Raw genomic sequence first — 62,920 nt, forward strand, 5'->3', positions numbered from 1 at the left:
GCTGACTTCTGTAAGACAGTCGCTTGGGAGGCCCTGTAGCTTCCTCACACTTACAGAACGTTCCCATTTCTACATTGATGGAGACTTACTACGGGCCAGGCCCCCGCTGGTGGAGGAGTGAGAGAGCGCACACTATGAGGTGCTCTGAGGGGGGAGGTCCAAGCCCCTGGGGTGGGGTCCAAGCCCGCCCACTGGGAAGGGCACTACAGGCAGAGAATGGCTCAGGCACAGAGGCTCCGGGGTTACGACAACGCTTTACAATTCCTCTGTAGCTGAAACTGTTTGGCTCAGTGGATAGAGCATCGGCCTGTGGACTGAAAGGTCCCAGGTTCGATTCCGGTCAAAGGCATGTACATTGGTTATGGGCAAATCCCCAGTAGGGGGTGTGCAGGAGGCAACTGGTAGATGTTTCTAGCTCTCTCTCCCTCTCCCTTCCTCTCTGTGGAAAATCAATAAAATATATTTTTAAAAAATAAAAATAAAATAAAATTCCTCTCTAAGAATTGGCTTTGAGGGAGTTTTAGAGTCGTCACATTACAGGTACCATTTATTCTAGCAAAACAAAACAAAAAGAAAAAGACAAGTGCATCCTCACCCTGCCCCCTTCACCAGACTGCAGCACCACATTTCCTTGGACTGTTTCCAGAACCCAAACCTGCTTCCAGGAGGGGGAATCTGCCACCCCTGAGACCGGCTCCTCCAGACAGAGAGGATCGCCAGCAGACATCGATGGCGGCGGCCCCTGAAGGGTCTGAGCCCCAACGCCCACGGCGCCGACCTGAGGCCGCAGCGGGCGCGGAGTGCTCACGGCCGTCTGACTTCCCGTCTCCTCCGCAGGCACGCTCTACGGGAAACACTGAGCACCAACTTCTCTCTGCTAAGACCGTCCACATTCTGCCTTGGAGAATGCCAAAATCTGAATTTCAAAAATGAAGAGGGAGGGGGTGGGGGGGTCCAAAAGCTTCCAGACAGAAAAAAAGAGGTTGCCTTTAAAGGAACAAAAGTCAAGGTGACCTGAGACTCTGCAGCATTAAACACTGTCAGACGGTGAAACCAGGTCACGGACCCCATGCCGGCCAAGTCATTGCAGAAGTAACAGCCTGTCATTCACTCATGCACAGCTCAGCAATGCATCACCCACACATCCTTTAAAAAATATATATAGATAGATAGATAGATAGATGTATAGATATATATACACATATAGATATATACACATATAGATCTATAGATAGATATAGGTATAGGCATAGTATAGGGGTAGGGGTAGGGGTAGATATAGATATAGATATATAGATAGGTATAGGTATAGGTATAGATATATAGTTATAGATATAGATATATAGATATAGATATAGATATAATTTGAAGGCACGTCAACCGTCTGGAGAGAAGTTAAAATACGGAATTTCAATGTGGAGAAGTTGAGGTATCATATTGTTACAGAAGACCGGAGAAAAACCAAGCCAGGCCTAGAGAAAGGGAGTGACATTTATTATGCACAGGCCCGGAGAAAAATGTGCCTTTCCAATTCCGGGCCCGCCACAGGGGAAACCTTTTCTATGCATGCTTTTCCTGGCTCTTTGTCTCCCAGATTTGGAAGGAGACCTCCGGGCCTTCTGGGAAGGGGCCATGCCCTGCCCGGGGGTCGGTCGGGCAGCCGCGTGGGCTCTCTGAGCACGGACACCCGCTGCCCTCGGACCCGAGGCACACTGGCTCCCCTCTCTGAGCTGCAGAGGCTCTCCCCGCCCACACCACGGGCCGGCTTCGAACCATCGGAACGGCGCCTACAAACCGTGCGAGGCCTACACACCAGGGGCCGTCCCCGGCCTCCGCGGAACAGAGCCCGGGGCTCACAGGAGCCTGGCTCTCGGGGCCCCTTGGGGACACCCTCGGGGTGCCTGCTGCGGGAGCCTCTTTGGGGCCATCCCAGGGGAGGAGACCCCACGACCCCGACGCCGTCTGTGACACGAACAGCCCTCCCGCCCGCCCGGGCCGGCCTCTGAGGACGAGTTCCCGCCCAGGAGCAAGGCAGAACTCGAACCCTCTGCCACCGGGCCCAGCCGAGCCCCGGGAGCCACAGGCTGGGCCGGCGCTGGGCGGGGGGACACAGCCAGCGCGCAGCACGTGCCCCGAGGAGGTTTACTGGTGGCCGCACTCCTGCCCAGAAGGAGGGGCCGGAAGCATCCTGACGGGGGAGCGAGGCCACCACGGGCTGCCCACGGAGACGGCGACGTTCCTGCCTCCAGCACCGCCCTCTGCCCTTTAAGTCTCCTCCTGAGTGGCAGGGCAGCCCAGTCCGTAACGAAGTGAGGTCCTGGCCCCACGGGTGTGGCTCTGTGGACAAAGCGTCGGCCTGCGGACTGAAAGGTCCCCGGTTCGATTCCGGTCATGGACACACGCCTGGGTTGTGGGCTGGATCCCCAGTAGGGGGCGTGCATGAGGCAGCCGATCAATTATTCTCATCATTGATGTTTCTCTCTCTCTCTCCCTCCCCCTTCCTCTCTGAAGTCAGTAACCATGTATTCAAGAAGAGTTATAGTTTCTGGAGGCTCCTTGTCTGGTCTGACACGTGCTGGGCCCAGACCCTCGGGGTGCTCCCCGCTCGGCCAGCATCAGCCACCCCGCCGGCCGGTCAACCCCCCTCCCGCCGCGGCTCCTGTGCGCCCAGAACAGCTAAAGCCTGGAGCGGGCGAATTCCAGCAGGGTCTCCAGCTGCTCCTCCAGGCGCTGCCCGTCTCCGTCGTTCTCGATGACCCAGTCGAAGGCCCCAAAGGCGTCCAGGCCACACTCGGACTCCCCGTCGTCCACTCCTGCGGAGGGGCAAGGCGGGGTCAAGATCAGGCCTGCTCCTTCCAGGCGAGCACGGGCGTGGAGTAAGGTCAGCAGACGTCCCGCTTTTGGCGGGACAGTCCCGATTTTTAAATCAGTACTGTCCTGCCAAAAGCGGGACGTCTGGTCACCTTAGCGTGGAGGCCTGCTGGCCCTAGGCAGAGCACCCACACCAGGCCTCTCCCCTTCCACTCCAGAGCCCAGCTCCTCCCCACCCCCACCCCACGGAGGGTGCCCCCCGACCCCCGGGAACGCCCAGAGCAGGTTCAGGAGCCCGGGGGCCCCCTGAGCCCTCGGAGGGTGCCACTGACTAAACTCTCCACTGCGGCTTCCTACAGACGGCGAACTGGGCCCTCTGAACCACAGACCACCCAGAAGGGGTTGTCACTCAGTGTGACGCTCAGAGCGCTGCCTGCTGTCTGTCCCTGAGTCTCGGTGTGCCACCCTCGTTGGAGGGGAGAAGGGTGCTATGGGCATCCCCTGGCCGGTGTACGAGCGAGGAGCAGAGTGTTTAGCACAGGCCGGCCCGTGGTGGGTGCCGGAGAGCGGCACAGCCACCGGGAGGGGGTGCACCCACTGGCTCTGAACTTCCCCGAGTCCCAGTGAGCGAGGGCAGGGGGGCCGGCCTGTGCCTCCGCATTGCACAGAGCAGGTCCTCGCTCAGCTCGCACCACTGAGGCCGCCTCCCTCGCACAGCTTCCTCTTGCTCCCGCCCCCCACCCTGCCCATCAAACAGGCCTGGGTTGGGGTGGGCCCTCGCCCCTCCTCCAGGAGCCCACTGGCCTAGAGAGGACAGCCCGCCCTAACCGGCTTGGCTCAGTGGATAGAGCGTCGGCCTGCGGACTGAAGGGTCTCGGGTTCGATTCCAGTCAAGGGCATGTGCCCTGGCTGCAGGCACATCCCTACGAGGGGGTGTGCAGGAGGCAAATAATCAATGTTTCTCTCTCATCTATGTTTCTGGCTCTCTACTCTTCTCCCTTCCTCTCTGTGAAAAATCAATAAAATATATATTAAAAAAAAAAAATAATAATAAAGAAAGAAAGGACGGTCCAGGTGCAGGCACCCGCCAACATCACAGGGAACCTCTACTCCCCTCCCTCCCCCCACGCCTGCCCCCACCACACCCTACTTTCTAGCCCTGGACGCTCCTGAGTCTCGGATTCCCTTTCCTAAGCCCTCGCTCACTCTCTCACCCCTTCCAGGAGGAGAGCAGGCGGCCGAGCACGTGGGAGAAGGCGGCCCGGTCTGCAGGTGGGTGGTGGGCTGTGCACCCGGTCTGCAGGTGGGTGGGGAGCTGTGCACCCGGTCTGCAGGTGTGTGGTGGACTGTGCACCCGGTCTGCAGGTGGGTGGTGAGCTGTGCACCTGGTCTGCAGGTGGGTGGTGAGCTGTGGCCCGGTCTGCAGGTGGGTGGGGAGCTGTGGCCTGGTCTGCAGGTGGGTGGTGGTGGGCTGTGCACCCGGTCTGCTGGTGTGTGGTGGGCTGTGCACCCGGTCTGCAGGTGTGTGGTGGGCTGTGCACCCGGTCTGCAGGTGGGTGGTGAGCTGTGGCCCAGTCTGCAGGTGGGTGGTGGGCTGTGCACCCGGTCTGCAGGTGGGTGGTGGGCTGTGCACCCGGTCTGCAGGTGGGTGGTGGGCTGTGCACCCGGTCTGCAGGTGTGTGGTGGGCTGTGCACCCAGTCTGCAGGTGGGTGGTGGGCTGTGCGCCGAGCCCTGGGGCAGAGGCTGCGAGCAGCTCACCTGGCGTGAACGCCCAGCCCCGCCGCTGCCGGGTCTGCTCCGAGGCCACCACGCGGACGGTCTGCGTCGCCGCCCCGTAGGCCTCCCGGAACCACTGGATGTCGGACACCCGCCGCGTGTCACTTACCAGCTGCAGGGAAGGGACACAGACGGGTGACCAGCAGGAAGCGGTGCAGGGAGCAGCCGGAAAGGGTGCTGCGGAGAGGGGAGGGAGAGGGGCAGACCCAGCCCCCCTTTGGATAAGCAGGAGCGCAATGAAGTTGGGGGGGGGGGCACACAAAAGAGCCCAGACCAGTGTACCCCCATTCCCCTTATCACCCAACCAGCTGGGACAGACGCCGCCGCCTCCTCCTCCAGGCAGCCCTCCCTGATTGCTGCAGCCTGCAGCTCACGCTGCCCACGCTCTGTCATTGTTACACGTGTGTTCGGGGGTCGTGCTGGTCATCGCTGTGCTAAGGAAGAAGCCTTGGCTTTGCAATCAGTTTAACTAGTTCAGTGGTCGGCAAACTGCGGCTCTCAAGCAGAGGTTTGCTGCTCTGTTGACTAATGAGTTTGCCGACCACTGGGTAAGGCATTATCCTTACCCAGAAGTTTTGACTTCAGGTTAAAGACATTAGTACATTATATATATATATATATATATATTTCCTTATTGATTTCAGAAAGGAAGAGGTAGAGAGAGATAGAAACATCAACGATGAGAGAGAATCATTGATCGGCTGTGTCCCGCACGCCCCCCACTGGGGATCTAGCCCACAACCTGGGCATGTGCCCTTGGCCAGAATCGAACCTGGGACCCTCAGTCCGCAGGCCGATGCTCTATCCACCGAGCCAAATTGGCTAGGGCTATTAAAATGGTTTTTAAGTGTTTTTCCCTAAGGCAGTGGTCGGCAAACTCATTAGTCAACAGAGCAGCAAACGGCGGCTCACGAGCCTTAGTGTGCCAATCACTGGGGCTAGTTCAACACACTCACTTTACAGATGAGCAAACTGGGCCAGAAAGAGACACTCTAACAAGTCCCTACCCCCCACCAGTGCGGGGCACGAGGCTGTGCGGGGAGGGCTGGGGAGGCCTGGGCCATGGAAGGTGGCAGCGAGGAGGGAGAAGGGGACACGTCTGAGTCTCATCGCACCCTTACCCAGACCGGCTGGGCCACGCCCTCCACGACCTTCCTGCAGAAGAAGCCGGGGTCCGCCTGGCGCCGCGCCTCGCCCCAGAGGATCATGTCCCGCCGGTAGGACTCCTTGTAGGCGCTGGCGTCCAGGAGCCTCTGGAAGCTCAGGCCGTGCTCCTGCCCAAAGCACACGAGACCGGGTGTCCGATGTCCACGCCCGGCCTCGCCCTCCCTTCTCCCGCCACCTCCCCCAGGACGAGGCAGGGCCCAGCGGGGTTTCCACCAGGACAGAGGCCTGCAGGGGAGCAGGCTCTGGAAACGGAGAAATCCCAACCGTGGACAGAAGCCACGCCGGCCGGGCACAATCCTGTTCATCTTTATAAAATCCCCCACCTGGTTCAAAAGTCAAAAGACAGAGGTGCACGTACAGTGAAAACTCCCCCCCCCCCCCCCCCCCGCCACCGAGCCCAGCCCACAGCGCCCGCCCTGACGGCCCCCATGGCCCCGTCTCTCCGGTGTCCATCCCAGCTTTCAGCTCATCTGAACGGTGCTTAGCACAGCGGTCGGCAAACTCATCGGTCAACAGAGCCACATATCGACAGGACAATGACTGAAATTCCTTGTGAGAGCCGAGAACCGACTTCTGCGCGTGGGCCACGAAGGTTCAATCGCACCGTACGTGCACGCCCGCACGTGGCGTTTTGTGGAAGAGCCACACGCAAGGGACCAAAGAGCCGCACGTGGCTCTCGAGCCACAGTTTCCCGACCACTGGGTTAACACAATGCAGGCGCCCATAGACATTGGCTGCATGGCTGGCAATGGGAGCAGATGTATTTACAATCTTCCCCTGATATTATACAGCATCCTCTATACATGGTTCCAAATCTTGTTTGTTTGTTTCACTTAATAATCAGCCTGGCAATCCATGCAACTGAATGTCTGAGGGAAGCACCCCGGGTGTGGCCCAGCTGAGGCCGAGACAGTGGCCTGAGGGCACTCGCTAATCCACCTCTGCTCCAGCCTTTCCTGCATGCCCTTTTTTCTTTTTCCTTTTTTATTGATTTCAGAGAGGAAGGGAGAGGGAGAGAGAGAGAGAGAAAAACATCAATGATGTGAGAGAATTATCGACTGGCTGCCTCTTGCATGCCCCACCCTGGGGATCGAGCCCACAACCCGGGCATGTGCCCTTGGCCGGAATCGAACCTGGGACCCTTCAGCCCACAGGCTGACGCTCTATCCATAGAGCCAAACCGGCCAGGCCTGGCAGGGCTGGAGGGACTTTCCTGAACCTGCCCTGGGGAGGGGCCTGATGTGAGAGAGGCCAACGGGAAAGAAGTGAAGGTTGAAAATGCCCCAAAAAAGTCCACTCACAGGAAACGGAGAGCTGGCCACACACACACACACACACACACACCCCGCCAGCAGCGGTCACAGGGATCCTCCTGGCGCCTCAGACGACAGCCACAGCCACTGTGCCAGGCGCTGGCTCCTTCCCGCCCCCAAAGGCCCCGTGTCACCGAGCGCCGCCTCCTACCTGGGCATACTGCTCCTTGAGAGGGCCGGAGAGCCGCAGGACGGCACAGACGTCCGCTCCGAGTCTGTGGGACAGAGACCCACACCCAGTTAGCTGGGTCTTCCAGGCCCAGACAGTCCCAGGTAAAACTACGGTGGCAGCGTGGTATTCTGGGTAGGTGCTTTCCTGCTGGACCCCTGAGCCCGCCTCCCAGCCGTAGTATCGCAGCCTCAACCAACGTGGTCACCACCACACTGTAATTCATTCATTCAGTCCAATGTACCCAGCCAGCCACTGACTGTACTGAACTGTATGCTCACAGATTCTCTCTCTCTCTCTTTTTTAATATATTTTATTGATTTTTTACAGAGAGGAAGGGAGAGGGATAGAGAGAGAGAAGCATCGATGAGAGAGAATCATGCTACCCAGGTACATGCTCTTGACCGGAATCGAACCTGGGACCTTTCAGTCCTCAGGCCGACGCCCTATCCACTGAGCCACACCGGTTCTGGCACACTGATTCTCTTGAACACCGGCATCGTGACATAGGCGCCCTGATTTCCGAGTTTCGGATGAGAAAACGAAGGCTGAGTGAGAAGAACCGACTCGCCCAACACGGCATCGCAAGTCATGAAGCCGGCGTTGGTCCGAGAAAGCTAAGAGCCAGCACTCGTTCCTGCACCTGGACAGGGCGTTAGAACTGGTCCTCCAAGGCCTTCACCGGCATTATTTCCTTGAACCCTTACAACCACCCTGTGACCACCCCTGTCCCCCAAATAATGACATGGAGGTGCAGAACGGATATGAAACGGATACAAGACTGAGAACTCAGAGGTGGCGGCGGGTGAGGGTTTGCATCTCAGCGGCCTGACCCGAGCCTGTGCTTCTCACCACTCACTGTCTGACTCTGTGTCTGCAGCGACAAAGGAGAAATGCAACTTGGGAAAAGGTGGCGGAGACTTGCTGTGGGGAAGGCAGGGAGTGATCTCTGCCCTGGGCTCCCCCACAAACGCTTAGAACCAACCCCTGCTGTGCCCCAAAGCAACCTCTAGGTCCCCCTCAGCCCACAGTGGTCAGAGAGGAGCCCGCCCTGCCCCCCCCCCCAGGCCCCAACCCCCCTCCCCCGGCCCCAGCCCATGCCGCCCCAACAAAAACGCTCCCTCACAGAACATCTCAGCCGGAGAGAAAGCTACTGCCATTGGGGAGACAGTGAGGTGAAGCAGGAGGAACCCATTCCTTGGAGCGAGTTGAACGGTTAATTTCAGTCCCAGATCTGACTATGACTTTGTAACCTGGCAAGTCTGGGTTTTGTTTTTTCTGGTTTTTTGTGTTTGTTTTTCTTTTCAGAGACTCGGTTTCTGCGCCTGTGAAATGGAGACACTAATAATACTACACAGCACCCTAACAAAGAGGTGTGGAGGGTTAAATGAGATCATATATTACTATAAACACACAGCCTGGCTCATAATAAAGGCTCAATTAAACCCCAACTAGTAGATGGTGTGCTGAGCCAGGATTTTTATGGCTTTGGAGCCAGACACAATCAGAGCCAGACACAATCCTTTCCCTGCAACTCAGTTTCCATGCCTGTAAAGGCGAGCTCCCAGCCCTGTCGCTGGGCTGGGTATGGAGCGTAAAAAGTGCCTTAGTGCCCTAGCTGGTTTGGTTCAGTGGAGAGAACATCAGCCTGCGGACTGAAAGGTCCCAGGTTCGATTCCAGCCAAGGCACATGCCTGGGTTGCAGGCTCCATCCCCGGTAGGGGGTGTGCAGGAGGCAGCTGATCAATGATTCTCATCATTGATGTTTCTCTCTCTCTCTCTCTCCCCTCTCCTTTCCTCTTTAAAATCAATTATATATATATATATATATATATATATATATATATATATATATATATATATATAATTTTTTTTTTTTTTAAGTGCCTTAGTGGTAATTTATTACAGCTTCTTGACAAGGGAGACCTGCCGCCTAGTCTTGAAGAGGTGGTCGCGTTTCTTCCAGGTGGGTGGATGTGTGCAGACTGCCGTTCATGTGCTGGTGACAATCCCCCCACTTCCTCCCACCTGTACCCCAGGACCCTGACGCCAAAGCTCACGCCCACCCAGCACACCCCGCGTCACGTGGCGGGGTCCCCCTCCCCCTCCCCACCTGCTCTGCAGCGCCTCGGTCACGAAGTCCTTCCCTGATTTCCTCTTCCCGCTGAACAGCAGCACCAGCCGGGGGGCTCCTCCCTGCGGGGCCATGGGGCCCCCACACTTCGGCGATCCCTACAAACGACACGACTCCCAACCCTGAAACTGGGCCACCCACCCACCGGCGCGGGACGGGTGCGGCCACCGGGTGGAGCGGCCACGGGGCGGGCCCCGCGCGTCCTCCCCGCAGCCGTGGAGGGGTGACACCTGCACCCCCCGCACCTGCCCCTCCGCCCGCACCTGCACGCCCGGCGTTTTAATTAACGTCCAAAAAGTTCAACCTGGAGGCAAAGACCCTGGGGCGGCCGGCCCGGTGCGGAGGTTCCCCCCCCCCCGCTTCACTTAGCACAGTCCGGCCCCGCCCACTCCGGAGCCGCGGCCCCGCCCCTGAGCTGACAGGCGGGGGCGGGGCCTGGGCGCCACCATTCTCCCCGGAGGGGGGCGCCGTATTAACATGTCCCGGCGCGAGCCTCATAGTCCCTCCCTCCCGACCCTGCGAATATGGTTGGCAAAGAGCAAGCACGATCGCGCGGGAGGAGCTTTCCGAACTGCCTCTGTGTCCGCGTGTGACGGTGCGTGTGCGAAAGCACATCTATGTGGTCGCCACGGTGAAACCGGGTCTTTCTGTGGACCCAGCGATGACGTCAGAGGGTGGCCCGGTGGCGTCATCCTGGGGGAAGAGCTTAGCCGCACACACGCCCTTATTGTTACTGGTAAACTGTGTTTGTAACTGGAGAGACTGCTGCGGGGCGGCCCTTCAGCCCAGCGAGAAGTAACTTACGTCGCTGGTCTCGCCTCAGCCTCCTCCCCAAAGGTGTTGGGACCAGTTACAAAAGCGGGTTGACCTTTGCCGGTTCATAATGCGGGTTTTGTAGTCAGAGAAAACACGGTAATTTCAAGAGAAACATCAAAAGTGCTTTGCTCAAAGTAATGTCCATCGCTAGCTGCACATTTCCCCCACCTTTCAGGTAATTTGCGGATACCGTCCCAATAGAACTTTTCTTGTATTGAGGCAGACCATTCAGAGACCCAGTTTTCCATTTCTTCGTACGTTTTGAAGTGCTGCTCAGAAAGTGCATGTGCCATAGATCAGAACAATTGGTCATCTGAAGGAGCAAGGTCTGGTGAATATGGCGGGTGGGTTCATACTTCCCAGGCAAGATCTTTTATCGGGTCTTTAACTGGTTTTGACGTGTGTGATGTTGCATTATCATGAAGCAAAATTCTTTGCTGTGTCTTCTGGCCCATTCTGGTGGTTTTATGATCAAAGTGTGGTTCACATGGATTTGTTGTCGGGACACGGGCCATGAGACCAACAGCTAAAAAGTCCAGTATGAGCAACTCTTCATCCCCAAACGGGAGAGGGAACGTGAAATGCGTGAACTCTTGCCGGATGCTCGGGTAGGCGCTCTCCCTGGCTCTAACGACGCATGCACCTGTTGTTCCCCTGCCAGAGGCACCCGGCCCAGCTTCTGCCTGCGAAACAAGCTCCAGCTTGTACGGTAACACCTCGCCTGTCCAGCCTCCTCCCGCCAGCCTGCTCTGCTCTCCACCCGTCTGACTTACACCTCTGTTTTCTCTGCTCCGGATACACCCTGTACCCACGATATCACAGCATCGCACCCTCCACTATAATTACCCCTTTACTCATGTCTCTCCCTCCGGGTGGCTAATAGATCATATTTATCGAGCAGTTACTAGGTGCCAGGCCTTTTCTCAATCATGTGACATAAACACTACTACCCCTACTTGAAAATGAGGCAGCTGAAGCTCATTCTAGTTAAGAGATGTGCCCACGTCTTTACCAAAAACTATTGTACATATGCCTAGCTGGCATGGCTCCATGGTTGAGCATCGACCTATGAACCGGGAAGTCATGGTTCAATTCCCAGTCAGGGCACATACCCAGGTTGCACGCGGGCTCGATCCCCAGTGTGGGATGTGTAGGGGGCAGCCAATGATCTCTCTCGTCATTGATGTTTCTCTCTCTCCGTCTCCCTTCCTCTCTGAAATCAATAAAAATAAAATAAAAAAGAAATGCCACCGGCAATGTGCCTTCCGGTGAGAGTGTGCCCCTCCCGCAGACCAACGGCAGGCTGGAGCCTCCTGTGCACCCCGACGAGGGATGGAGCCCACAAGCCAGGCATGTGCCCTGACAGGGAGTCCAACCAGCGCCCAGCCAACGGAGCCACACTGGCCAGGGGAGAAAGATTGGTGATTTAGATATTTTTGTTTTTTTATATTATTTTGTAGTGAATGCAAACCTTGGAGCTGAGGAACTAAACCCATTTCAAATGCTATGAAAGAGTCATTTACTGCCCTAGCCAGTTTTGCTCAGTGGATAGAGCGTCGGCCTGCAGACTGAAGGGTCCCGGGTTCAATTCTGCTCAAGGGCACATACCCGGGTTTCGGGCTTCATCCCCAGTAGGGGATGTGCAGGAGGCAGCCGCTCAGTGATTCTTTTCATCATTGATGTTTCTCTCTCCCTCTCCCTTCCTCTCTGAAATATATATATACAGTATATATTTTTTTTAAGTCACTGATTTCATTTGACTGTTTTTTAACGATTTTATTTATTAAAATAAATAATGATGTTTATTTTTTAATGTATTTTATTGATTTCAGAGAGGAAGGGAGAGGGAGAGAGAGAAACATCAATGATGAGAGAATCACTGAGTGGCTGCCTCACTGTGGCCATTGCCAGCCATCTCTGCGGAAGGAGCCAGGAGCGCAGTCAGGGACAGCAAGAGAAGGAACCTGCTTTAAGGAGCAATCTCAGAGCCAAAATGCCCAACCTGAAGAGCCAGAGAGGAGGGGAGGGAAGGGGAGGAAAGGGGAGAGAAAGGGGAGGGGAGGGGAGGGGAGGGGAGAGAAGGGGAAGGGAGGGGAGGGGAGGGGAGGAGAGGGATGGAGAGGGGAGGGAAAGGGTGGGAAAGGGAGGGGAGGGGAGGGGTGGGAAGAGGAGAGAAAGGGAGGGGTGAGGAAAGGAGAGGAAGGAAGGGGAGGGGAGGGAGGAGCAACAGGGACTCTTCGTCGGGAGTCAGCAGCCATGGGCTCTGGTCTCCACTCTGTCCCTCGCGAGCTTTGTGACCTTGGACAAGTCACTTCCCTATCTGGGCCTTGGTTTCCACCGCTGGGCAACAAAAGAGGTGGATATGGTGCTTGTGAAGGTTTTCCAGGGGCCATTTCCTGCCCACACGCTGGGCCTCTCCGGTGGCAGCTGGTGCCGGAGAGAAAGCGCTCAGGGCGGGGCCCAGGTGGCTGGAGGGGGGGCAGTCAGGCCGGAGAGGAGGCGTGGGCTCAGAGAAGGCAGATGGGAACGGAGATATTGCTTCCAGCCTCCGAGCCCGCCAGCAGGGAGGACATTCCCAGTGCCCGCTGGGGTCTGTGCTCAGGGCTGCCGGGCGGTCTTCCCACACTGTCACTCGTCATCTAGGACGGGACCTTAGGCGAGTCCCGCCTCTCTCTACCTCAGGTTCCTCATCTGCAAAGAGAGGCGGTCATGGTCTTACCTCCGAGGTACGGAAGGTTCTGGAAAGTTCACGGCCTGCTTCCTGGAGCCTCGCGGTTTCTTCACGGACGCCTCCCTACACGCTGATCAGCAGGGGCCCACGGCCGCGTCCCAGACGGCGGGCATATGGCTGCTCCGTGTGGCCTGCATCCCAGACAGCGGGCATATGGCTGCTCCGTGTGGCCTGTGGGTAGTTGACCTTGTGTGTGTGTGTGTGGGGGGGGGGGGGGGGGCTGTTGTAACATTTTCCTCTCCGCGGCTCTTGGCTTCGAGTTTCTGCCTGTCCGGCCACAGTCCCATGACCTGGCATTTGACATGGAAAGGGGCACTCCCTCAGGCTTAGTCAAGGGAAGTGCCTGGTGCCGGTAAGAAAGTCTCCAGGGGGCCCTGCCCCGGAGAGGAATTGGGGGCGAGATGGGACATGCAGCTTGGTGGAGCAGAGAGGGATCTGCTGGGAGGGTTGCTCTATCTCCTCTCAGATCCTGAAAATCTAGCCCAGCCGCTTCCCGGACCCACCCCAGCGCGGTCAGCTGACCCCCCCTCCGTGGCCTTTCCTCCTCTCCCAGCGCGGCAGCTGCAGGAGGAGGTAGTCATCCCGCCGGAGGCAGGAGCCCATGAGTCCTTGGCTCTGCCCTGTCCCGGTCGGGTCCCACCCGTCCTTTCCACTTCACTAATCCAAATCAGGCCCTGCCCACGCCTTCCTTTTTCTTTTATATACATTTTTTTTAAATACATTTCTACTGACTTCAGAGAGGAAGGGAAAGGGGGAGAGAGATAAAAACATCCATGATGAGAGAAAATCACAGATCGGCTGCCTCCTGCACGCCCCACACTGGGGACCGAGCTGCAACCCGGGCGTGTGCCCTGACCGGGAATTGAACCGTGACCTCCTGGGCCATAGGTCGACGCTCAACCGCCACCGACCACACCTGTCTCCCCTCTCAGCCATTCATCTCCTTCACCCGAAGGTGCCCAGGAGACCTGCAACCAGGGGGCCCGGGGCAGAGACAGCTCACCGTGGGCTGGCCCCCTGAGCCTGTCTCCCAGGCGCCTTCTCTCCGGCTTCCCGGGAGCCAGCGCAGCCCCGCCCAGCCGCTCTCCTTTCGCTTCTAAACTATCCGAAGCACTTCCTGTTTCACAGCTCCAGCTTCCATACACGTGCTGTCCATTCAAAAAAAGTAAGTAAGCCGAAACCGGTTTGGCTCAGTGGATAATAGAGCATCGGTCTGCGGACTGAGAGGTCCCAGGTTTGATTCCCATCAAGGGCATGTACCTTGGTTGTGGGCACATCCCCAGTGGTGGGTGTGCAGGAGGCAGCTGATCGGTGTTTCTCTCTCATCGATGTTTCTAGCTCTCTATCCCTCTCCCTTCCTCTCTGAAATCAATAAAGAAATATATTAATAATTTTTAAAAAGATTAAAGAGCAGGTGCGTGTGGAAAGGGCCCGCCCATTTTTGTCGGAATCTGCCGAAGAGATGGGCAGCAGCCTTAGGGCAGAGCGCCCACAGGGGAGGGATCGGGAGCTCAGACTGTGCAATCAGAACTGGTGACACGGGGCTTCTGTGGCTCCGGAGGCCGAGGGAAGTGGCGGGAGGGGCCGGTTGTCCGGATTTAGGACAGTAACACCCCCGCCGCCGCCCTGCGGCGCCCCTGCCAGCCCTGCCGTGAGCAGGCGGAGTGTGAAGGGATCGGGAACAGCTGTCCCAGAACAGGGCGGAGTGAGGAGATGTCCTGGCCTCGGGGTGGCCCCGGGAGGTTCCTCTGGCCACAGCCAGGCAGCCCGGCGTCTGGGCTTGGGCGAGAGGGCAGTGGCCGGGGAGCAGTTCTAAAAGGAACACACGTCTATGACCTGAAGGAACTTACGGAGAGGACCGAGCTTAAAGGGGACCCACCACCCAACCCTGTCACCCCGAGTGGGTGGGAACGGAAGCAGTGGGCACAGGGGGCCTGGAGGACGGGGAGACGGGGAGCCAAGGGCTGGAGGGGGGTGATGAGGAGGCAGAGCTGGGGGCAATGGAAAGGACTGCGGCGAGAGGGGCTGAGAAAAGGGGCCACAGCTGAAGAATGAGGGAAGGATGGAATGTGGACGACGGCAGGGAGAATGAGTGCTGGGGACTGACCAAAGGGAGCAGAATTTTTCCATCTGAGAGGCGAAGGCACCCGAGGGCCACCCCTGCTCCAGGGACTCCCCAGAGGCACCGGGGCTTTGCTCTTCGCTGGGGATTTCCCAGGGGAGAGGGCAGAAAAGCCACGAGCTCAGCACACCCAGAGCTCACGCTGGCAGGCCCAAAGCAGGCTCCCCACTGGCTCCTGCTTCCCGCCCAGCCAAGCTGTCCCCAAGCCCGGGAGTGGGGGGGGGGGGGGAGGCAGAAGCCTGCCGCCCAGTGCCAGCCTCTTTGGCGCATCTCTACCCAGAGCCCGTCATCAGGAGCACCCCGGGGCCCGGGACCTGGGGCCGTGCTGAGGCGGGTGAGTGCGTGGGATGGAGAGAGGGGCCCAATGGCCCGCCAGGGCGCCCCGAGAGAGGGGTCATCAGCGTGGCCAATGCCCTTCCCGCCCCCACCCCGGGGCATGGCCCTCCCCATCAGACCCCTGGTTTCCTGGCTCTCTCTCTCTCTGGTCCAGCCCTTTCAGAAACCTCCATCGCAGCCTAGCTGCTTCCTGAGTGGGCACGGAAGAGGGGGTGCTTGGGGGAACTTCCTAGCCTCCCAGAGAGTCCGTTATGCAAACGAAGGAAACGGGCCCTAGAAACGAAACTGAGACACCCCACACCAACGCCCTCTGGGAACCCAGGGAGGCCAGGTGTGTCCCTCCCCTAACCAGCCCCCCCCCATCCTCCCCAAGACACAGTGTCCCACCCGCCTTCCAGCCGGAACCCCCTCCTGGAAACCCAAGTTCACCGTCCGCGGGCAGCTGAGCGGGGCGGACAGGGCGCGACGGCTTCCGAGGGAGGGACAACGGTCCACGGAGCTGGGGTGCCAGCCCCAGACCGGCCCTCCACCCACGGTACCTGCTCCTCCCAACGCCTCTGCAGAGCACGCAGCCCCCGTCACTGACTCCGCCTGGGAGGAGGCTCCTCCGGGCTTGCTGCCGAAAGCACTTGTGGAATGTGGGGTCCCTGCTCCACCTGCAGCCGGCCCTGCCCCTCCCAACCCCACAGCTGAGCCCAGGGGGCTGACCCGCGGCCCTTACAGGGAGCGGCACATCGCGGTGCCACAGTCACATCGGCACGGCTGCCCCGCCGCCCTCTCCCCTTTACCAACGTCCTCACCGGCCTGAAGCCACACCTCATCCTGCCCCCAGGGAGTTCCCCGGGTATCAGGAACCACCCCTCCTAAAGCACAGCCTAAGGGAGCGGGTCTTCTTGGGAAAGCCAGCGAGCAGGCCGGGGCAGTGGGGTGGACGGGAGAGTTGGAGTGCTCTCACTGGCAGTCCTGGAACCAGACCTGGAGCAAATGTGGAGCCAGGGCGCCACCTAGTGGCTCCCTCTCCTCCCCACCCCAGAAGCCTGCTTTGGGGAGGGGGGGGGGGGTCCTTTCCTCCCTCCAAAGGGAGTGAGCCCAGCTGGCATGGCTCAGTGGATTGAGTGTGGTCCCACAGACCAAGAGGTCCCGGGTTCGACACTCCCGGCCAGGGCGCATGCCCAGGTTGGATGCTTGACCCCAGTAGGGGGCGTGCAGGAGGCAGCGGATGGATGACACATCGATCAATGTTTCTCCTTCTCCCTCTCCCTTCCTCTCTAAAAGAAGCAGTAAAAACATTTTTTTAAAGGGGGAATGAAAACTTTATTTTTACTATTGACACTATTACAGATGATAGATGTCTCCATTCTCCCCCTGCACCCCCCTTGGCCTAGCCCCCTCCTTCCCTCTGCCATCGCCACACATTCGTGTCCATGCGTTATACCTGTGCGTCTTTTAGCATGAAATAACTTCCGAGTGCCAAATACTGGACGTCTTGCTTCCATTGCTTTATTTACTCTCCCCCCTCCTACCCCCCAAACCCCGTTAATGGGGATAAGAAACACAGGAGATGAACACAGTAAGCGCCATCCGTCACTGGTGACTGACACTAGATTTCCCGTCCTGAAGGCAAACAGGCTGGGCGCCTAACGTGCTAACTGGCCCAAGATCACTCAGCCAGGATCTGAACCCGCGCTCACGTCTTTCCATCTCCCATGGGGTGCTCCAGCCCAGGGGACTGAAGTTGATGGGGGGGGGCGTATGGGAGCATGTGTCCCTGCAATTAGCAACCACACAAGTGACAGCCCCTCCAATGGCTCAGCTCCAACAGCTCTTGTTTTGTTTTTGTTTTTGTTTTTGTTTTTGTTTGGGGGGGGGGGGAAGCAAACATGACTGGCTGCCTCCTGCACACCCCCCACTAGAGATTGAGCCTGAAACCCGGACATGTGTCCTGACTGGAATCGAACCCCAGAATCGAAACAGCAGCCTTTCCGTGCACTGGACGATGCTCAAACCACTGAGCAACACCAGCCAGGGCTCCAACAGCATTTTTTTTATTATTATTATTGATTTCAGAGAGAGGAAGGGAGAGGGAGAGAGACGGAAACATCAGTGATGAGAGAGAATCATGGATGGGCTGCCTCCTCCACGCCCCCCACTGGCATGTGCCCTGCCTGGGAATCGAGCCGTGACTTCCTGGTTCATAGGTCAGCACTCAACCACTGAGCGACAAGGCCTGGCTCCAGCAGCTCTTTATTGTGATCGGAGTCTACAGTTCCAGGGGGGCAGCGAGGCCGGGTGGGGAGCTGGGCAGAAAGGGGGCTTCGCCCTCTGGGGAGAGCGGCTTCCGAACCCACTGAAACCCCTGGGAAAGCCTGACAGCGGCCTCCAGCCGGCAGCCCTCCAACCCCAGGGTGCGGTCAGGAGAGGAGGAAAGCTCTTCAGCTTCCAGATCAGAATGCCATCCCCCCACCCCGCCCCACCCACCCCCCAAACCAGGCTTCTCCCCCCACCCCCTTTCACATTGGCGGACACACCAGACTGCGGGGTCGTGGCCGGGCCCTGAGCATTTGGATACGTTTGCATAGAGAGCGAGGCAGCCCAGCGAAGGCCTTCTCCTCGCAGAAGTGGCATCAGTGCAGGGCTGGGTGCCGTCTGCCCTCAGAGGGACGTCCTAGGACACCCACGGAGCCAGGTACGGCGGCTTCAGTCCCGGGCGGGCGGACATCGCCAGCGCAGCCTCAGCCTCTGCGGTGGTGGCTGTGCTCCTCCCTGGGCCCCACGGGCCTGGGGCTCCGGGTGTGCTTGTCTTTCTTCCCCGGCCTGGGGGGGGGGGGGGCAGGGCAGGAAGAAGAGGTTAGAGGACAAGGCCATGTGAGGAGAAGGGGTCCCCAGAGGAGAAGGGGGACGCCCTTCCGCCTAAAGCAGCCACCACCAGCCATACGGGGGCCAGACTGGCCTCCAGGACGAAGGCCCGGCTGGGGAGGCAGGAGGGCGGGAGCAGTCTCCCTCACCCCTGGGCCGGGCCAGTAGGTGGGACAGGACAGCTGGGGAAGGGGATCCCCAGCCCAACGGGGAATCCCTCTGGCGCGTGGGCGTCCTGCCCGCCAAGATGGGAAAGTATCCGAAAGCCTTACTGAGACCGGTTGGCTCAGTGGATAGAGCGTAGGCCTGCGGACTGAAAGGTCCCGGGTTCGATTCCGGTCAAGGGCATGTGCCTTGCTTGCGGGCACATCCCCAGTAGGGGGTGTGCAGGAGGCAGCTGGTCGATGATTCTTTCTCATCGATGTTTCTAACTCTCTATTCCTCCCTCTTCCTCTCTGTAAAAAATCAATAAAATATTTTTTTTTTTTTTTTAAAAAGAAGCCGGGGGCAGGTGGGTGACTACAAGTGGAGATGAGGACTCAAAGTGGAATGCCCTGGACTCAGGACCCTCACTCCCTCGCACACGTACCCCCTCGCCCCTTCTCCGCTGTCCCGCCAACACCCCCCAGCCGCCCACCTCTTCCTCAGGGCCTTGTCCCCAAAGAAGTGGCCGAGGATGAAGTCCTCGAAGTCGTCCACCTCGTCGTCGTCGCCAGTCTGCCTCTCGGCTGCCTCCTCCAGGCTGTCCTCCAGGGCGTCCACGAAGTCCCGGAAGCGCAGGCGGTCGTGGCGGAAGACGCCGTCCTCTCCGAAGTACGCGGGCGAGAGAGGCAGCTGCTCGGCCAGCGGCCCGGCCCAGGGCAGCCGCGCCAGGTAGGTCCTGAGCAGGGAGGCCAACTCCTGCTGCCGCACCGGGGCCAGCTCCGTGCCGAAGAGGGCCAGGCCCTCCTGCCGGGCGCACTCCCGCACGCCCGCGCAGCCCTGCGGCGCCCGGTACTTGTGCCCGGACAGCTCTGCCCAGGCCGGCTGAGGGCCGTGCCGGCCTTCAGCCCCCTCCTTCCCCTGAGGGTGCTTCTGCCTTTCTCCGTGTTTCCTGGGGGACTCCTTGGGGCCCTGCCGCTTCCTGTCCCGGCCCTGCTCCTCCGCCCTTGGCCTGCCCGCCCTGTCCTCCTTGCCCCCCCTGTCCTCCTTGCCCCCCCAGCTCTCCCTCCGCTCCCGGCCGGACTCCTCCTTCCTGCGCTTCCAGGGCTCAGCCTGCCGGTCCCCGGGCCCGCCCCGCCACTTCTCCTTCCCACCCCGCTCTCTGGGACTCTGGAAGGGGGGCTCCTGGCTCCCAGCTTCTGAGGAGGCGTTGCCAGGGACCCCCGGGTGCTGGCCCCAGGCCCCCAGGCCCTGCAGCTTCTGGGCCAGCCGGTGGCCCAGCTCGGCGAGGCCGGCGTGAGCCGGGTCCCCGCGGCCTGCCTCCCTCAGGCTCTGCTCCAGGTCTCGCTGCACCGACCCCAGGATCCGCTGCTGCCTCTCCAGCTCCCGCCTCAGCGCCTGGGCCTCGGCCTCCAGCTGTTCCTTCTGCTCCAGGAAGCCAGGGCCCGGCTCCTGCCCTGGAGGGCCCGGCTCCTTGGGGGCCCGGCCACCCTGCGGGCCTCGGCCCGGGCTGAGGCACGCCCCGTCCGCTCCCCGGAGGCAGGCGGCCTCCAGGCCCTGCAGGCGGGCCCGCAGCTGCTGCAGCTCGGACTGCAGGGCCCTCTGCGAGGCCTCGCCGTGCTGCAGGGCCCCCCGGAGCTGGGCGTTCTCCGCTTCCAGCACGTTGGGCCGCTGCATCAGGCTCTGGAGCTCTTCCTTCTGGGCCTGGAGTGGGCAGAGGGAGGGAGCGCGCCATCGAGGGTCTTCTCAGGATGGGCCTACAGGCTCCCACCCAAATCCCATTCCGGTGTGGTATGGCCTGGGACACTCGGAGGATTGGGTCCTAGTCCTCCTCCCCACTCGCCTCCTGCCCTAGACCTCCTGCCAAATCCCCACACAGGCCTGAGCGTCCACATCCTTCTAGCAGCACACACTGCTCCCAGACACAGGAGAGCCAGTATGTGGCCTTCGCTGCCCGGGGCCTGTTCTTATCCTCCTCCGCACCATCGCCAGGCAGAGCATAGCATTCATCGGAGGCGGAGAGTCACCGGAAACGGGGAGGCCAGCCCTGGCCTGACCGTGAGCACGAGGGGCCTGGGAGAACCAGGCAGGTGGCCTGCTGGTCCGTTTCATTGTGGGGAGGACACTAGGACAGACCCCGGGCCTAGGAGGGGGCCTGGCCTCGCCCACGCCTTCCTGCCTGTGCCCACCTGCAGCTGGGCCTGCAGCAGCCGGATGTCCTGGTTCTCCTTGGCCAGCTTATCCAGCAGGAGGGCCATGTTCTGCAGGCTGGGGGCACCGTCAGGGGGCGCTGAGGCCTGCGGCTGCTGCCTTCGCCCGTCCTGAGGGCAGAGGGGCCGGTGAGCCGCCTGCCCCGCAGCCCGGAACGCCCCCACAGGCCCACACGCCACGGACTGTCACGTACCTGCCCATCCCCCGCAGCATCCGCCACCTCGTGGTCCACCGCGGCATCTGGGAAGACCTGCATTTCCACCTCCTCCAGGGCCCCTGAGGCACAGGAGTCCTGAGGCTGGCCCCGGGGCACAGAGAGCCCCCCACACAGCCACCTCCTGCCCTGGACCCTCCCATGCCTGCGGGCCAGGCAGGTCAAGGGCCATGGCTTACTCCGAACGCTGACGAGGCATAAGGAGGCAAAATGTCCAGCCCCAGCATCCCTACTGCTGACCCAGAGCCGCCCCACGGGCCTCCCTCGGGGCTGGGAGGGGACAGACCCTCCCCACTCACCGTTCTCAGACTCCGAGAGGCCACCTGGGCAGGGAGACAGAGCAGCTGGTGAGGCCTCAGGGGAGGGGGGCGGAGGGGAAGGGCAGGGGGGCAGCAGGGGCCAGGGCAGAGGCCCCAGGGCCCGGGGGGGGGGGGGCAGCCTCACCTGAGAAGAGAAGGATGCCCAGGCCCAGCAGGACCAGGGCCCCGAGGAGGCACATGTGGAGGGAGATGCCCGGCTCCCCGCGCACAGCCTGGCCGCCGGCCGGGGCCTCCGCCCGCAGGGGCCCCTCGGGGGGAGGGGCGCCGGGCTCCCAGCCCCGCCGGCGCCGCCGCAGGCCCTCCGCGTCGGCGTCCGTGTCCTCCTCGCTGCTGGTGCAGCGGGCCGCCTCCCCGGTCCACGCTGGAGGGAGGATGGGGACAGGGAGGGAGGGCCGGGACACAGGGAGAGGGGCGTGAAGGAGGGCACGGGGGGCTGAGAGCCCTGGCACACAGAAGGGCACGGGGAGACCCTGCCCGTGTCTGCCTGGCATGGACGGCAGCCCCGCCCGATCAGGAGGCGGGAGACCAGGCCTTCCGTCTGCCAACTGCACGAGCAGCTTCATCCTAAAAGCACTGCCCTCCCCACGGGCCTCCGCTCAGCCCACAGCCATTCCCACCCGCCCAGCCAGTCCGAACGGCCCCCGTCGGCTCGGTCCCTCGGCTCGGTCCCTCGGCTCTCCTGACTCCCTCTCGGCTCTCGGCTCTCTGCGCTGTGCACACAGCCTCCCGGGGTCTCCCCCACACGCTGACGGCCCCCCAGAGATGAATCTGTAGCGCCCGCCGGGCCTCCCTGGAGCTCCGGGTATGTCTGCCTGCCCACCTTCACCTCCCACCCAGACAGTTCAACATGCCAACACCCTCACATCACACGCCTGCATCTGCCTTGGTCCAGGAACCTCCTAAATGGCCGAGGCCTGGCCTCTACCTCCACCCTGTCACCTTCACAGAGATGGACTCACACCCCGGTGCAGCCTCCTCAGTACAGGACGGGCGACCCCAGCCCTCTGCTGACCCAGGGGTCTGCCGCCTTGGCCTGGAATGTTCTCCTCCTCCTACCCCACCTACCAAAAGCCAAATGTATGGCCCAGGCTCCACTCAGGTCCTGTGTCATCCTTTCCCCAGGGACACCTGCTTCTCTTTGCCCTCAGCCTGTCCCGACTGCACCAGCTTCCTCCTCCTGTGACGGCAACTGAATAACAGCTCCTTCTGCGCCCCTCACTGGTCTGCCCTTCACCTGGGCTCGGTCTCGTCTGCCTCGTACCCAGGCCATGAGCCACCCACAAGCAAAGAGCCAGCCCCTGGAAGGGGCGCAGGGCATGAGTAGAATCCAGAGGCAAGAAAAGAGGAGGCCCAATGGCAGAGCGGAAGGAGTCAACCAGATCTCAGCCCGGCCACTTATCAGCTGTGTGACCTTGGCCAAGTCACTTGCCCTCTCTGAGCCTCGGGCTGGTGCTGAGGACTCACTGACAGAATTTAAGGAGGCGCTAACCTAGTCCTCCGGCCTGGGCCAGAGCGAGGCTCCGGGGTGAGGGCTACCCCACAGCCAGGCCTCTGTGCCAAAGGGAGATGAGGGGCCCGCACCTGCACTGGGAGGTGAGGGCAGGCTCTGCGGGAAGCTCTGGTCCTCCGGGTCCTGGGTGTCGGGTCCCAGGTCTGCCACCTCGGGGGTCTCCTCCACGTCTCCCAGGGCCACCGTGTCTCCGGAGCCAGGGAGCTCCGTGTCATCGCCATCGCCTTCCGGGACGTCCTGATGGAGACACAGCCATGAGCATTCCCGGCCCTTCCCGCTTCCTTCTCCCCCCCCCTCCCCATCCCCCTGGAGTCCTCACCTGGGCCTCTGCCTCCTCTGGCGGCGGGGCACCGGGCTGGGAGCTGTCCCGCTCGGGGAGGGTCTCTGCAGCGGAAGGAAAGGCCCGGAGCCTCTCAGCCACTCCTCCTCGGCCGCCCCGGGGCCCCTGCAGGCCCCAGCCGGGCTGGGAGAGGCGGGGGGAGCCAGGATGGAGGGGGGAAGCATATCTTCAACTGAGGTTAACGTGGGAACTAAGACTAACCAGTCTCCCTTTCCCCGGTGAAATGGGAACCCTAGGAGACAGAGGAGAGAGGGCTGCACCCGCCCTCAGCCAGGCCCCTGTACCTTCTCCATCCGCGGTCCCAGCTAGCTCTTCACCATTGGCCTTGGGGGCGCTCTGAGGGGCCGGGGGAGCTCTCCGTGGGTCTGGGTCCATCGTGGACCCTGGGCCCAGGGTCTCCACAGGCAGGCTCTGGGGGAAGGAGCGAAAGCAGGAGGTGCTGCAGAGGAGGGACCACAGGACACGCCCCGGGGCACGGGGCCTTCGCCGGGGTCCCTGGGACCAGCTGCACTGCGCAGGCACCCACCCACAGGCACAGGAATGGAAGACACTGCGTGACGAGCTGGTCTGAGGGGAGGGGAGGGCAGGGCAGGAGAGGGCAGGGGGGAGGGGAAGGGAAAAGAGGGCAGAAGAAGAGAAGGGAAGGGAGGACAGGGGAGGGGAGGGGAGAGCAGCAGAGGGGAAGGCAGGGGAGGGGAAGGGAGGGAGAGCAGAAGAGGGGGAGGGAGGGCAGAAGAGGGGAAGGGAAGGGAGGGCAGAGGAGGGGAAGGGAGAGCAGGGAAGAGGAAGGGAGAGCAGGGGAGGGGAAGGGAGGGGCCGGCTGGCGCTGCAGCATCACAGCTCAAAGTGGTGTGTGGCCCTTCCTTAGCCGCACTTGTGCCCTGAGGAATGGTCAGAGGCTCCGTGTCTGTTCCACAAAGAAGCACCCCTGGACCCAAGCCCTGGGCACGGTGCAAACTGCCCCACCGGAAGCCGGCTACACAGAGCCAGGCCACCAGCACCTCCCTCCCCACCAAGAGGGCCAGCTCCTGGCTGGCAGGTGGGAGGAGGAAGAAGCAAGAGAACCAAGGCCCCTGGGTCACCGCCATGGCCCCACGGCTTCCCTACAGCTGCCCACCCAACAGGCTGCCCCTTCACTTACATCCTCTTAGCTTCGCGGGCCTTGGTCCCCCGCCCACACACCCCTCTCCCAGCAGCTGCTCGCAGAAGCCCACCCACCCCCCCACCCCGGCCTGCCCGTCCCCCGCGGAGCTGCCAGCCTCTCCTCTGCACGCTCCTCCTCAGAGGCCCATCGCCCGCGTCCCCCATCCTGGCTCCCGCCATCCCTCCCGCCACCATGCCTGGCCTTAGTATGTGTCTTTGCAGTTTTCCAATCACTTCCTTCTCGTGGCCACCTCTGCAAGGCAAGAGTCACAACCCCCTTTTACGGTCAAACGCCCAGCGGCCAGCAAAGGCACCCAGGGGTCTGGCCGAGTGACAGCAGAGTGTCCGCCCTCTCCACTGGCGAGCTTGGCCCTGTGTCCTGCTCCAGCGCCACCGAGTGCGGCTGCCTCACCCCCCTCCCCACCCCCCGCTGACTCCCCCAGGGGCTCCTCGCCCTCTCTCCTCCTGGCGCTTCTAACTCACCAAGCCCCTGGGGTTCGGATCCCTTTACACACTTCCTCCGGCCACTCAGTCCTCCGGCCTGCGGGACCCTTCGTCCGTCTCAGTGGCTTGAGGAGCACAGGAGGCCCCTGGGTCCCTGCCCCACCAACTTCCTGGATACAGATCTTACACACACTCCACGCTATTGCTGCCAGCCACACGGTGGCCTCACCCTCTGCCCCCGCGCAGGTCCTGATGTCGTCGGACTCAGAGCCCTTCGGTGATTTCCCCTAAGAACCAGGCCTGAATGCCCGAGCCAGGCCCTTCGCAGGTTCCCTTCCAGAGGGTCCCAGCCCCTAACCTCCTCCAACACTGGCCTACGTCGCAACCTTATCCACGGGGCCTCCTCACAGTCTCCCCAGAACGGCTCACGCAGGTCTCCCCACCAGCACTCTTCCTGACTTCTCACAGCTCATCCCACGCCACCCCTCTTCCCGGCCATGGCCCAGTCCAGCACATGGCCCCTGGGCCCGGTTTCCTCTCCCGGCCACCAGTTCCTCTCCCGGCCGCAGGAGGTGATGCAGGTGACCGTCAGGACAAGGAAGGAAGAGACCCAGAAAGCAGCCTGATCCTGCAGGACACCCCCCCCCCCCCCAGTGTGGTTCCCAGGCTGCTCTTCCTACCTCTGAGCCGGCCAGCACCCAGCTGTTGTCCGAATCCGGGCAGGAGGCCATGGTGGCTGGGGTCCCTGAGGCCGGCACCTGCGGAGAAGAGATTCAACAACCCTGCTCCCTTCAGGGGAGGCGGGATGGAGGGAGCAGCAGGCTGGGCTCCGAGGCTTAAGGACCGACCAGGCAGCAGCTTCCAGAACCAGCCTGGTTCCAGCTCTTCTGGGCGGCATTTGCCTTGCAAATCAGAACCTGAGGACGGACAGCCACGGAGAAGCCCGCCTCTCCCAGGCACCAACAGGGTCTTGGGAAACTGAACTGACCTTGAGAGGTCAGTGAGGCAGAGGCCTGGAAAGACTTTGGGGAATAACCCAGCCAGCTCGCTCCTGCTGCCGTCACGGCAGATGAAGGCCAAAAAGTGACCGATCTGACTTGCAAAGACGAGCAGCTCGGGAGAGTGAGGAAAACAGGCCGCCCTCCCTTCACCCCGACAGACTCTCCCACAGCCATTACCTTTTCTCCCAGGGCAGAAAGAGAAAGCTCCAGAGCCTCCTGCAGCCCGAAGTCTCCCACTCACCCACCCACCCACCCACCCATCTCAGGCCAGTGTCGGGAACCCCTGGCTGGGGAGCTTGGTTGGTTAGAGCATCATCCTGATACACCAAGGTTGTGGGTCCCATCCCCAGTCAGGGCACATACAGGAAGCAAGCAATGAATATATAAATACATGGAACAACAAACCAAGTTTCTCTGTCTCTCTCTTAAATAAATTTTAAAAACACTGGCTGCACACTGGAATCACCTAAGATTTTGATCTGATTCAATAGATAGTATTATCTACGGATCAGGTTCAGGCATTTTATATACATACATTTTTTTCTTTATTGATGGCAGAGAGAGAGAAACAATGAGAAGCATCAATCGGCGGCCTCCTGCACACCCACTGCAGGATCAAGCTGGCACCCCGGCATGTACCCTGACAGGGAATCGAACTAGCGACCTCTCGGTGCATGGAGTGATGCTCAACCACCTGAGCCACATGGGCCTTTTTTGAAATCTCCCGGATGATTCTCACCTGCAGGCAGGGTTGAGACTAACTGGCATAGCTTAGATCCACCTGAATGTACCTTTAGTAAGTATTTGGTCATCCTCACTCTCCGTTCTAAATCCTGCTCCCTTATTAGTAACCCCCAGCTTCATCTGCAGGGGTCTTCAAACTACGGTCCGCAGGCCACATGCGGCCCGCAGAGGAGTCTGATCCCGCCCGCCAGGTTTTTTGGGCAGTGAGCGCAGCCGAGGTGTTACAGTAGGAATTAGTAGTTCATATAGTCCGGCCCTCCAGCTCTCTGAGGGACTGTGATCTGGCCCCCACTTTAAAAAGTTTGAGGACCCCTGATTAGGGAACCGGGAGGGGACTGGGGAAAAGGCTTCCTGGCCACTCTCAGGGATAAAGACTTTACAGTTTGCCGAAGCCGGGGCTGCGGGCCTCCCCCTGGATCTCTCTGACTTAGCAGGGCGGGCGCAGGAAGTCCCCCAGCTTCCAGAGCCTAAAGCAGAGCAGGGCGAAAAGAGAGGGACCGGTCCCTTCATCCAAAGCCCCGCAGGCTGGGCAGCTGCCACTGGAACTTGGCATAAAGGTGAGGGAAGAGAACGGCTGGCCGCTCCCCAGTCTTGACCTGTGACCCTTCAGAGGAGGATAAACAGCGCCTTCCTGCGGGCTAGACGGGTGGCAAGTGGGAAAGGACTCTGTAGGGACGCTGGGGGAAAGGGAGGCTGGAGGGAAGGGAGGCTGGGGAGATGGATGGCAGTCCTGCCCTGGGAAACCACCCCTACCATCTGAGCAGGTGTAAGGGGCACAGCGCCCTACAACCTCTCGTGGCCCTTCCAGAGCCAAGCCCAGGACAGATGTCTTCCGCAGGGCCGATGCCTCCCAGACACACAAACCGTCCCACCGGGAGCCGGGAGCACGGCTGCAGCGATTCCAAGTCACTCCCGACCAGCTTCACAGGCATCCAGAGCCCCTGCCGAGCAGCCTTCTGCTCTCAGGCCCCTCCTCCGCGTGTCATCGCTCCCCAGCCCCCGCTGCTGTGTGTGACTACTAACAGGTGGTGGCAGGAAGGAAGTGGCAGCAGCTCGGGCTGAAGTCCCTGTTTATCCCTGGCTGGTGTACAGCCTGCTCGGGTCCTCCAGAACCAAGCACCATGGCAACCAGGGTGATGTCAGACCCACTGTCTCATGGAAACCAGCAACTGGTATTTGGGTCAACAAGACCAACACTTCTGAGACTCCCACAGGAGACCTTTCTGGGACCCCTGCACTCGGGGTTCTGAGCCCCGGTCTCTCTCTCGGTTGGGTTCACCCAAGATTCCAAAAGATTCCCCCGTCCTCCCAGGCCAGCAGCATCTCACTGCCTTATTAGGAGGTTCCTTCTGCGGTCTAACTCCACCCTCCCCCTCGGTGTTTTCAGATCTCCTCTCACCATCACCCCCCCCTTCCCCTCCCTTTTCATTCAGGCAGGAGTCAACAACATCGTCCTTTAGGGATGGACAGAGACCTCTGCTGTTCCTAAAAGACAGCTAAAGGGGGAGCTCTCTCACTCCGTACAAAGCTGGGAAGTCTGGTCTAGCTCATTCCAACCCCTCTAAGAGTTGTTCCCCCAAACCTCTAGCCAAGGACCCGGGGCCACAAGTATTTGCTTGGGGGAGCCAGAGCAAGTTCCTGTTTTGGTCTCCGTGGTCTTCCTTCTCACAGTGACAAGCAGCTCTGTGAGGCTCGGGGGAGCCCACCCCTTGGGGTTCCGCCCTTCCTCTCCGCTACCCTCCGCCCCACAGCCGGTCCGGGGGCCCCCTCCCCGCCGGGCATTACCTGGTCCGGCTTCCACTCCAGCCTTCAGCTGAACTTGTTGCGGCCTCGCCAGGTTCCCAGACCCAGAGGGGAGTCACGTGACCAGGCGCTGGCCAATGGGGAGTCAGTTTCCCTGAGGGGGCGGAAACTTTCGGCCAATAAGAGCCGGAGGTGAGAGCCGGGAGGCGGGGAACAAGGGGCCTGTGTGGCCCACAAAGCTGGGCTGACCGCCCGGTGGGAGGCTGGAATCCCAACGAACTGAATTTGGGGCAACTTCCCCTCCTTTCCCGGCGCCTAGTGATTAGGAGGAAGACCCCAAACCGAAAGGCAGACGGTGCCTCTCCGGAGGCGACGGGGGCAGAGACCAGCGTGGCCCCGGACGGACACGGGCAGCTGCAGGACGGGGGAGGGGAGGGGCAGATCGCGGGTTGGAAATAGCCCTCCCGCCACCCTCTCCCCCCTGGGCCCCAGTGCGGGTTAAGGAAAGCACTGCCGCTCTGACAGGGGAGGGCTGTGAAAAGCGCCCAAAAGTGCCTGCTGGGCCAGGTGCGCCCCTCTCCCCACCTGGTGCCGCACTGACTCCTCACCCCAGCACTGGGGGTGGGAGGGTGGCCGCCAAACCCAGAAGCGCTAAAGGCGCTGGTTTCCCTGAGGCCTAGGAGCCGGAGCTCTCGCTTGGCTCGAGGCCCGGCCCAGGAATGTGCTCAGAAAAGAAACTTTCTCTTAGCAGGACGCAGGGGCAGGGTGGGGCACACAGGACTCTCTCCGCTCAGGCTGAACCGGCAGCTGAACCAGGGTTGTTCCCCAAGACCAGATCTTTCTGCCATTCCCACCACCTGGGTCCCTCAAGGCTTACATTCCCTCCCCCCGAGCCCCCTTCCCCCCCAAGCACCCTTCCCAGTGATAACGATAGCTCTTTCCAACCTTTGTGCACATAAACAGCAAGGAGTCCTTGTCTGGATTTTCACGTCATTTTATTAATCCAACCGTACAAAAGACCCCTCCCCCCATCACACTGCCGCCGCCCCTCCTTTCTTCCAAAACAATGGAATGAGGGACTAAGCAGATATTCCCCCAGGAGCCACTTTACAAAATGCCGAGATGGGGGAGGCAGCACAAAAATAGCAACAGATAAAAGGGGGGCAAACAGAACCACACACACACAAAGCTGAGGGGCGGGGGCTGCCCGCTGCTGCCTCAGGGTCAGGGGGCCCTGAAAGGCGGGCCGGCAAGCGAGTTCTGCAGTAAACCTGTCTTCTCTGCACATGCTGGGGGTCCAGGGCTCAACGAGCTCCTCAGGCCCGCCTTCCCCGCCCACTGGGTCACTGTGCATGCGCTGCCAGAGAGAGCAGCTGTGAGGGGCTCCGGACCAGGCCCCAGGCCCAGCTCCGGCAGGCAGTGCTTTAAAAATAAAAAATAAAAATAAAGCCCAGTGCAAAACTGGGGCTGAGAGGAATGACAACTGCTAGAACACCAGGCCCCAGGGATACTCGGATGGCAAGGGAAAGAGAAGGAACGCCAGGCTCTGAACTGCATTTAAGTCCCTCGGCAATGAGGGTCCTGCTGCCTCCCCGGCCACAGGCTGCGCCAGGGATCCCTTTATCAGAAGAATGAGGTATAAGGGCTCGGTGGCCTTTCAAGCTTTCCTTCGGCCGAGCCAGGGAGGCGGGGGAATAGGGCACCACAAGGTGAAGACCAACGCTAACAAGGTGCAACGGATGGGCAGGTGGAGGAAGGTGGCACCACGCCGAGTCCAGGCTTCCGGGACCGTCCAAACCTCAGATTCTGGTCAGACCACATCTCCCGATTTTTGGCAAAAAATATGGTCATGAGGAGAAGAAAAAGCACGAGAAGCTGGGAAAGGACCAGTAACTTTGGTACCAGGGAGAACTGTTCCGACAGCATCTCTCGTCTACCGTCTCGAAGCCCCAAATCACCAGGAAACTGCCATGGCCAAGAACCCTCCTGTTTCTTCCAGCTATTTGGTTCTTTGAAGGGGGAAGAGTTAGCAGGTTGTGGAGGAGGCAGAGGAGAGCGGGAAAGAGGAAAACCCCTCTTTATTCCCTCCAGCTCTCTCCCAGAGCCCGCGGAAGGGCTACTGCAGGGATGGGAAGAGACCCAAACTCCCCCGGCGAGAAACCTCTGACACCTGACTCCAAAAGCTAAGGCTGCAGCTGCGGGGCTGGACGGAGCGTTAGGCACAGGTGTTGGGCGCTCCCGCCATCTACAGAAGGGATGCCCCTGCCTTCCGGATCTTCTTCCAGCCTCTTCTCTCCCAGCCAGACCCCCAGGCCTCCAGAAACATCCGCCAGACAATGGCTCCTGTGGCAGGGCTTTGGTTTCCTGGATCTCTGTAGATCTCGGCGGGAGAGGTTCCAGAACAGTGAGCGATCCAGGCTCCTGCCTGTCCATGTCCACCTCAGGTCCTCTTCCGCCCTCGGGAGACACTGCGTTTCTTCTCCGAGGGATGGAAAGCCAGTGGGAACAAGGACCCAGAGCCCCGCACGGGAACTGCCCCCTGGAGGAGCAGGGAGGAACAGGCGCGCTTCCCCGGGTCCCCGCGCCAGCATCACCCGTCGTTGGCAGCCACCAGCTGTCCCATGCCCTCGCGGATGTAAACAGACTGGATCTCCTTGGTCTTGAGGCAGAGATCACAGGCCCAGACGGCAGAGGCCTCGGTGGTCAGCAGCCCGTAGGCGCTCTCAGTCATGCCCGTGCACTCGCGGTGGAACCACTTCTGGCAGGAGGCCTCGCACAGAATGGCATCCTGGTCGTCGTTCACCTCACTCCGGCATGCGCCGCACGGGTACACCAGGCCTGGCGGAGGCTGGGGCCCCGAGCCCCCCCCTGCCTTGCCAGGGGGTGCCAGGCTGTTGGCATCGGGAGTGCCCCCGCCCCGCCCACTGCTGTTTGGGGGGAAGCTGGGCTGACTCCCGTTAACGGCAGCAGCTGGGGAGCCCGAGTGGGGCTCCTGGGGGAAAGCCGTGGGAGCGGGCGGGTTCAGGGGCTTGCCCCCATCCTCCACCCCAGGCCCAGGAAAGCCAGGGTCCGGGCCGGGGAAGGGACTTGTGTTGGGGGGCAGGCTGGGGAGCCCCGGACCAGGTCTCTGAAGAGGAGAGGGGCCGAATGGAGCCCCCGGCTGGGCAAAGCGCTGGGAGAGAGGAGGGCCCAGCTCCCCTCTGGAAGGCTGTCCCATGGTGGGTGAGATCATGGGGCCGAACCCCCCCACTGGGCCTGGCATCATCTGCCCGCCGGGAGGGCTAAAGTTCTGACCCAGCGGCTGGCTGAAGGGTTGGCTGGAAAAGTTCATGTTGCCTGGGGGCGGGTAGCCAGGGCCCTGGGGGGGCATGTTGAAAGCAGGGCCCATAGGGTTGGGAGGGAAAGGGGGGTGCTGTCGACGAAGAGGCTGGGGACCCCCTCCACCTCCGGCGCCATAGCCCGGGGGCACCTGGCCTGCCATGCCCCCTTGCACACGGAAGCCTCCAAAGGGGACGGGGCTGCCGAGGAACGGAGGGGCCGCGCCCCCCACCTTAGGGGCTCCGAAGTCATCCTCAAAAGGGTTGGACGCAACCAGGTGATCCACCATAGGAGTCGGGGGTGGCGCAAACTCCGTCAGATGCGAGTACGCAGGGCCCTGGAGGAGCAGACGAGGGAAAGAGGGTCACGGAGGGGAGCGCAGAGCTAGCCCAGGACACCAGAAACACGCTGCACGTTTTGGAGGCTGGTTCCAGCCAGCTGAGACCGTCACAATCAAGATGGACCTTAGGATACAACAGAGCAGAAGGCGCAGCCCACGGTATTCACTGCACTTTGGAAATAGGCAGAACTCGGCTGGAATCCCAGCTCTAACACTGAATAACCTCAAGACCCTGGAGCAACGATTTAACTTTTTAAGCCTCACGTTCCTCATGTGTAAAACAGACAACGTCCCACCTCCCAGAACTGCTGGAGCACCACCCACAGTCCTGGTAGGCGTTATCATGAGGGAACCAGGACAGGAAGAATGGGAGAAGATTCTCATCCTGATTGACAGGGTCTTTGGGCAAATCATCCCATCCTCCTCCCCGGCCAATGTGTTATGAAGCTGAAGGGAAGGACCAGAAACAGAGCCAGTGAGAGAGAACTTTCCCTTCTCCCTGGACCTGACCAAGCCACAGACCCTGGAGCCACAGAGCGCGGGGAGGGGCTGCTGGGCATTCTCCCGCCCACCGGCCCGCCGCTCACCTGAGTGTTGGACTTCCTTCGCTTCTTTTCCGGGCTCTTCATTTGCAAACCTGGAAGAGGAGCAAAAGGCAAACACAAACAGGTTTCCCTGAGGTCCCCCAGCCTCCTTTCCCCCAGCCGTGCTCGCAGGAACGCTCCCAACTTCAACCTCCGCTAGCTTGTTTACTTATCCAGTAAACACTAACAAAGGCGTAATGTGAAAAGCAAACTGCATCACCCTCCCCGCTGCTTCTTCCTTTCCGTGAGAGACATCCCCTCTCTGGGTAGCCTCAGCTTTCCAAGCGGCTCCTGAATTCCCAACCCTCGGATCCTCAACCTCTGACACCTGCCCCCACCCCTGGAGGGCTTCACCCCGGCTCCCATCTCCTTCAGGCCCCTCGGCCTACGGACCCCCGTCTGCCCACCGCCCAGCCTTTCTCCGAGCGCCCCACGCCCTCGGCTCCTGCAGCCCCGGCCCGCGGCCGCGCGCTCACCGGCCTTGCCCTGCTTCCTCCCGGTGCTGGGCGGCGCGGGCGGCGGCGCGGGACCACCGCCTCCCTCCAGCTTGTCCGGTGGGGGCGGCGCCGAGGCGGCCATGGAGTGGGGGGCCCGGGTCAGCGGCGGCGGGAGGCGGACGCGCCCTCGGGTCGCACCATCGCCCGGAAGGGGTGTCGGGGGGCAGCCAGGCCCCCGCGCTGTGGCCGCCCAGAGGGCAGCGAGGGGCAGGCGCCGAGCAGGAGCGCCCGCTGCGCGTTCCTCCCGGCCTCACAGCCCGCCCGCCCGCCCGCGGCCGCAGCCACCGGAACCGGAAGTCGGCCCGGCCTCCTCCTATGAGCGGCTGGGGAGGCGGGGCTTGGGGCGGGGCCTGGGATAGGCCCGCCCAGCGCCCCGCGGGGAGGGGAGGGGGAGCGCTTCACCACCGCTCGGTTGGGCGGGGGTCGTGGATTGCGAGGCCGCCGCACGGGCCAGCTCCCGGGGCAGGAGGGAGGGCCGCCGCCGAAAGACGCACCCCAGGACCCGCGGTTCCCATGCCAACTCGAACGTCACCCCGGTCGGTGGTCCCAAAGGTGCCGCCCAGCGCACCCCCGGGCGCACCCCAGCGCTCGCGGGCGATCGCCAGCTCGAGCGAGGCCAGACGGGTGTCGCCGCCGCCCCAACTCCCCGACACGGAGGGCCCCCGGCACACTGCAGGTAGCGACAGTGACTGAGGCCAAGGTAGAAGAAATACGGACTTTAATGAAGATTCTTTCCCTTTGGTATCAGTGAGGCCGGTGAAAACATCTAACCACAAAAAGGAGGCGAGGGTTAGGGACGGGGCTGGGAGGCTTCTAAGGCGTCGTGGGCTTCCCAGACTCCCCGAGAGTCGCCCGAGGTCTTCAATATCTGCAGGTTTTAGGTCCACCCCCACCCCGTGAACCAGGCTCATTCCGCTGCACTTCCCCGCAGCCTCCCGGTAAGAGGCCCAAGTGTTTCTTATTCCAGCTCACAACTGACTTCCGACCTGGGTCTCCTTGAAAAGACAATGCTGCCCACCCCAAGTGTGCCGCAGGCTGGGGTGAGGAAAATGCCAACAGTGATGTATACATGTAATCGATTACCATCCTTTTGTGCTCAAGAATAAGCCATAGAAAACAAAGTAGGAAAGGAAATCTACAGCCTAAAATATGTGCATAAAAAATAAATGCAGATCCAAATCTACAGATGGTATTTGGGGATTGTCTACTGCTTCTGAGTCTCAATGCCCATTCCTGCATCCACAAGATCTACCTCAGAGAGCTGTCAGTTCAGGGGAGCCCAAATTCGGTCATCCCCCCACCGCCCTGGCACAGGGAGGCAGCGTGGAGGGCGCGGAAGGGCTACGCTTTGGCTGTAGAATATAACATGCATGCAACATGGAAGGGGTGGGGGGAACAATATGTATATACAAACCCCTGGGACAAAGGCCCCGGCCAGGAGGCACTGAGCAAAGGAGGGGTCCATCTCCCCCCCCAGGGCCAGGAGGGGAGCTCTGAGGCAATCGGTGAAGGTGGCATATGCCCAGGAGAGGTACAGCTGCCACTCCTGCTTCTGTCCTCCCAGCCTAAACTGGAGGGATGCTGAGCAAGGAGAGGGCAGGGCCCCAGAAGCCAGGGGATCAGCACCCCGATCCTTGGCCTCAGGGGCCCAAGAACTCTTTGCATAAAGTATCTTCAGAACTAGGAGATAGTCAAAGGCACAAAGTTTACACACTGGGCAGGGAGCGCTGCTGAGAGGGGCTGGAGCGCCCTGAGCCCAGGGGGAGACCGGAGATGTGATTTGTTCCTCGTTTCCCGGGAGGGTGGCTGCCTGTGGTCACAGGGCGTTTTCCCTTACAAGGCACGCTGCCCAGGCCTTGAGCACCCACCTTCCTGAGGAAGGGGACATCAGGTTGGCACAGGAAAGGCCCTGGGGAGGGGCCGCTCTAGGTCAATACTTTGGTGAGGTTTGGGGAGAAGGATTCTGCCCCAGGCTCCTGACTCACACCCTCTCCCTGAGCTGGATGCTAGCCCCAGTGTCCACGCTACGCCCAGCTCCTACACAAGGCCAAGCTCACAGGACGCCCCAGAGGGAGGTCCTGAAGTCGGGGAATAGCGGACAGGTGGGAGGGAGCTTTCTGGAAAGCACCTGGGACGGATCACAATTTCCGCTCCACCGGCTGCTGCAGACACAGTTCGCTGCCCGCGGAGATGATGGGCAGGTGATTGTCCATGTGGTAGCTGATGAGGTGGCTGACGCTCTCGAAGCGGTGGTCCTTCGTCCGGACCTGGGGGGTGGGAAGGAAGAGGGTCCCTTCGGGTGAGGGGTCAAATGAAGGACTCAGCCCCCACGCCTGAGAAGCTAACGTATTCAAGAAGGTGAGGAGAAAGAGATGGCAGGGGTGGGAGGGCTGTCCCTCCTGATCTTTGAGGCTTTTCTAGAAAAGGAGCTAGAGAAGGTCACGAATGGGAAGGCCGTGAACTGGGGAACGCCGGGAGGACATCAGAAACTGGGAGGGATATCCACTGCTCCCCTGACCGGGAGGAAGGCGGCAAGTCTCGGGGAGAATACACAGGACAAGAAGGATGAGGAACGGAAGCCGAGAATACTGCAGAAGAGAGACCAACGTTATGAGGGACGGGGGGAGCACAGAAAAGAGACAGGACACTGGTCCGAGCCTCAAGTCGAGGGGGAAGGAGCCCCTGGCTCCACTGGGAAGAGGAGACTTGGAGTGTCTAGCCCAGTGGTCTAGCCTGTAACCACCTGACACGGAGCACCACCTCTCCAGGATGGTCACCTCATTTGACTAAAAAGGGGGGCTCCGGTGAGATAAGCACCTTCTAACTCTCCTGGGCATCACTGGCAGATGTGAGGACTGGCCAGCACTGAAGGGAACACAGCTCATGTGAGAAGGGAAAGAACCCTAAGCCGCCGGATGGGGGGTGCCAGGCACCGTGAGAGCGGGGAGGACCAGACAGAGGCGCCCAGCTGGGAAAAAATAAGAAATAACAAGCGAAGGAACAGGGCCGCACAGGAGGGCACTGCCACCCATCCCCGCCACTCACCACGCCCTCAGGGTCCACCAGCAGCAGGTGCTTGGGCTGCCCGCTCTGCAGGCCGGTGAGCACGTACTGGCCAGGCGTGGTCGTGCTTTCCCGCACCAGGAAGTCCCCGTTGAGCTGCAGCAGGGCCTCGGCCTCCCTCCTGTTCAGCTTCCCGTGGAACCAGGGCTCCCCTCGCAGCTGCTCAGCCATGGCCACTGACTGGGGGGGTGGAGGCGCCCGGAGGGCATCTTCAAAAGGCTCTGGGGGTGCAGACAGAGGGCTAGGAGAGGCGGCCGGCACGACACACGTCCAGGGCCAGAACCTTCCGGGCGGGGAGGCCAGGAAGGAAAGAGCAGAAGAGGAACCACGTAGAAAGACGGGGATACGGGATGGAGAAGCACTCACTCATGTCAAAGAGGTCTCGGGGTGCGCTGCCATTGACAGCAAGATTGGGGGGCCCCGCCCCACCCCCTGCCTGCCGGGCCTTGTCCAGGTTCTGGATGTTGACGTAGGAGGGGTCGTCGAAGAGCTCTCTGCCTGCTGGGGAAAGGGAGGTGCTCAGTGACCCCAGCCCTGCCTCCTGCGCCCCTGGCTCTCAGCCCCCTCCATACCTGGGCAGGGTGGCAGAGGTGGCATCAGCTTGTGGACTTCTGGGTCTCCCCCAGCAGGCTGCCCCACAGGCTGAAGGAACAAAAATACGGTGAAACCGGAGGCCCCAACGAGCCACTCCTATCCCAGGCCCAGTCCACCTCTCTCAAAGCAACTTACCAGCGTAGCTCCCAGGTGGCTGGGGTTCTGGGCACTGGGCAGAGTGGGTCGAGCAGGCCCCTGGGGGGCTCCTTCCCGAAGCCTCATGTCCACCACCCCCCCAAGAGGGGGCTCCTTCCCCGGGAAGTCATTGTAGTATTGATGATCAGGTGGCTCTTCCTCCTCCTCATCCCAAGCTGAGCCATCAAAGCCAGCCATCCTGAGAGGAAGAGCAGGAGGAAGTGGGGAAGGGGGTGGGAGGGTGGAGGGAGGGGAAAGAAACAATGGCCATGTATTAGGACTTCCTTTGGGGTTAGCCCTAGGCTGAGTGTTTTATATGATCATTTCATCCTCACTGCACCTCTATAAAGTAGGATTTCCTTTCCCAGTTTTTATAAAACATATTCTTTTATTGACTTCAGAGAGGGAGGGGGAGAGAGAAACATCAATGATGGGAGAGGATCATTGATTGGCTGCTTCCTGCACGCCCCACACCGGGGATAGAGCCCACAACCTAGCACGTGACTTGGTTCACAGGTTGACGCTCAACCACTGAGCCACGCCTCGTTTGTAGATGAGGAAGATGAGGGTCCGAGGTGAAAAGATTTGCTCGGGGTCTGCCCATGAAAGGTGGTTCACCTGAGATTTAAATTCAGATTTGACTTTAAAGTTCATGCCCTTGATCATTACACTGTCTCCTAAGCGCGAGGAGGCACTCCAGAGTATTTTAATCTCTGCCAAATACCTACGGGCCAGAGGAAAGGCGAGGACCTCAGGAAAGAGCCATCCTCCCTGCCTCCAACCATCAGAGGCTTCGAGGGGAAGGAAAACGAAGAACTAAGGATGGGGAAACGGGCAAGAAGGAGGGACAGGCCAGACACGAGGCCGCGGGCGATGCAGAGCCCCTCCAGCCAGGACGGGCTACAGCGCGGAGGCCTGGGCTATACTGCCCCCGGGGAACGAGGGGAGGGCGGCCCGGCAGCCGGCAGGGCCTCCGAAGGCTTTGCTGAGAGCCACAGGAAGCTGAAGAATAGCAGGAAGTGGGAAGCGGGGGCACACAGGTTATTTCCTTCCCTGAACCACTCTGAGCTCAAGTGTGGGAATAGCAGTCCTTCTTTCCCAATCCTGGTCTGGGGCCCAGAAGCTGCCTGCCCCTCCCGCTCCTCCCTCTCCTCCCCCTCCTCCCCCGCTCACCTGTCGTGGGGGGTGACCAGCTTGGGCGGGTTCCTGAGGTATTGTTTGAATCGTAACTCGAAGGCCTGGCCAATGGTGCTGATGACGTCCTGAGCAAGCCCCTCGGGACACTCCAGGATGTGGCAGGCTGGGGGCACAGCGGAGACTGCCGGTGAGCTCTGAGGCAGGCGGGGAGCCCCCCTCCTCCTCAGCACAAGCCCTGGCCCCGCTCACCTGCCTCAGGAGGGCCGGTCCCACCCAGCGCGCCCCGCCAAGCCTCACCTCTCTGGTTCACCGGGTCTTTGGCAACGTAGGCGACATACTCGGCTGTGTCCTGGATGGGCAGAGTGTCGGGAGAGGCCCGTTAGCTCAACCTGACAGCCCGCCTCACTCCTGCCCCTAAATGCCAGTCCTTTTCCGTATCGCCTCCATTTAGCATGCCCCGTTCCCCTGGCCGGTACCTTCCCAATCCCTGTCCCTTCCTCTCCTCCCCCCCACTTTGCTCCCCAACTCACCGGGTCCCCGCCGGACGCAAATGAGATAGATTGCATGTGATGGTTGGCGATGATCTGAGGATTAGGGCAGGGGATGGAGAAGGAAGGGAATGAGGTGTCAGCCTCGGGACTCACCCGAGTGCCCCCCCATCCCTGGCCCAGAACCTCGGAGACTCATTCTCATCCTTTTACCTTCTTACCCTGTGTCCTCCTAACCACCTCCTTCCCTGCTGTCCCACTGCTCCCAAGCCTTCTCTCCTCCTTCCTCACCTCACAGCCAGGTCCCCGCCTGGCCCTCCCATCAGTGTCGGTGGCCCCTCTGCCCAGCCCCACCAACCTCTTTGCAGTCTGCCGCCATGAGGTTGAGGCTGCTGGTGGAGACGGTGAGAGTGATTGGCATTCCAGCGAATTTCAGGTTGCTCCTCCCCAGGATGGAACTGAGCGGGCGGCTACAGGGCTGAGGAAGGACCCAAGGGTCTCAGAAGAGAGGGGTTCCCAATTCCCCAGAAACCCCCACACTCCTGCCTTTGGGCTTCCTCCCCACAGGTCCCATCCGTGCCCTTGCCCCGCCCCTCCACCACTCCCAGGGCATCCCTAACTCCACCGACCCCGGGTACCTTTCTCCTTCTTGAAGCCCCCTTGGCACCTGGCACAGCCTCGCACACCAGACTGATGGCCTCCCTGGGGGAAGAGGGCACTCAGAGCCAGCCTCACCGGGCTGGGGAGGGGGAGGGGAAGGCCAGGCCAGACTCCAGGGGCACTCCAGGCTCTTTGTCGTGGTGGATTGAATTAAGGGCCTTTAATATTTGATGACACTGCGAGGCCGCTTCCTGGCTGATTGGGTTAGGGCCTCCATAGACTGGCCCCACCCCCTTCCAGCTACCAAATGTCCCATTCCCTTCCCAAAGACAGCACCAATCTTCTATCTGCCCCCACCTTCCACTCAAGCTCCGGCTGCCAGCTGCCTCTGCCACCTCCTCCCGCAGCTCCAAGGCTGGATGAGTAAGAAGGATCCAGGCCAGCGCTGCCTCTTTTCATTCAGACTTATCGACTCATTCCCCCGACTTCCTCTCCATCCCCTTCGCCACCCACAGAGAAGCCATCACGAACCCCATCCGCAAGGGACCGCTCCCCAACCTCCCCTCACCAGCCCCAGGAGTCCCACGGTCCGCCCCCTCCCCGCTAACCTGGTGACCTGAGTCCGGGTGTTGAAGTCCAGGGCACGCATGGACTGCAGGACCTCCACACAGCCCATGTACTGAGGAGAGAACGGAGGGTTAGCCGCCAGCCCCGCCCCCACCCCCCTTCCCAAGGGGTTCTAGGATGCTTCTCTCCATGGTCCCTAAGGGAGGTAGAGAAGAGTGAGTTCTGCCACAGCCCACACCATGCAAGACCACAGGGAGTGAGCAGAGAAGGGACGGGCAAGCTGGGAGGACCTCGTACAGCGGGAAGAGAACTGGGAGTGACAGGCATTGGGTGGGATGAAGTGACATCTCTAGAAAGGGGGAGGAGACAGAGGGAACAATCAGGAGTCACTCATTCCAACACTCACTTGGGGCCTCCCCTGGGCTGGGCATTGTGCTGGGCATGGCAGGTGGGGGGGGGGGGAGTCACGAGAAGGAAGGGGGACGGAGGCCCAGCTGGAAGGGGCTGCAGAACCAGAGAAGGAGCGAGGCAGGTTTAGGGAAAAGGACGCCGAGACCACGGGGGTTGCCGGGGAAGAGCAGGAAGAGAGATGCCAGCGAGGCCAGAGCGGGCGGAGGGCGGAGAGGCCGGGAGGGGGGCGGTCACTCACCCGAACCAGGTAGGGAACCCCGGGTCCCATGACTTTGTCGTTGGGGTGCAGCCAGCCCCGCGTGGGCTTATTGACAAAGCTCCCGTGGCGGGTCCACTCCTCGCCCCCCAGCTGGCCCCCTTCCACCCGAGTCCTGCGCCCGCCGCCTCCACTCAGCTTGTTCATGTCCTGGAGGAGGGGCAGGGGGCCCGAGTCCGGCACGGCCGCCCCCGCGACCCCCTCCCCGCCCTCGGCCGCCCGGCCGGGCTCCCCCTTCGGCCCCGGGCGCCCGCCGGCCGGGTTGGCCAGCTTCAGGTTGCTCATCCGGGGGAAGAAGGAGCACAGGGTGGTGGGGCTGTCCTCCCCGGACAGAGGCGGCAGGATGGGCCCCAGGGAGGAGGCTGACGGCGAAGGCAGCTCCTCGGGCGGGCTGGACCCGGAGGCCCCCTCCTCCAGTGATGACAGGGACTCGTTCCGGAGCGGGTTGTACTTGGGCTTGGGGGGCAGGAGATCCATGGCTGGAGTGAGAGGGAGGCTGCAGCCCAGCCCGGCCCCCCTGCCAGTCCGGGCAAGGGGGCCAGGCAGGGGGCATCCCCAGGCCCTTGGCCTGACGGGCCCTTTATGGCCCAGGGAGCGCCAGGGTCCTGGGAAGGAAGAGGGGCAGTGGCTCCGCTTCCTCCGGCTCCCCCAGGTCAGACACACACAGCTCCAAGCCCCGTCCCCGCCCGGCGGAGCCTCTTCTCTGGCTCGGAGCAGAGCAGGCTGCACCTAGAGCTGCCCGGCTCCTCCCCAAGGGCGGGGAGCTGAGGGGAGAGGCCAATCCCGGAGACAGTGCTGACTCACAGGCTCCGAGGGGCTGAGCCCCCACCACTGCCCCAATCCCGAGCTGAGCTGAGCGGAGGCAGAGCGATCCCTGCCCACCCCCACCCCATACAAACAACCAGCATCTGGGGAAGAGAAAAGTGGGGGGTGGGAGGGAAGGGTAAAGTGGGGGTGGGAGGGAAAAGGAAAGGGGGTGGGAGGGAAGGGTGAGAGGAAAGGAGGGAAGAGGAGGAGGTGTGGCTCAGTCCACACCGGACAAGGGCAGGCAGAGGGAGCAGGAAGCTGAGGGAGGGCAGGGGGGAATGAGGGAGGAAACAGAGGCAGCTGGGGTGGAAAAGGGATGAGATCCCAGAGCTCAGCATTTCCCTTCCTGTTAGATTGAACACAAACCCCCACCCCACCCCCATCCCACAGCAGGGTGGGGGCCCCAGGGAGCCGGGCCATTAGCGCCCTCTGCCACCACAGCTGTGGACAGAGCTGAGGAAACGGGAAAGGAGCCCTCACTGTGTGGGTTGGAGCATCGCCCAGAACACCAAAGGGCTGCAGGTTTGATTCCCAGTCAGGGCACACACCCAGGCCAGGCACATCAGGAGACAACCCATCCATGTTTCTCTCGCTCCCTCCCTTCTTCTCTAAAATCAATAAACAGTGGATGAAATGGGAAAGGAGCCCGGCTGGGGAGCTCCGTTGGTTAGAGCATCGTCCCAAAACACCAAGGTTTTGGTCGGGGCACATATGAGAAGCAACCAATGAATGCATCAATAGTGGAACAAAAAAAATACAACACGATATTTTTCTCTCTCTCTTTCCACCCCCTCCTCCCCTCCTTTTCTCTCTCTAAATCAATAAATTTTTTTTAAAAGAAAAAAAGAAATGGGGAAAGGAAGAAAGTGGTCCCAGAGGATAAAGAGGCCAAGAGGAAGGGCACAGCAGGGGAGGGGAGGGGAGAGGAGCTGGAGCCGAGGGCAGGCCGGTGGCATCTACCATGCAGGGACCGTAGCCCACAGGCAAGCACTGTTCTGCCCCCTTTCCCACAGGCCAAGTAAGCAAAGCCAGCTGTCAAGGGTAGAAGGGGGGAGGGGGCAGGGCACTGACTCCAAGGTCAGCTCCCCTGCCTTTTGCAGGGATGACTGGTGAGGGCCCATGTGTCCACCAGGGGACATAGTTCCTCTCATACCAAGGCCAAAGTCTGGCTGGAGGAGGTGGGAGTGTGAAATCTGTGCTGAGTACGGGAGAGGAGAGAGGCCGAGGCTGGACACAGGGAAACCATCCCAAACCCACTCTCTCCACCCACAGCTTCCTGCCTCAGCTCTGCTGGAGGGGGCCGCAGAGGAAGTTGGAAAGGGAACAAAAAGGAAGTAGGAACATCCACATACCCCCTAAACTCACCTCGGAATTACCTATCTTTAAATTACTTCAGAAGATAAAAAAATATGCAGATAACCACGTGGTGTGCTAAGCTCTTTCCCCGCCCTCCGTCCTCATCAGAGGAGAGCTGTCATGTCATCCTCCGCTCCTGAGGAGTTCTCTCCGTCCACTTCCTGAGGCTCAGCGCTCAGGCACAGAGAGCGTGAGGAAGGGGTTCTGCCAAAACCTCACACAGGCAAACACGCGCCAGGATGTCTTCATCTCGAGAGTGGGCCTTCTGTAGGAGCCTGCAGCACCCACAGGCAGCAAACGCCCAACAGGTGTGAGCATTTGGGGAAAAAGTAAGGGGACCTGGGGCTCATAGAAAGAAGGGAGATTGTCCACTGGTGATGGGGTGTGGGGAGAGGCTGCATGCGCCTTCTCACACCAGCGGGGAGGAGGAGGAGGAGGCAAGAGCGGGAAGTAGCAGGAAATGTGGAAAGCCTCAGGAATGTTTCCCGAAAGGAAGGCTGGGCGAGCGGGACCAGAAGGAATGCCCAGACAAGAACTCTGGTTAGGGGGGGAGGGGAAGAGCCAGAGAAGTGGTGGGAGGCTGAGCAGAACCCTTTAAAAAAAAAAAAAAATCAAACAGCAAAAAGGTCACTGCCCCCTACACCCACCCAAGACACCGTTTTCTGATGGTAGAAAACTTCACAGTCAGCCAAATGCCCCCTACCCAACTCCCCTGGTCCAGGTAGGAGACATAACCGCTGGCTCTGGGCTGGGCGGGTCCTGGGGAGGGAAACTCAGGGAGTGGGGCCAGAAATCTACGAGCAAGTCTCTCTCTCTCACCCTCGTGCCAAACCCCAAGTCCAGCCCCCTTCGGGGAGCCAGCCTCGGAAGGGGGTAAAGGAAAGGAAAAGGGCTGTCTCTGATCTCACTCCTCAGACCCACAGATGGAAACTTGGACTCTCCCCCTGGGGGAGCATGCAGGAAAACTGAGCCCAAACCCCAAAGAGGAAAAGATCAGGGAAATACGAGCAGAGGGGAGTTTCTGGGGTGGAAGACAAAGCTGCTGAGGTGAAGACCTGGGTTCCACAAGGATGAATCTCCCACGACCCGTGTTTTGGAGACTTCTAGGAGGCCAGGCTTCGGGACAATACGACGTGGATTAAGGAAGGGGCGGGACATCGGCAAGGGCCGAGCCTCTAGAAAGGCGTGGTTTCGCGGATTGGAACAGTGTAGCGCTCTGAGCAGGGTTTTGCCCTTTCGGGAGATGGGACTTTTTGGTAGGCAGCAGTCAGCTAGCAGAGAATCGTCGCGCTGAGGCGGAGTTTCGGGGAATTGGAAAGGACCAACGTGCCGTTCCGTGTAGTAGGGCTCGAAAGCATGTCTAGAGGGTGGGACTTCCAGGGAAGCGGGGCGACAGGGTGGGGTCAGGGACAATAAGTGGAAAACAAGTCAGGGTTCAGGGATACAAAGCCCCCCGAGGCTGGAAGGTGGGACTTCCGGGGAGGGGGTCCTAGGGGGCGTGGCTTATGAATGAAGACCGGAAGTAGGGTCCCGGGAGAGGGGTTCCGGGGTGGAGGAGTGGGTCACCTAAGAGGGAAAAAATCGTCCCAACTCACCAGGGCCTCATGGAGTCTCCGCACCGCACCGCGGGGTGATTTGGTCCTGGATCACGCCAGTGCCTCCTTAGGTCGCTGCTCCAACTTTCTCCCCGGGAAGGCCTCCCTGGAGAAACTTTATTGCACTCACTTCCGGCCTCGCTAACCCCTGACCCTCTACCCCACCGTCCCTCCTTCACCCGTCCCACTTTCCTGGGTCAGCCAATGGCACTGCGGGAACGCGCACAGAAGCGGTTCTAGCCAATGAGAGGCCTATTTTTTTACCTAAGCTCGCCCTTGAGAAACGTAACGAGCGCGCTCCAATAGGGACTCGACGAGAAGCAAATATAAGCCAATAGGAGGCTTGGAGACGGAGTTGTCCCGCCTTAAATCGGAGGGGCCAATAGGAAGCGCAGGCGGCGTGTTTGAAAGTGAGGCCAAAGTGGGTGGGAACGCGTGCTGCTGGGAGTTGTTTGGAGGTTGGCGGCGCGGGGCTGACGATCTCAGGCGGAGCGATCATGTCGCACAAACAGATTTACTATTCGGACAAATACGACGACGAGGAGTTCGAGTACCGGTTAGTGCCGGCGTGGGGGCCATAACGAGGGGGGAGTTAGTAACGAGGACTACGGAAAAGACGGAATGGGCGCGTGCGCAGCAGATTAACGGGACGGGGTGGCGGGTGGTTGAGAGCGTAACGCGCATGCGCGGAGGTAGGCGACGGGTGTAAAAGTAACTACGGAATTCGGTGCAAGCCCTCTTGGGGGGCGGGGGGAAGGGGAGGTGGGCGTGGTTTAGAGCGTTCGCCTGCAGCCCACCTTCGCCCCTTGGGGTTCCAGAGCCATTCTAAACTTCACTGAGCACGTTGGACTTGCCTTCTTAAGAACAGCTAGTATCGCGGCAACGCCATAACATACGGAACCTACTGGGGAAAAGTGGTAAAGGCGGAGCTCCAATTTTCCTCGGGTCTTCAATACAGAGCGAGTGTCCCCCATTAATTCCTGAAAAGGGGGGCGTGGTGGTTCGGCTTATATTAAGGAGGTGGGGCTTCGAGGGCCTGGAATGGAATAAAACTGGCCAGAAACATGGAGAAAAAGACCTAACATGGACTCAATCGATACCCTTCAACTATTTGAAAGGGGTTCGTGTAGGAAACAATAATGGGGTGTTTATAGGTTCTACTAAAGCTCAAGGGTAAAAGCATGGTGTCTGCTTTCAACAAGCCTAAAATAATCCGTGGAGATACTGACGGACTTCAGAGAGAAGCTGATAATTGGTGTGATATAGATACAGATTGTGATGGCAGCACTTACGACTTGCCAAGGATGGTGAAGAAGGGAATTTCTACAGAGTCTACGCTGGATACATCCCAAACTCACAGTTCTAGAGTAGAAAATCGGAAGGGTTCTACAAATGTCGGCCCTCCACTAATTCTATTCAGTGTGATGATTAAAACAACTTCCTGGTTTGTACCTCGTCTTCTCAATCGAAGACCATGAAATGGAAACTTGTGTTTCTTCTCCAGTCTGGCACAGGGCTCTGGACCCTCTGGCTGGAGAGCTCCGCCTGTGCTGACAGATACATTAATGGTCTTTCTGCCAGGTCCGGGGAAAAGACCCCAGGCCAATTAACTTCCTTTTCCTCAGCTGTTTTCTTCCACATCTGAACTGAGCTGACTAAAATTATGAGTTTGTAGCACATGGCAGGGCCAGGGAGGGGGAGGCACTGGTTTCACCCTTGAAGATGTAAGCTTGCAGTGCATTTAGGTTTAAGAAAAGCTTTTGTGTTTTGGTGGGGGGGTTTTGGCTTGGGGTTTTGTTTTTTTGCCTAATTAGTTATTGAACCCAGTCTTCGTGCCGGGGCTTGTTCGGCAGTTAGCTATTTTCAGACATTCAGACAAGAACAGATTCTTTAGGGGAAAAATCTGTTACTAGTACATTTTCATTTAGCATGATAAAGTGTGCCTGGGTTAGCACAATTCTAGTTAGAGTAATAATTTCTTGGCCATGAAGAGACTCATCCTTGGTTAGGAAAGCAGGAAGGTTCCCGAAAGTCTCATGGCACATCCCTTCAGAGTTAAGAAAGTGAAGAATAGATTTTAAAGGCCAAGTTGGCCTTTATTTCTAGCTGCCTGTATCCCACAATAAGATGAACTCCCTGCCATCAGAAACTGGTTTTTTTCTTTTGTCTCTTGCTTTGTATGTAGGCACTTGCCTAACAGACTGTACCCAGTACTGACAAATTCCCTGCCTTCCCATGTTTCTGTTACAGGCATGTCATGTTGCCCAAGGACATAGCCAAGCTCGTCCCTAAAACCCATTTGATGTCTGAATCTGAATGGAGGAATCTTGGTGTTCAGCAGAGTCAGGGATGGGTCCATTATATGATCCATGAACCAGGTTAGTGCCATGGCTGAAAGAACCATGTAGGGCTGTTTCACTGAGGAAATGACAGGTCACATAACCCAAAGAAATAAGGGGGAGGTGGGGGTGGTGCCCCGGTTTCTTACCCCACCCGTCATCTAGAAAAATTGGAGTGGCCAAAAATAGAGTGACGTATATAGGAAGTACAGAGACAAGCCGTTCCTGAAAAACCTTTAGTATCTAATTCACTCAGAGGGTATTCTCTCTCTTTTTTTTTTTTTTATTAAATTATTATCTTTGTACATATACCATTGGAGGGTACTCTCTTTTTAAGGCCACATATACTCTGGGAGAGATTATGGTCCCTACCTCATTATCCATCAGAAAGAATTCTTGGATGTGTTCCAAATAAGCCACAGAAAATATATTTCCTGATAAGACACCAGACACCGAGCTGTCAAGCAAAACTGATAAAGGACACCCTGGGCTTCACAAACAGCAGAATAACTGATATTAACAATTGTATACTTGGCTGGCAGGCCAGGCTGATGGGTCTGCTTCTAAAGTCATATGCTTAAGTCTCAATTTAGTTATCAGGGTCCGAGTGGGTGATAGCTGGGAAATGGGAGTGGGGTACCCTGTAGAGGGTGCATAGACAGTGTTAGCTTGTCTCTTAGATTTCACTCGCTCTTTCAGAACCTCACATCTTGCTGTTCCGGAGGCCGCTGCCCAAGAAGCCAAAGTAATGAAGCTGGGAGCCACTTTCCAGCCTCTAGCTCTACTCAGCTGTCCTCACTTGCTAACAGCTTTCTGATAACATTGTTGCCTTCTTGTTTCTCACTTTGCTATTTAAAGGATGTTTAAAATACACTGTTTGAAATGTGCTGGTGACTGCTTTGCGACTTAAGCAGAGCCAGCCGCAGCACGGCCAGCCAGAGGAGTGCTCAGGGCTGCAGCCCCAGCTGAGTGTGACCCCTGAAACCATGATGAGTTCTGCACCCAGCAGGACACACGTGGCAGATGGAGGAAGCATCTAAGAATGAGACCACGGCTGTAACAGGGATTGTGTAAATTTGCTGTTTTGTTTTTTTCCTGCCAGGTGTACGTATGGGGATTTATGTTTCAATGTATTGGAAACTTTCCATTTTATTCAAGAACTCTTATTTCGTGTTAAAAACCTTGATTAAAGAGGAATTTTTTTTATAATCTAGTTCTCTGCTTGTCAAGGTTTTTTCCCCCCTCTCAGGCTGAGCATCACATTCAATATATGGTTCTAATTATATGCCCTTCAGTTAGATAATGAAGCTCAGCTTTGCTGATAATGAGGTTTATTTCAACAGGTAACTGGTTTTTAATCTAATCTTAAAAGTAGACATGCTGTCAAACATGGACTGAAATATATTTTGATTTAACTACTGGCCAAAGGTAGAGGTTGTATAGGGATAACATCATCTCATCTAGACAAGGGAACTGTTTCCCACAGACAGGGACGCCGCCTTGAATATGGTCCCAGTGTGTGAAGGGCACACGGGGAGGGGGCGGCCGTCAGCCGGAGGCTGGTAGTGGCTCCGTTCCTGCCTAGCCTAGCTCCGGCACCCGTATGGCCTCTTCACTGCACACTGGTTGGGGGTTTTCAGTAATTCTCACTATGGCTGAGCATTGGAATCCCCTGGGTAGCTTTAAAAGGACTGATTTGTAAATCGTTCCTAAAGGTGTTGACTTAATTGGCCTGGAGTGTGGCCTGGATGTGGGGATTTCAAGCATTCCTATGCAGGTAGTTACAGCACTAACTTTGAGAAAACAGGCAACTAACTGTAAGGAAAACATTTCACTAAATCATACTTTTAAAAATAACAGTACTAAGTAAGGGAGATAATTACCACCTTTTCCCTGTCTTCCATCTGTTTGTTCCAAGAGCAGTAGTACCAGTGTAGTCCCTGGACCCGAAGCATCAACATCATCTGGAAACTCATTAGAAATTTGCATTCTTGGGCTCCACCCTAGACTTCACTGAATCATAAACAACGGCAACATTTAAACAAGATTTCCAGGTGATTGTGGTGCCTGCTTAGCTTGAGAAGCCACTGATGAATGATTGGACCAGAGCTGATGTTTGAATGGGTTGTGTTGTTTTTTTTGGGGGGTTACCTCCAAAATATGACCTTTATTAATCATCAAGATAATAAAGCACATGGCTTATGTCGTTAGGCAAGTAGGGCTTGGGGGGGGGGCACTTTATTTTTTGAGAGTTTTCTTGAGAAAAAATGGTCTAGAAGCTTGCTTCTACCATCCACTTTATTTGTGTGGCATCCCCTCACCTTTCTGAGCCTGTTGCCCATCTGTAAAACAGACATCATATCTGTCTTAAAGGGTTTTTAGGAATCATATGAGGCCAGCCAGGTGTGGTTCAGCAGGCTTCCAAATGATGAATGGATTCTAAACATTATACAAAAAAAGTCCACAGACCAGTAGCATCCTCATGACCGAGAACCCCACCCAAGATCATTCAGATGAATAGCAAGAACATTAGGATTTGATGAACACTGTTAGACCATAGGCAGTTGAATGCGAGTAAGGAGACTTAGTACAGCGTGGACACATGGCACTCCCTAGTCGCTGCCATCACTGTACTTGCAAGAGCAATAACAGGTGATGCTTAAACCAAGCACCATCTGGAGCAAGCTCTGTCTTGTCAATGAGGCTTAAATAATTAGCTTCATTGTTTATATCAGAGACAAATGAAAGTTCTACACACTAAAACGTCCGCTCCACATTCTAAGATCTTCCTACCTCACAGGCAATGCTAACCATTGTTCTTGTTGTCCCTCCGGCTGCTATAATATAACATCCCTTCAAACATCGGTAGCAGCTCTGACCTTTAGCCAATAACAGGGTTATGGCTAATGAAAACAGCTGTGCACACGAGAATCTGAATACAAAACAAAGGTCAAGACTCCCTTTATTTCTAACAGCAGAAAGCACCTCAAAATCCTTAGAGCCTCTCCAACCACAACTCCTTTCGCACCCCAGCCCTCCCGCCCTGCCCCTCAGTCCCGCCCTGCCCCTCAGTCCCGCCCTCCTCATCCCCGCCACCACCCCCTGGGCTCGGCCTCCACGTTTCCGGGCAAAGGGTGACCACGTGGTTGTCGCTAATAACAACCCAGCACTGCTCCCGCCCGCTGGCTAAGGCTCGCGAGTGACAGTCGACTTCACCAATGAACACGTGACGATAGTCTGAGCGACCGCCTAAAGGACCAATTAAAACGAGCTAAGTGTGGCTCCGAGGTGGGACTGTGAGTACGGAAGCTGTCCTGGGACAAGAGGAGAGGAGAGAGGGAAAGACCAGCTGAAGGGGCTGGAGCAGGTGAGAACCTGAGAGAATTCAGCTGTCAGAAGAGCGGTGGGAAGAGGTGGGGTTCGGGCTAGAAAGGGTGCGGAAGCCTGGAGAAGAAGACGGCTGAGTTGTGGTTCGGGTGGAGGAAGGGAAGAATTTAAAGAGCCCAAGTCCCAGGAGCAGACATTTAAAGGGACAGGCGCCCCAAAGAGAAGAGACATTTAAAGGTGTAGGTGTCCAAGATAGAGCAGACCCGAGGAACCGAGCTCGGCAGACACAAGATCTTTAAAGTGGTAGCTGGAGCAGGACATTTTAAGACTAGACTCTAGAGCCAAGCTTAGAAAACATTTAAAAGAGGCATGGGCTGGATTTTGAGAACATGTTTAAGAAAGAGGCAGGAATAAAGGAGTCCGTTGCCAAGGGCCTGGTGAGGAAGACCATGCCCTCCTGCTCTCCCCCATTTTCCTTTCTGGCTCCTCCAGGTTGCCTCGACCCCGGACCCCCTGTTCCCAGCCTATGGCCCCCCGTGCTCTTTAGATCTGGCGGTACTCCCGTGCTTGCGCCCCCTGTTTGGGGGTCTGGGTGGCTACTGGAGGGCCTTGCAGAGGGGCAGAGGAGGCAGGACCATGGCATCTAGGGCCCCTGCACCTCCCCCAGGGCGCAGCGTGACGGCGGGCATCATCATTGTTGGAGATGAGATCCTCAAGGTGTGTCTGGGACAGCAGAGGGTGGGGAGGGCGGGGCGTCGTCCTGTCCTTAAGAGTCCGCTCCACGTTGTGTTGAAGGAGGGTGAACCAGGGTGGGGTCCCCTTGCTGCCCTAGGATTCTGGAGTGAGTCCAGAGTGGTGGAGGAAAAGTGACTCTTGTTCTTTCAATGAATTATTCCGTTGAAAAGCTTACAACAAAGTTTCCACAGTTTGCCTAGCAGTATGGAATGGGGATGCGGAGCTTTACAGAAATGACAAGGAGTCTGCATGGAAAGGAGGTAGAGGTGCAGGCATTTTTTAAAAGTTAAATCCAACCTAATCGAGGAATGAGCCAAGGCACACAGTAGAGTGGGTGGGATAGAAGGAAAGTACGGGAAGAGAGAAATCCCTTCTGAATAATCAGGGAAGTCGTGGTAGGCATCAGGTTTGTAATAGTAATAGTGATCCCTATATTTTTTGAATGCTTACTGGGACCTGGCAGTAAGCTTATTACATCATATATGTGATTTTACTAATCCTCACAACAACCCCATGACATTGGTACTTTTATAGAAGTCATCTTTTAACATATTTTTATTGATTTCAGAGAGGAAGGAACAGGGAGAGAGAGATAGAAACATCAATGATTTCAGTATCCACTGAGCCAAACTGACTTGGGCCCTTGATATATTGATATCAAAAAGGAAGGGAGAGAGAAATAGAAACATCAATGATGAGGGAGAATCACCGACCAGCTGCCTCCTGCAAGCCCCCTACTGGGGAGTGAGCCCACAACCCGGGCATGTGCCCTTGACCGGAATCAAACCCAGGACCCCTGAGTCCACAGGCCAACGCTCTATATCCCACTGAGCCAAACCGGTCAGGGCTAGAAGTCTTAATTAATACATTATGAGACTAAGGCTCAGAGAGGTTGAGAAACTCACCCAAAGTAACACAGCTAGGAAGTGCTAAATGGACTTGATTTTCACTCCAGAGCAACCACTTAACCACTAACCTCTGTGGCACAACAGTGGAGATGGGGCTGGGCAAGAAGAGTGCATACATACCATAGACAGCCTCAAATATTCCGCAGAAGAATTTGAACTTTATTCTGAGTGTGGTTGGAAACAACAAACGGCTTTTGAGTCCAAGAGTGATGCAATCGCAGAAGCACATTAGGAAGGCTATGCAGGAGGCACAGGCAGAGCACTGTGGCTGGAGCCGGGAGCCTGGCCAGGAGGCTGTTGCAACTATTCAGGTGAAAGGTGCCAAAGACCTGCTCAGTGGCAGTTGGGACAGAGAGGAGAGAGCAGATGGGGACATAGTTCAGGAGTGGAGTTGACAGCATAAAGGGCCTGACTGGCTGCGGACAGTGTCTGGGGATGCTGTTAACAGCCAGGGTGAGGGGGAAGGTGCCCAATGGGCATTTGACGCCAGGGGACTGAGACCATCTGGGTGGGTGAGGGAGTAGAGCAGTTGTCACATGGCATTGATCGTGGAGTTCATAAACATAGATGAGGTCAAGGTCACAGTGCGGAGGAGGAGGCCCACGATATAGCACAGCATCCCTGACTCCGTTCACGTGGATCTTCTCGCTCTGGGGCTCAGTCCAGAATTCTTTTCTTTTAAAAAAAATATATTTCTTTATTGATTTCAGAGCGGGATAGAGAGAAAGAAACATCAACGATGAGAGAGAATCATTGATCAGCTGCCTCCTGCATGCCTCCTATTGGGGATCGAGCCCACAACCCAGGCATGTGCCCTTGGCCGGAATCGAACCTGGGACCCTTCAGTCCGCAGGCCGATGCTCTCTCCACTGAGCCAAACCAGCTAGGGCTCAGTCCAGAATCCTTGGCAGCCTGAGGTGGTATCCCCCAGAGAGCGGAGCGCCCCACCATCAGGCAGATGCAGCTTTCATCCCTGCCCCCTCTGCCCTTGGTCCCACAGCACTGACGCTCCTCTTCCCCGTCTCCAACCTCCCAGGGACACACCCAGGACACCAACACCTACTTCCTGTGCCGGACACTGCGCTCCCTGGGGGTCCAGGTGTGCCGCGTCTCTGTGGTCCCCGATGAGGTGGCCACCATCGCGGCCGAGATCACCTCTTTCTCCAGCCGCTTCACCCACGTCCTCACGGCGGGGGGCATCGGTCCCACGCACGACGACGTGACCTTTGAGGCGGCAGCCCAGGCCTTTGGGGAGGAGCTCAAGCCACACCCCGAGCTGCAGGCCGCCATCAGAGCCTTCGGAAAGCAGGGCTGGGAGAAGCTGTCGCTGGTGCCCGCCTCCGCCCGCCTGCATTACGGCACGGACCCGCACACAGGCCGCCCCTTAAGGTACCCGCTGGTCTCCGTCCGCAACGTCTACCTCTTCCCGGGCATCCCGGAGCTGCTGCGGCGGGTGCTGGAGGGCCTGAAGGGACTGTTCCAGAACACGGCCGTTCGGTTCCACCTGCGGGAGCTGTACGTGGCCGCCGACGAGGCCTCTATCGCCCCCATCCTGGCCGAGGCCCAGGCCCACTTTGGACGCCGGCTTGGCCTGGGTTCCTACCCTGACTGGGGCAGCAACTACTACCAGGTGAAGGTGACCCTGGATTCGCAGGAAGAAGAGCCCCTGGAGGAATGCCTGGCCTACCTGGCCGCACGTCTGCCTCCGGGGTCACTGGTCCCCTACGTGCCCAACGCCATGGAGCTGGCCAGTGAGGCTGTTTACAAGCTCGCCAAGTCAGGTAGGGGCCCGGGGTGGGCTGGGGGCGGGCAGAGGTACCAAACCACGGGTGCCACCCTAGGTCTCAGGAAAGCAGGGCCTTTGGAGGCTCCCAAAAACCCAGGAGAAAGTAGAAGATGACGACGATTCTCTCATTCTTCCAATAAATATTGAGTGCGTACCCGCTTTCACCAGCACTGTGCTCAGTGCTGGGGAGACAGCGCAATAGGACAGACGGACATCCACTCCACGGACAAGCAGTTTAGCAGGAAAGGTGAACTTTAAGCAGATAATTATGTGTGAGATGTCCGTGTGAGTAGGACTGCACAGCAAGGAGGTCAGCCTCGATCCGGGTCAGAGAAGGCTTCTCTGGGCAAGTGGTGTGGAAGCTGCATGGTACGGAGCGTTTGGCCAGACCAGGAGCGGGGCCGAGCACACAGCATGAGAGAGGTCCAGAGGGAGCAGCAGGAGGTTTAGGAGAGAGGGAAGAAACCAGGATCCCGGAGGGGGAGACGCTGAGCGGCGATGTGGCTGGATGGCAGGCGGGGAGCACTCTGCCGGCCTCGTGGGCAGCATGAAGGAATCTGGACTTTATCCTAGAAACACTGGGAACATATGGGTTTTAAGCAAGGGCATCATGGCTGCAACTACCCTTTGACGGCCATATGTGTCACATGGGGTGGATAATGGCCTCCTCCCTACCTGTCCGGCAGGCTCTTCTCTAGGGAAGAAGGTGGAGAGTGCCCTGCAGACCATTGAGACCGCCCTGGATCGGTACCAGCTCAGCCAGCTCTGCGTGGGCTTCAACGGGGGCAAGGACTGCACGGCCCTCCTGCACCTCGTCCATGCAGCTGTGCAGAGGTGAGCCTGTCCCCTGGGGGCGAGGCCCCAAGATCCCAGGACACCTGGTGTGCCCCGTTCTCCAGTTCCCCATCCTGAGAAGCAGAAGGGAAAAGCGGTGTCAGGATGGGTGTTGGTCATAGTGACCTCTCCGTTCCATTCCACCCTTTTTATTGAGTATCTGCCACCTGCGGGGCCCTGCATGTGGAAGGGCCTGGGCCTGCTGAGGAGGTGAGGTTACCCACCTGAGACAGGGGTGTGTGCCCCAGGTCGGAGAGGTGAGAGATCAGGGTGGGCTTCCTGGAGGAAGCAGGTTCTGATGGATGGGAAAGACAAGGGAAGGGTGTGCCTCCCAGGAGCCGAGGAGAACAGTGCCCGCTCTCGGGAGAGCGCCCCCCTGCCTGTGCCGGCCAGCCTGTGGTTTTCTCCCCCTTTCCCCCAGGAAATGCCCTGACACTCAGGAACCCCTCCAGATCCTCTATATCCGCACCGTCTCCCCTTTCCCTGAGCTGGAGCAGTTTCTGCAGGACACCATCAAGAGGTAGGAGGGGCCTGAGGGTTGGGCTGGAAGAGGGGTTTGGAGAAGCCCGTGTGTGACACCCCCGCCCCCCCCCCCGCCCTCTTCCTTCCTCAGGTACCATCTGCGGGTGCTGGAGGCTGAGGGCGAGATGAAGAAGGCCCTGAGCCAGCTGCGGGCACAGCACCCCCAGCTGGAGGCCGCCCTGATGGGCACCCGCCGCACAGACCCCGCCTCCTGCAGCCTCCGTCCCTTCAGCCCCACCGACCCAGGCTGGCCCCCGTTCATGCGCATCAACCCGCTGCTGGTAATGCCCTCAGTCTGTGCCCCCTGTCAGGCATTCACCCGGCTTCCGGAGGTAGGGATGTGGGAGCCGGGGGCTCGGAGGAAGGGGCCCCGTCATCCAAGGAAGACTGTGCCATTTGTTCATTCAGCCTTCTGACCAATTTTTTTTTTAAGTGTGATTTTGGTATTCAGTATTTTTTTTAATATATTTCATTAATTTTTTACAGAGAGGAAGGGACAGAGATAGAGAGCTAGAAACATCAATGAGAGAGAAACACCGATCAGCTGCCTCTTGCACACCCCCTACCGGGGATGTGCCCGCAACCAAGGTACATGCCCTTGACCGGAATTGAACCCGGGATCTTTCAGTCCACAGACCGATGCTCTACCACTGAGCCAAATCGGTTTCGGCCTTTTGACCAATTTTTATTGAGCCCTCATCCAGCGGCAGGCATTGTGCTTTTTTTTTTTTTTTTTTTTTTTTTTTTTTTTTAATATATTGATACTTTATTGATTTTTTAAAAAATATATATTTTATTGATTTTTACAGAGAGGAAGAGAGAGAGATAGAGAGCTAGAAATGTCGATGAGAGAAACATCAACCAGCTGCCTCTTGCACACCCCCTACCGGGGATGTGCCCACAATCAATGTACATGCCCTTGACTGGAATCGAACCCGGGACTTTTCAGTCCGCAGACCGATGCTCTACCACTGAGCCAAACCGGTTTTGGCTACTTTATTGATTTTTTAAAGAGAGGAAGGGAGAGGGATAAAGAGTTAGAAACACTGATGAGAGAGAAACATCGGATCAGCTGCCTCCTGCACACCCCCTACTGGGGATGTGCCCACAACCAAAGTTGGTGCCCTTGATCAGAATCAAACCTGGGACCCTTCAGTCTGCAGGCCGACGACACTCTATTCACTGAGCCATTGTGTTTTTTGCTACGGACAGAACAGTGACTTAGACCTGTGCTGTCCAATATGGTAACCGTTAGCCATCTGCTTATATTCAAAGCATGGAAGCCAGATGACTGAATTGGACATCTTAAAAGGGTGAATTTTGGTGGCGCGTGACTTATATCTCAGTTTTAAGAACTAAACACAATTCAGAAGTAGTTCTTCATTTACACTGGCCACAGAGGAAGTGCCCATCACATTAGACAGCGCAGCAAGAGAACATTCATCGCTGCAGAAAGTTCTGCTGGTCAGCTGGCTTCCACAGACACAGCCCTTCCTGTCCTCTGGAGCTGCCCTGCCAGGGGAGGGTGGGCTGGGAGTGGAGAGGGACAGGATGCAGGCTTCTCTCTCTCTCGTTGCGTGGCTCACGCAGAGCAAAATGAACCAGCCAATCAGATAACAGGCCCTGGGAGGCCAAGGGAGCAGAGGAACCCCGGCTGGGCCCCCTCCCGGGCAGCAGAGGGCAGAGCTGGAGAGGGCAGTATTAGTGACTCTTGTCCCACTCTGCCCTCCCAGGACTGGACCTACAGAGACATCTGGGACTTCCTGCGGCAGCTGTTTGTCCCATACTGTATCCTGTATGACCGAGGGTAAGGGCGTGGGGAGGGCGTGGTGTGGAGGAACGTGGAGGTGCTGAGATAGGGGGAGCGCCTGCCTCACACACCGCGCCCTCTGTTCCCCCGGCTCCAGCTACACGTCCCTGGGGAGCCGGGAGAACACGGTGCAGAACCCAGCCCTGAAGTACCTGGGCCCCGGAGGCCAGCCCACCTACCGGCCAGCCTACCTCCTCGAGAATGAAGACGAAGAACGGAACTCCCGCATGTGACCGCCACGCCTGCCCGCTGCCTGCCCGCTCCAGAGGAGACAGGAGGCTGCCCTGCCCGGGGTGTGACCGCTCAATAAACAGCCTCTCCTCTCTGTGCCTGTGTCTTCCTGCTCCCGCGGGGATGGGGGGAGCAGAGTGGGCCAGGCCCCCGAGCCTGGAAAGGCGCTCCCGTTGGTGATTCTGACTGAATGCCAACCACCAGGGGGCAGAGGCAGGGAGGTGTGCCAACCACTGGGGGTACCAGCAACCAGGCAGGGCACCCAAGGTTTCTAGGCCCGGGCTGGAGGGAGGGAAGCGGGGCTGGCCTGGCTGTGGAGGATGAAAGATGGAGTGGCCAGCTCCTCCTCCTCCTCCCGGCCCCTCCCCTCCTCCATGGCTGCGCAGAGGGGCTGACTCAGCCCATTCTCAGGCCCAGAACCTTCCCTGTGTCAGACCCTGGGGCCTTTGTCCCTGCAGTCATGAGGCCCGGGGGCGGGGGGAGGGGGGGCGGTGTTGATAAAAGGTGCCAGGGGCAGCTCCCACGCCCTTCCTCAGAGCTGCTGCCCACATGCAGGCCCGGACACGGCCCCTCGCCCAGGCGCCACCGTTCTCCCTCCCAGGGGCCCCGCCAGACGCTGGGCGCCGGGTGCCAGTTGTGCAGACGGGCACCAGGTGGGAGGGCCTGCAGCGCACCCTGAGGGCGGCGGCCCACGTCCCCCTGTGCTGCTGGTGCGTCAAGCAGCTGCTGGATTAATGGCAGCGGGAAACGCCTCTTCAGGTGAGCAAGGCAGGACGGACAGACAGGAGGCCTGGCTGCCGCTGCTGCTGCTGCTGCGGCAGAGACCCTCTCTCAGCTTTCCGTTCTCTTTAGTGCCAAGCTCAACCCCCATCGAGACTCCCAGGGCCAGCTGCATTTGACCGAGGATGGGCCACCCACAGGGAGTGAAGTGTGGATCCAGCCCTGGGTCAATGCCATCTGTGTCAGACCTGCCTCGTCGCTGGGCCTCCGTTTCCTGCCCCCACCCCCGGTGGGCCCCTGGTGCGAGGGGCCTTGGCCTGCTGGCTAATGAGACTGCAGCTGGACCTGGCACTTCTCCAAGCCTGGCACAGGGAGCCCACCAGCCCAGATGGTTGATCTTACCATATCCTCTTAGTGCCAGGAATGGGCTGCCCCCTAACATCTCGGTTTGGGAACCACTGCGCTGTATGTATAATAAATAGGCCTTGGGCCTAAAGGTTCCGCGGGTCAGAAAAAGCACTACAAGGGACTTGGAGCCAGGGGGCTGAGCAGGGAGGGAAGGAGGCTGTCCTGGATGGAGCTGAGGCGGAAGCCAGGTTTCCTGACTCACAGGGTCTGAGCGGTAGGGTGGAAAGGCCCAGCTCCTCCCAGCCTGTGGGGAGGGAGGGGTCCGGCTGGGGCGGGGTCTTAGGGTGGGAACTCCAATAGGAGACCCGGTCTGGCCAGCTCCTGCCTCTGTGGGTCTTGGAGAAAGCCCTGGGCTGATGCTGGTCCCCAGCTCATGGAGGAAGTGAATGGGCTTCCCCTCCCCTGGCAGCCACCACCAATCGCTTTCCCAGAATCCCTCCCAGCGGTAGGTACCCATGAACTACTTCCGATGTCTTGCTCTCGCTCATTCATGCGTTTGGACATGTCCATTCACAGTCCCCTACACCCTCAGAGCCAGCTAGAGGACAAAGCGCTCCTGGGGTCTCTACCCTCATTCCCTGGCCCCTCTGGGGGCCCGGTTATTGCCCCCCTCGTTCTCTCCTGGGGAACTGGCCTGGCGATGATGTATGGCACCCTCCCCCAACTCCCAGGCACCAGCCTTCTTCTCCCAGGCACCAGTTCACTCCTTTTCCCCTGGGTTTACTTTTTTATTTATTTTTATTTTTTTAAGTTTTTTTTTTTTAATATTTTATTGATTTTTCACAGAGAGGAAGGGAGAGAGATAGAGAGCCTGAAACGTCAATGAGAGAGAAACATTGACCAGCCGCCTCCTACACACACCCCCACCGGAGATGTGCCCACAACCAATGTACATGCATTTGACCGGAATCGAACCTGGGACCTTTCAGTCTGCAGACCGACGCTCTATCCACTGAGCCAAACCGGTTTCGGCTATTTTTATTTTTGTAAAGGTACTGTATGCCTAGAGTAAAGGAAATAGTAAAAGGTAAAACTCCCTCCTACACTGACCCTCCAGCCCTCGGCTCTCCTCCCTGGAGGTAACCATGGTTACCAGTTTCTTGGAGAGCAGTATAGAGACAGTCTATGCATATATTGCATATTCATTCACTTGGCAAATATTGAGTACCTACCGGTACTCTATACCATTCTCCTTCGTGGCAGCATAGTACTTCGACTCAAGATTATTTCTTATCGCTGGCAGCTCATCCCCCCTCTGTAGGCACCCACAGATCTTCCTCTTCTGAACTGGTGCTGGGGCTGATGGTCTAGTGGCCTGGGGGGCAGGGCCAGGCACGCAAAAGTGGGGAGGGGACTGCTCCCCAGATTCTGCACCCACTCCATGCTTTCCAGCTTCCTCTCACACCTAAGCTCCCCTGGCCCACGGGGTCCCCAGCTTCCATGTGGTCACCCAGTCCACACAGGCCTGCGCCTCCCACTCCTCCAGCGGGAAAAGGAGACGCCGCAGCCCCTTCCCGCAATGCTCTCCAATCAGTGAGCTCAGGCTCTGAGTGTCCACACTGCTCTCGCGAGCTCCCTAGAGGGTTGGCGGGGCGAGGGGGAGGGAATGAAACAGAGGGCCAACATAGGATAGGTAAGATCTCCCTACCCCTCTGTGCCCTGGGACCCTCCAGTGGCCACAGGACGCTGGCCTGAGGAGGAGAAGGGCATGACACCAGAATTCCCAGCTGATTTCGTGGGATATAAGGCCGTCGGTGGTGCAGGAAAGACAGGTGGAGGAGAGAGGCCACCGCAAAGTGGTCTGAGGAGCCACACTCCATAAACTGGATTATTTTTTTTTTAATATATTTTATTGATTTTTTTACAGAGAGGGAGAAGGACAGAGAGCAAGAAACATGGGTGAGAGAGCAACATCGATCAGCTGCCTCCTGCACACCCCCCACCGGGGATGTGCCCGCAATCAAGGCACATGCCCCTGACCGGAATCAAACCCTGGACCCTTCAGTCCGCACGCCGACGCTCTATCCACCGAGCCAAACCGATTTCGGCTTTACACTAGATTATGATAGTAATGACCTTGGGAGGCTCTATGTCATTATCTGAGTGGTGGTGGTCTCACCAGCTCCAGAGCGCAGACAACCCCTCCCCCAAAGGCAAAGGCTCTTATTTGCATCACGTTTGCATATGAGATATTTCCCCTTCCAGAGGCAGAAGCCGCAGCCCCTTTCTCTGTTACTCCCAACTGAGGCTCTGCGGCCTCCAGGCTGTCCGGACGGACGTCCCCAAACCTATCCTTCCGGCCATTCTCTGGGCGCCCTGACCTCCAGCCCGCAGGACCCTCCCATACTCCGCCCGCACCCTTACCTATCCCAGCTCCCAGGCAGCGCCCCCCATTCTTCGCTGGGTCCCGGGGACTCGGGGACCTGCGCCGCCTGGTGGCTGGCTGGGGGGAGGCTGAGAGCAGAGGGAAGGCTTCTGATTCGCCTACCCGGGGACGTGGAGTTTTGGAAAAAGTTCCCCCCGAACTTCCTGGAGCTAAATTTATCTCCCCGGGCCCTGGGGGGCGCAGAGATCCCCGCGACGATTAGCGTGGCGAGGCAGCCCGCTGCTCCCGCCCGCCGGCGCGCACCGGGCGCCGGGTTATAAATAGCGCCGCCCGCAGGGGTGGGGGAGCCGGCGGGAGGGGGGCAACCCTCGCCGCCGCGGCCCCTTCAGGTGGGTTGGGCGGTCGCGGTGGGGCGCCGGGGGGCGGCGAGCTGGGGGCGCTGCGGTCTGCGCGCCCCCGGCGGTTTCCTGGGCGGCGGGTTTTTCGAGGGAAGCGGGGGCCGCGGGGGGAAGCGGTGGGCGCCGGGCGCAGGCTGACGCTGCGGAGACTCACAGCGCGGCCCCCCACATTCCAGAACGCGCCCCCAAGACCCACTCACTCAAGACCCCCCCGCCCCCCCCCCCTAGACAGAACCTGGCCCTCCCCTGGCTCCTCCGGGCTCTGAGCATCGCGTTCCTCTGCCGATGCCCTTGGAGCACGTGGCCCGACAGCCCGCACCCCGCTTCGCAGCCGCCGGCGGCCCCGGTAGCAGGCCTCCCCAGGAGGGCTCACTCCCTGCGGGGCCGTCCTCCTTCTCTGCGGCCCAGCCCTGCATTCTCCGGGTGCTGGCCCACCTCCTGCTGCTTTCCCCCCAAAATCAGTCCCCCTAGCTGGTCGCCTGCAGATCTAAGTTAGAACGTGCGATCGGGGACGCTCCCCTATCCCCAGGAGGCCCAGCACCTGCCCTCCAGCTCCCAGTTCCAGTCAGGGCCCGGGGGCCGGGCGGGGGTGGCGGAGGCCCCAGGGGCCCAGCCCGCTCTCCGGGGATGGGGGTGGGGGTGGGGGAGGAAGGGGCAGGGCCCGGCCCCGGCGGCGTTTCCCGGCCGCTGCCGTCTTCTTCATGGCTCGGTGCGTGGAGGGCCCGGAGTTGGGGAGTAGGTGGGAATTTCAAGACGGGATTTCCCCCCACCCCCACCCCACCCCCCAACTTCTGGGCCAGGAAGGGAGATGGATGTGCGGACCAGACGAAGGGGAACGTGGGAGGGTCACTGAAGGACGCTCCGGAGGTCCCAGGACTGTCCAGCGGGGAATGGCATTTCGGCCCCGAAAGATCCGAGCTGGGCCCGGCCTGACGGCGGACACAGCCCCGCAGGGAAGAGGACGGGGCGAGCCTGAGGCGCCGGGCGCCCCTCGCTTATCTGTGCCCAAGGGCTGGAGCCAAGCAGGGCGCCCGCCCTCCCACTGCCCGCGGAGGCCCTGGTGCTGCCCTCCCCGGGGCACATCCCCGCCCTCCGTCCCCTGGGCCGTGCCCCTTCCTCCCCGAAGCGGCCCCCTCCCCGTGGCACCGGTGCATCGGGCACTGCCCCCTCGCCCCTGGCACAGCCGCTCCCCAGACCAGCGCGACCCCGACGGCGGGTGGAGGGAGGGGAAAGCCCGGCCTGGACCCCGCGGGCCGGGCCCTCCACACCCGGAGTCCGACCGGCGGGGCTGGGAAGAAAACCCGGAGCAGTGACCAGCCTCGGGACCCAAGGGGGACAGGGACGAGAGGAAAACCCGGAGCGGATTGTCCTAGCGGGAGCGCCCCAGGCCTGCTGCCGCCGGCCCCCCCCCTCCTTCCTAGAGCCCCCCTAATTCTCCAGTGAGATAATGTCTGGGGTGGGGGGCTGTTTGGCTTGGCCTGGGCCCTCAGGGGCGCCTCACACTTTCCGCCCCTGGCAGGGACACGGCGGCAGCTCGGAGGCTGAGTCACGGCCGAAAGAGGAGGGAGGGGCCGGGACTCTGCCCCTCCCCTGCGCGGGGATCTCGGGTCAGCCCGGGTGAGGGCCAGGGCCACACTGGCACCGCCCATTGTGGTCCAACAGGTTGAGCTGGTGCCCCGCGGAGCCACCTGCTGGAGAGGGAGGGAGGGGGGCCCCTACGGAGGGGGGTGGGGAGGAGAAAGCGAGTCCCACCCGGTTCGGCCGCGGGTGGCAGACCCGGCCCGCGGGTCCGAATGGGATTCCGTTTTACACGAGGGCGAGGGGCTCTTTGGGGTACAGAGCCCGGCGGGCCCAGTTGGAAGTGTCCCTCACAGGCTACCTTCCTCCATTGGGGGGGGCTCTGAAAGTCGCATCCTGGCCCCCTCCAAACCCCAACGTCCTCAAATTACCCAGGCAGCCCCCTCCCCACCTGGTTCTCCGCGAATCCCCAATTAGAGGTCCCTCCTTCTCGGAGACTCAGTTTATCCTTTCCGGGAAGCCGCGGACTGGAGGCCCGGAGCAGGAGCGAGAGCGAGCCTCTCCTCCCCCTCTTCCCCCCCTCCCATCTTCGCGATCCCTGCTCCTCCCCTCTGACAAAGCCAAGGCCGCAGTGGCCACGGCCGGAGCGCAGAGGATGCTTGCCCAGGGCGCCGATCCCTCCCCGCGGGGCGCCGTCACGCGTGGGGGGGGGACGCAGGGTGCTCGCAGCCTCTACTCCCCCGCTCCCTTTGGGGGAGGAGGAGGGACGGGGCGTAGGAGCTGGAGCCCAGGGCCTGGTGGCTTCCTTCCCCTCCCCCTACTTCTTCCCGGGGCCCTGACCTGATTATAGCCCCTCTCACGAGACCCCCGTCCATCCCCCAAGTCCCCGCCTCACCCCCACCCAGCCTGTCTCTAAGCTCTTACACCCTTCCCTGCCAAGGTGCTGACCCTACAGAAAACCCCTCTTGGAGGCGTGGGAGCCCTGGAAGGGGGTGCTCGTTCCCCCGACCGCTGCGGACACTAACCACCCTCCCCCCCACCCCTCCGTCCTCCCCCCGCCCCTGCCCCTCCTCCTCCAACTCGCAGGCCAGCCCCTCGGCTCCGCCCCGTTCCTGGCCGAGCGCAGGGCGGGACCCAGTGGGGACGGGCGGGCGCTCGGGCCAATGGGCGGGCGGGGCGGTGGAGGGCCCGGGAGGGGCGGGCCGCGGCGGAGGGCTGGCTAGCGGTCCGGGGCGGGGCTCCCGTTAAGGTGGACTGCGGGAGATA

At 59.3% G+C, this 62,920-nt stretch overlaps 5 protein-coding genes and 1 long non-coding RNA gene across 14 annotated transcripts; 3 read left to right on the plus strand and 3 right to left on the minus strand.

Moving 5' to 3' along the window:
- Positions 1-1,474: 1,474 nt before the first annotated feature.
- Positions 1,475-9,759, minus strand: PMVK (phosphomevalonate kinase). 4 transcript variants are annotated; one of them, XM_084865444.1, is made up of 6 exons: positions 9,636-9,759; positions 9,352-9,470; positions 7,221-7,284; positions 5,710-5,862; positions 4,571-4,700; positions 1,475-2,813 (listed from the first exon to the last, which is right to left on the minus strand). In XM_084865444.1, the coding sequence occupies exons 2-6, from the start codon at positions 9,444-9,446 to the stop codon at positions 2,677-2,679; spliced, it is 579 nt and encodes a 192-aa protein (XP_084721570.1). In that variant the 5' UTR covers positions 9,447-9,470; positions 9,636-9,759; the 3' UTR covers positions 1,475-2,676. The 4 variants fall into 4 exon arrangements, with proteins under 4 accessions (XP_084721570.1, XP_084721571.1, XP_084721569.1 ...); XM_084865445.1 differs by lacking the exon at positions 7,221-7,284 and having other exon boundaries at positions 9,636-9,725; XM_084865443.1 differs by lacking the exon at positions 9,636-9,759 and having other exon boundaries at positions 9,352-9,575.
- Positions 9,760-17,356: 7,597 nt separating this feature from the next.
- PBXIP1 (PBX homeobox interacting protein 1) lies at positions 17,357-33,077 on the minus strand. 2 transcript variants are annotated; one of them, XM_084866773.1, is made up of 13 exons: positions 32,763-33,077; positions 32,290-32,339; positions 31,595-31,699; positions 25,237-25,314; positions 23,254-23,380; positions 22,949-23,013; positions 22,701-22,866; positions 21,244-21,480; positions 21,099-21,122; positions 20,779-20,861; positions 20,564-20,695; positions 18,871-20,078; positions 17,357-18,191 (listed from the first exon to the last, which is right to left on the minus strand). In XM_084866773.1, exons 1-13 carry the CDS (start codon positions 32,863-32,865, stop codon positions 18,110-18,112), a joined length of 2,460 nt encoding a protein of 819 aa, XP_084722899.1. In that variant the 5' UTR covers positions 32,866-33,077; the 3' UTR covers positions 17,357-18,109. The 2 variants fall into 2 exon arrangements, with proteins under 2 accessions (XP_084722899.1, XP_084722898.1); XM_084866772.1 differs by lacking the exons at positions 31,595-31,699; positions 32,290-32,339; positions 32,763-33,077 and adding an exon at positions 28,087-28,204.
- A 407-nt stretch (positions 33,078-33,484) lies between these two features.
- Positions 33,485-43,961, minus strand: SHC1 (SHC adaptor protein 1). 5 transcript variants are annotated; one of them, XM_084866802.1, is made up of 13 exons: positions 43,793-43,961; positions 40,017-40,184; positions 39,409-39,479; positions 38,839-38,902; positions 38,559-38,678; positions 38,243-38,296; positions 38,010-38,061; positions 37,749-37,875; positions 36,576-36,774; positions 36,419-36,488; positions 36,213-36,347; positions 35,829-36,067; positions 33,485-35,050 (listed from the first exon to the last, which is right to left on the minus strand). In XM_084866802.1, the coding sequence occupies exons 2-13, from the start codon at positions 40,179-40,181 to the stop codon at positions 34,922-34,924; spliced, it is 1,425 nt and encodes a 474-aa protein (XP_084722928.1). In that variant the 5' UTR covers positions 40,182-40,184; positions 43,793-43,961; the 3' UTR covers positions 33,485-34,921. The 5 variants fall into 5 exon arrangements, with proteins under 5 accessions (XP_084722928.1, XP_084722930.1, XP_084722929.1 ...); XM_084866804.1 differs by having other exon boundaries at positions 36,213-36,344; positions 43,793-43,954; XM_084866803.1 differs by lacking the exon at positions 43,793-43,961 and adding an exon at positions 43,253-43,549.
- Positions 40,858-41,671, plus strand: LOC311613257. Its single transcript, XR_014793418.1, has 2 exons — positions 40,858-40,982; positions 41,029-41,671. It is a non-coding gene; the product is annotated as an uncharacterized lncRNA (long non-coding RNA).
- Positions 43,962-44,192: 231 nt separating the features above from the next.
- Positions 44,193-47,344, plus strand: CKS1B (CDC28 protein kinase regulatory subunit 1B). Its single transcript, XM_084866939.1, has 3 exons — positions 44,193-44,348; positions 46,043-46,170; positions 46,831-47,344. Exons 1-3 carry the CDS (start codon positions 44,290-44,292, stop codon positions 46,878-46,880), a joined length of 237 nt encoding a protein of 78 aa, XP_084723065.1. The 5' UTR covers positions 44,193-44,289; the 3' UTR covers positions 46,881-47,344.
- Positions 47,345-49,420: 2,076 nt separating this feature from the next.
- Positions 49,421-56,393, plus strand: FLAD1 (flavin adenine dinucleotide synthetase 1). Its single transcript, XM_084866872.1, has 8 exons — positions 49,421-49,498; positions 49,951-50,175; positions 52,138-52,882; positions 53,574-53,721; positions 54,143-54,241; positions 54,335-54,524; positions 55,977-56,050; positions 56,151-56,393. The coding sequence occupies exons 2-8, from the start codon at positions 50,095-50,097 to the stop codon at positions 56,284-56,286; spliced, it is 1,473 nt and encodes a 490-aa protein (XP_084722998.1). The 5' UTR covers positions 49,421-49,498; positions 49,951-50,094; the 3' UTR covers positions 56,287-56,393.
- Positions 56,394-62,920: the final 6,527 nt, after the last annotated feature.

Source organism: Pipistrellus hanaki (assembly GCF_964339955.1).
Source record: "Pipistrellus hanaki genome assembly, chromosome: 18".
Taxonomy (NCBI): Eukaryota; Metazoa; Chordata; class Mammalia; order Chiroptera; family Vespertilionidae; genus Pipistrellus; species Pipistrellus hanaki.

Coding starts and splice junctions, on each gene's coding strand:
- PMVK (XM_084865444.1), bottom strand. CDS start 9,446: ATGGCCCCGCAGGGAGGAGCCCCCCGGCTGGTGCTGCTGTTCAGCGGG. Junction 5,863..7,220: donor TCAAGGAGCAGTATGCCCAG/GTAGGAGGCGGC, acceptor TGCTTTGGGCAG/GAGCACGGCCTGAGCTTCCA. Junction 2,814..4,570: donor GGGCTGGGCGTTCACGCCAG/GTGAGCTGCTCG, acceptor GCCCCTCCGCAG/GAGTGGACGACGGGGAGTCC.
- PBXIP1 (XM_084866773.1), bottom strand. CDS start 32,865: ATGGCCGCCTCGGCGCCGCCCCCACCGGACAAGCTGGAGGGAGGCGGT. Junction 20,862..21,098: donor CCTCTCGGAGTCTGAGAACG/GTGAGTGGGGAG, acceptor CCTGTGCCTCAG/GGGCCCTGGAGGAGGTGGAA. Junction 20,696..20,778: donor ATGCTGCGGGGGATGGGCAG/GTACGTGACAGT, acceptor CTCTGCCCTCAG/GACGGGCGAAGGCAGCAGCC.
- SHC1 (XM_084866800.1), bottom strand. CDS start 40,511: ATGGATCTCCTGCCCCCCAAGCCCAAGTACAACCCGCTCCGGAACGAG. Junction 38,297..38,558: donor TGGCGGCAGACTGCAAAGAG/GTTGGTGGGGCT, acceptor CCTAATCCTCAG/ATCATCGCCAACCATCACAT. Junction 37,876..38,009: donor AGACCCGGTGAACCAGAGAG/GTGAGGCTTGGC, acceptor CTGTGCCCCCAG/CCTGCCACATCCTGGAGTGT.
- CKS1B (XM_084866939.1), top strand. CDS start 44,290: ATGTCGCACAAACAGATTTACTATTCGGACAAATACGACGACGAGGAG. Junction 44,349..46,042: donor GACGAGGAGTTCGAGTACCG/GTTAGTGCCGGC, acceptor TTTCTGTTACAG/GCATGTCATGTTGCCCAAGG. Junction 46,171..46,830: donor TTATATGATCCATGAACCAG/GTTAGTGCCATG, acceptor TCGCTCTTTCAG/AACCTCACATCTTGCTGTTC.
- FLAD1 (XM_084866872.1), top strand. CDS start 50,095: ATGGCATCTAGGGCCCCTGCACCTCCCCCAGGGCGCAGCGTGACGGCG. Junction 52,883..53,573: donor TTACAAGCTCGCCAAGTCAG/GTAGGGGCCCGG, acceptor CCTGTCCGGCAG/GCTCTTCTCTAGGGAAGAAG. Junction 54,242..54,334: donor CTGCAGGACACCATCAAGAG/GTAGGAGGGGCC, acceptor TTCCTTCCTCAG/GTACCATCTGCGGGTGCTGG.